Source organism: Neltuma alba, unplaced genomic scaffold, assembly GCF_004799145.2.
Source record: "Neltuma alba isolate B1F8T4 unplaced genomic scaffold, ASM479914v2 tig00012410_pilon, whole genome shotgun sequence".
Lineage (NCBI taxonomy): Eukaryota > Viridiplantae > Streptophyta > Magnoliopsida > Fabales > Fabaceae > Neltuma > Neltuma alba.
The window spans coordinates 104,873-165,820 of record NW_021636902.1 but is presented as its reverse complement, the minus strand read 5'-3'; the positions used below and the strand labels follow the sequence as shown (position 1 = coordinate 165,820).

General features: G+C 33.3%; 6 protein-coding genes across 9 annotated transcripts; 2 read left to right on the top strand and 4 right to left on the bottom strand.

Annotated features, from left to right (window-relative positions):
• Positions 1-7,112: 7,112 nt before the first annotated feature.
• Positions 7,113-9,342, top strand: LOC114726893 (cystinosin homolog). Its single transcript, XM_028913615.1, has 9 exons — positions 7,113-7,162; positions 7,634-7,800; positions 7,944-8,076; positions 8,172-8,261; positions 8,349-8,473; positions 8,568-8,610; positions 8,809-8,926; positions 9,011-9,060; positions 9,143-9,342. Exons 2-9 carry the CDS (start codon positions 7,682-7,684, stop codon positions 9,281-9,283), a joined length of 819 nt encoding a protein of 272 aa, XP_028769448.1. The 5' UTR covers positions 7,113-7,162; positions 7,634-7,681; the 3' UTR covers positions 9,284-9,342.
• A 210-nt stretch (positions 9,343-9,552) lies between these two features.
• LOC114726892 (tryptophan synthase beta chain 2) lies at positions 9,553-14,935 on the bottom strand. Its single transcript, XM_028913614.1, has 6 exons — positions 14,800-14,935; positions 12,823-13,144; positions 12,524-12,740; positions 10,719-11,256; positions 10,529-10,627; positions 9,553-10,121 (listed from the first exon to the last, which is right to left on the bottom strand). Exons 1-6 carry the CDS (start codon positions 14,861-14,863, stop codon positions 9,865-9,867), a joined length of 1,497 nt encoding a protein of 498 aa, XP_028769447.1. The 5' UTR covers positions 14,864-14,935; the 3' UTR covers positions 9,553-9,864.
• A 4,263-nt stretch (positions 14,936-19,198) lies between these two features.
• Positions 19,199-25,531, bottom strand: LOC114726891 (probable 2,3-bisphosphoglycerate-independent phosphoglycerate mutase). Of its 3 annotated transcripts, none has more exons than XM_028913610.1 (6): positions 25,379-25,531; positions 24,341-24,774; positions 23,568-23,713; positions 22,901-23,177; positions 22,215-22,487; positions 19,199-19,932 (listed from the first exon to the last, which is right to left on the bottom strand). In XM_028913610.1, exons 2-6 carry the CDS (start codon positions 24,665-24,667, stop codon positions 19,435-19,437), a joined length of 1,521 nt encoding a protein of 506 aa, XP_028769443.1. In that variant the 5' UTR covers positions 24,668-24,774; positions 25,379-25,531; the 3' UTR covers positions 19,199-19,434. The 3 variants fall into 3 exon arrangements, with proteins under 3 accessions (XP_028769443.1, XP_028769446.1, XP_028769445.1); XM_028913613.1 differs by lacking the exon at positions 25,379-25,531 and adding an exon at positions 25,214-25,310; XM_028913612.1 differs by lacking the exon at positions 25,379-25,531 and adding an exon at positions 25,147-25,308.
• Positions 25,532-31,294: 5,763 nt separating this feature from the next.
• Positions 31,295-32,276, top strand: LOC114726906 (cystinosin homolog). The gene is made up of 5 exons (XM_028913627.1): positions 31,295-31,413; positions 31,552-31,684; positions 31,780-31,869; positions 31,976-32,100; positions 32,228-32,276. The coding sequence occupies exons 1-5, from the start codon at positions 31,295-31,297 to the stop codon at positions 32,274-32,276; spliced, it is 516 nt and encodes a 171-aa protein (XP_028769460.1).
• Positions 32,277-42,778: 10,502 nt separating this feature from the next.
• LOC114726923 (uncharacterized) lies at positions 42,779-45,336 on the bottom strand. Of its 2 annotated transcripts, none has more exons than XM_028913639.1 (3): positions 45,287-45,336; positions 44,166-44,913; positions 42,779-43,309 (listed from the first exon to the last, which is right to left on the bottom strand). In XM_028913639.1, exons 1-3 carry the CDS (start codon positions 45,326-45,328, stop codon positions 43,272-43,274), a joined length of 828 nt encoding a protein of 275 aa, XP_028769472.1. In that variant the 5' UTR covers positions 45,329-45,336; the 3' UTR covers positions 42,779-43,271. The 2 variants fall into 2 exon arrangements, with proteins under 2 accessions (XP_028769472.1, XP_028769473.1); XM_028913640.1 differs by having other exon boundaries at positions 44,421-44,913.
• A 1,356-nt stretch (positions 45,337-46,692) lies between these two features.
• Positions 46,693-51,934, bottom strand: LOC114726905 (probable disease resistance protein At4g27220). The gene is made up of 3 exons (XM_028913626.1): positions 49,160-51,934; positions 47,666-48,472; positions 46,693-47,391 (listed from the first exon to the last, which is right to left on the bottom strand). The coding sequence occupies exons 1-3, from the start codon at positions 51,932-51,934 to the stop codon at positions 46,693-46,695; spliced, it is 4,281 nt and encodes a 1,426-aa protein (XP_028769459.1).
• Positions 51,935-60,948: the final 9,014 nt, after the last annotated feature.

Below are 60,948 nucleotides of genomic sequence, written 5' to 3'. Positions count from 1 at the left end.
TGCCATTTATATATAAGACCGAAGGAATCATCTCTTAATGTTCAAACTCCGATGATTTATGATGAGACTCGTTATATATAAAAGAAAACTCTAGTATTTTATTCCCTTCCAGTCCATAAATTAAGAACACTTTCAGTTTCACTCTTCCATCTTATCTCCGTTCAAATATTAAAAATCAAACTTGACAAATTGCTAACTTTGTCCAAGCAAGTTGAGGTGTGGGTTGGTGACATTTACCACATTGGGTGTGCCATATATAGATGTCCGCAGGTTATAAGCTTGGTGGAATTAAATTAACGTTAACTTGTTTGCTGATTCTTTGTGACTATCCTTCGGTGAATATAGCCAAATTAAAGCTCTTTGTCATTATACAAGTCAATTGATGTCTTTGCATTCAGAGAAAGAGATATAGTTTTGTTCGTGATGAAATTAAATTAATTTAAAAAGTGCAGGGGTTTCTAAATTAAATTAAAGTAGTGCTCAAAATTTGACTGATTTTCAAAAAAGAAACAATTCCGTATCGTTGGGTTTTTTTCCCCCTTTGCCTAGATAACGCATAGAATAATGGCTCAATTGTCCATAGAAAAATAACTTATTTTTAATTTTAAAAAAATGAGATTGGATAAAAGATGGATTGGATAATATGGTTTATGTTTGGATTAACTTTTATAAAATTAATTTGTAAAATAGAAAAGTTATTTGAATTTTGATTGGATAAGTAAGTTTGCCTTATGAAATGATCAAAATAGGCATGACTTTTATTAAATAATAAAAAATAATTAAAAATATAAATTTTTAAAAAATAATTTTAAATTATTGTAATACAAAGAAGTTATATTTAATGAGTAAAATATATTTAAATTACAAATCATAGTAACGTAAAAAAATTTTAACCGAATAATATTACTTAATTAATTGAATGGTGTACTCTACACAATTTATGTATATATAAAATGAAAAATAATATTAAAAATATTATAAAAATTTTGTTAAAAATTATTTTTTATTTAGAAGAGCATTAAAAATAAATAATTAAAAATTGATTGGGAAGCACAAGAAATATGTAGTGAGAAGTATAAGAACCACATAAACATAAGGGTAAAAATGTCTTTTGATTTTGAAAAATACTTTTGCATAAGGCATAAGCCATAAAAATTAGCTTATGACTTAAGTGATTTTTTAAGACAAAATGACTTATAACCAAAAGTAACGTCAAATGTGATAATAAAACTTAATCTGTCTTTTACTCCCTAAAATTACTTTTGCCCTCCCTAATGGCTTAATCAAACAGACCCATTGTTGTCAGCATCATTAATTGTCTTTTTGGTGGGCATAGAATTTCTAATGCCTAAAGCATGTGTGGTCCTTATTAATGGTATTAATTCTCTTCGGACGGTGACAGAATTCTACTGGCAACATAAGCATAGAATTCCTTTTTATTGGAGATAAAATAATTTTAGGAAAAATTAGGGAGAAGGACCTAGACAAGATAATTAGAGAGGATCATAAAAATTATACTTATTCAAAAGTACCAGATATTAACATATAAATTTAAATTTACTAAGTTATCCCTAACCACACCTCCTAAATTTCCTCTCACATGTCCTATTTCTTTCTTACATTCTGTTTATAAATTAAAACTACTACCAATTGATAAATTTTATTAAATTAAACAGAATTTGTCTCAAATTTTACAAGCTTAAATATTTATTGTATTATTCAGTTAGTACAAAATTAGAATTTTATTTTTGAAATCAACACAAATTTTAATTGAAACCAAAAGTTATCTAATTTAGTAAAACTTGAGATTCTTTTATAATTATATATGTTAAAAAAATTACGTATGTCTAGAAACTAAAAGGAAAATTAAAGTAATTTTAAATAAATCAAAGAAAGTTTGCATAATTTATTTTTATCTTATAAGAAATTTATGTAAACTTTGAATGTTAAAAATACATAAGTTTAATTTTTTTTGTTTTTTTTAATGAAAAGAATTTCATTGATATAAGTCTGGGTTATTTACTTATTTATCTAAATAAGTTATATCGATCCTCAACTAGACGGGACGAGCAGCCATTAATTGACCTCTACTTTTTCATCCCTATGTAAAGTTGTTAATTCATATTTATCTAAAAACATTAGACGGAGTATTTCAATTTGTCAAGAGGATGTTTGCAAACACCCAAAATTTTTTGTATTTTATTATCAAATGGAAAAAAAAAAGAAGTTAGTTAAATATTAAGGGTCAATATAATTTTTTATTTATCAAGTTTGTCTCGTTTTAATTTTAGTCTCTCAAACTTCGTTTTATTTAAAATATTAATTTCTGTAATTTAATAAAAATTTGAAATAATTTACTATTTAAAGGATAAAAACTTATAACTTAAAATATAAAACATCAAAATCAAAATAAGAATAATTTTAAGGGATCAAAGATTATAATAATATTATATTAACCCGAGCGTTAAATTCTAATCAATGTGATTCCACCAACTCCTATTCTTCTGCTTTTTTGGCCGGTGCTTCGATGGCTATAACACAATCATTAAAAACATCTTGTTCCTTTGTCGTTTGGTTTTCGATTTTGTAAGAAGCACCATTTCCATAAGAAAATTTTTTTTAAACTAGTGTTTTTATTTTTACTTTTATATATGTCATTTATTATCTTTATGTGATAAATTTTTGCGGATTATTTCTCATATACTTTCGTTACAAATAACAGTATACGTATCTTGTATGTCAATAGCTTGTTGCCTGAACAGGAACGTCACTTGCCATGCGCCCTTGATATGTATGAATCTCTTATTTTAAAACTCTCTCATCCTTGTAAGAAGTAGAACTGTAAAAGTGAAACATTATCATTAATTATCCCATCGAGCTCTTATATTTTAGACCAAATTTTTTAATTTTAGAAAACTTCTATTTTGGACAATTTTTTCTTTACATGCCCATATATAGCATGTTATGTTTGGGCTAATTTGTTTACATTTTTTTAATTAAAAATTCACTTATTTTTCCCCCCAGATAATCACTCATAAAATTTTTTATCATATTTGTTAAACTTTTAAAAATAATCGGAATTTGAAAGAAGAATAAATTATAAGAGAACCTTGAATGAACAAAGACATTATAAAATATAAAAATAATTAAAAATATATTTTTAATGAACAAAAATTCCCAAAGATATCATATATAATATCTTAGGGGCTGTTTGGCTATCATCCTAAACCATGGTTTGGGGCCCAAACCATGATTTGAGAAAAAATCAGCCAAACACCCTGAAAAAAAAAATCCAAAACCATGGTTTGGGGACAAAACCATGGTTATGGCCCCCCAAAACCATGGTTTTAGATTAAGCATCTCTGACTTGCTTCTTGCACAAATTATTTGATCGTTGGTGGTGGGCTCAGGGGGTATGACAGAGAACAGGCCTCAATTATTTGCCATTCTTTCACTCTTCACTCTCAGTCCTTCACTCTGAAGAATAACATATTCATTTTCCTATAAATATATATACATATTATTTATTTATTATTTACATTATTTATGTCTTATTTATTATGTTGGCAAAATATATATTAGTAACAAATTTATTACTTCAATTAAACATATATTACAAAATATATCTTTTATGTAATTATCATTTAAACTTATATCCTTTTTAGTAATTCTACATATAAAAAATCACTTCTAACAACAATTATCCAAACACTCTCACTTTATCATAATCACTTTTTCATAAAATCTATTCTCCTAAAAAGTTATTCTCCAGAACCTATTCTCGAAACCATAGTTTGAGCTTATCCAAACACCCCCTTAAAATTACTAATAAATCGTTTTTTATAATCGTAATCGAACACAATAATTTCTGCTTTTTATAAAATCCCAGCACAATAAATTACCTTTTATAAATTTCTAAAACATCTGAAAATGACTTACTATTTTTTTTTTCCAAATTGAAACAAAGGGATTACCGCATGTTTGGATTGGAGAAAATGTCCAGAGGAAAGGAAGCATGAGAAGAAAATCAAAATATGGGAGGATTATGGAGTTTTCTCTTGTTAAGAGAAGGGAATAAAAGTCAGAGTAAGGAAAAAGAAGAGAGAAAATGTGGGTGAAACCCACCACATTTTTCCTCAAATTTTCTTTATAAATATGAAAAGACGTTGGGAAAAAATATTCTTTCACTAAGCGTCTTTATTCACGTCATCTTCTCCCTCCAACCAATTTTATTTAGTGATCTTCACAAATAATATGGAAAAAAAAATCATTTCTTTCAATTTATTTTTAAATTTATACAAATATGAAAACTATATTTTAAACACACATCTTTGAGTTTGTTTTCTTTCAATTTATTATTTGATCCTCAAAATATGTTTTTAAACATAAAAAATTATTTGATTTTAAAATATACAAATATGAAAATATATTATCTTTAAATATTTTTACCTGATGGATAATATTTATATTTGTATAGTTTTGTTGTAAACCATATGAAATATCATGAATCTAGTTACAACGATATTATTGTCAGCGTCATGACATTTGCCCATTTTCTTTTACCCCTTCATCAAAATAGGTAGGGTGATAACATTATTTCTTAAATCTCATCTTCTTCCATTTTCTTTCCTTCTAATTTTTCTTTCCATTTAAATAGAGCATTAATGAAAAGGTCCGTGACTATTTAAGCATAAAGTTTTGGCTTGAATGTGTGCACATAAGACATATGTTTATTAAAAGTTAGAATTGAGTGTTAATTTATATCAATATAAAAGACATCTTTTAAAAAATTAGATTAAAGCATGCGTGAATGTAAAAAAAAAAATGTTTTTGAATATTTTGGCTGAAAACTTTGACAATGCTCCAATTGACTCCACAGTAGGTGTGTATGTCTACATATATATATGTATATATATATATGTATGTATGTATATATAAACTACTATTTGCATGTAATTTCAAATATTTTAATTGAGACACCCCTGTGGTCAATGATACACCTAAGTTTTCCTTGACCATTGGTGATTATTTAAACAAAGGGATTTCAAAGATCTTCATTTCATAGTTTAATATTAATTGGTGGCATATATCACACACAGCCAACTTTTATCTTGAAAGGCCATGCTTCTATATCTCCTGGCCATCTATGCTAATTGCATCTGATACCAAACCCTCTCGAAAGACGAACTTCCTATTTTCGACCACTGGACTCGCATCTGAATCTGATACCCTCATAATTTATTATTATTTTTCTTAAGAGGGGGGGGGGACTTGTTCTCCCACTTTTTCTCTCTCTTTCTTCCTCAAGATCTCTTCTTGATGAGTCCGAGATTCATATAAGATAAAAGCAGACCGAAGACCAACCGAGAAAGTTAGTTCAAACCCCCATTGTTGCTGATTCAGATGAACTTTTCTGCTGCATGCATATGCATGTTGCTGAAAACAAGCTTATTTCCTTAAAGATGAGCTTCACAGAACTCGATCTTCTCCATCTTATCTTCAATCTTGCCCAGATAGTTTCTTAGATGGTCACTGATATTTGTTTGCATTTGCAGATTTTTCAATAGAAGAAGAAAGAGATCAGATAGAAGAGATAAGTGATGATCCAATAGTGCAAGGTGTGATTCTGTCTGAGATTTCAATTTTGAGCTTCAACTTAATTAGGACTGCAGATTAGTGCAGCAAATTGAAGTTGATTTGTTTGTTAATTATTGGACTACGACTTAGCTAGTCTGCTGTATCCAGAGGTAAGAACTGTCTCTTTTTGGGTTTTTTTTTTTTAATTATTTTAGACTGATTTAGAAGTACAATTTAAAAATAGACTTTCTACGTCTGATTAAAAAAAAAAAAAAAAAAGAACATAGTTCTTGCGTAGTGACTGAGATTGGAAATTATCTCCTTCTGTATCAGCTCAGTTCCATATCTGATTAGAGAAATATATAACCGGATTAAGAATATGATAAAAGTTGCAGCATGATGAAGCACTTTCTAGGCATAACAGATCCTTAAAGCCACTTTTTCTATCGATGATATAACTAATATACGAAAAAGTCACTTTTTTGATTAGACGAGGCTATAGTTATTATATATTCCATGGTTTTACCGAAAAAAAAAGAACATATAATTAAGTAGGAGGCCAGAAGCCAACTAATGCCTGTCATTTTGCTTAAGCACGAGATTGTATGTTTGTTTAAGCATGAGATTCCATGTTTGATCCTCTATAGGTGCGACGGGTGTGTGAATTTCTTCTAGCGAATGAAGGATGACACCACCAAAAAAAAAAAATTAGTGTTCATAATTTTAAGAAAAAATTATATATAATATGTAAAAATATTTATATTTTCAATACCTTTACATATGCCTTTATATGATGATGGTTTGAAAAACATTGGGGATAACTCTTAAAATTATACATAAAATTTAAATCAAAATATCTACCTTAAAAAATTAGGGAAAAATGGGGGAAAAGTCTCCTAGTAAAACTTTTTTTTAAGTGATAATGACTAAATCAAAGTATTCCTATCGTGCATACAAAATTTACAAAATACTACTAGTACTTTCTATGTATAGAAATCATCCTCTTCACCAATAAAATTTTCAATGGAGAACTTTTTCCTATTTTTCTCAGAAAATTTGTGTTTGACTTAGTTATATATATTGTGTGTGTGTTTTTATATTTAAAAAGTTGTATATATGTTTGAAAAACTTAAATTAGTCCTAATTAAAATGATACACATACTAAATACTAAAAGAGTATAATACAAATCATTCTATTTTTATTAATTAATGAAGACTACAGAATTAATATAAATTAGTAAAAAATATTTTAATAACTTATATTATTTATTTCTACTTAAATATATTAGCTATATATAATAACAACCCATTCCCGCCATCATCATCATCATCATTATTGTTTTTTTTTTTTTGGAGGACCCCCTTAACTGTAAGATGTGTCCGCCATGGAAAACAAAAGCAAAAGCTCAAACTTGAGATTAGCCATTTAAACTCTGCCACAGGCACATGTATGAGCTACATGACAAATGCAACCCCAACGCATTTCATTTTTCATCACAGCAACATAACTTTAAGCCAAAAAAGTTGGAAAAACGCAAAGCACAATATAGCTACAAGACAAACGTAATCACGGGATCGGTGGAAGGTAAGTAAACATGATGGACAGTTCATTAGGTTTGTGGGCATAAATATACAAAATCCAGAAATATTTATGTTTTGCAACTGCAAACCAAAACTTCATCAACTTCACAGAGCAGAGTTTGAGCAGAGCTAAGATTCACCTTAATTCTGTCGAACTGTGATAGTAGACCAGCACCCACGAAGGAAGTCTGGTAACGATGAACAGCCTTTTTGTATTAGTGAGTGATTTGTTGTGGTTGTCGTTGGTTTGTATTATGTGCACGATAAAGGAATATGTCGGAATGTTGCTGTAGAAGGGAGTTCGAAATGTGGTTTTTGGGCCAATATAGAGTTAGACATCAGATTTGGCATATTGGTGGAGGAATATAGAAACTCGACATATATTTAGTAAACAGTATGTGTGATTTGGCTAAGTGCATTTGATTCATTCATTTGCCCTATTTTTCTTCATAGCGACATTATTGGTACTTGGCAGGCGTTTTCAGGACAAAAACTTCAGCAAAGCCAACCTTGCACATGAAAAATGTCTTCTTGGAATTCAGTCCCACTTCATGTGTCGTACGAAGTTTTGGGTTGGCTCACCTTTTGTTGCTGGTCTATCAGTTTTTACCCACAAGTTATCATGAATTATCGCAGGAAAAGGTTAATTTCAACAAAATATATCAACTTGCTTGCTTCATTTATTATCTTCATCTCACAAACACAATGCTCAGTCATGCTTTTACTACCTCTTTTTTTTTTCCACCATTCTAATTTGCCTCACCTTTGTGGTTCTTGGATTTCAGTGTTGTTGGATTGAACTTTGATTTTGTGCTGTTGAATCTCACTAAGCACTCATCCTATCTGTTCTACAATGCATCTCTGTACTTCAGCCCAACTGTTCAGAAGCAATACAGAAATAAATTTGGTCAAAAAGAGGTTATTTCCTTGTGCAATCAGCTTATATATAAATAGAAACTCAAAGCTTATAGGTTTGCTATTTAAAACCATTTTAATTTTCGTTTGTTTTTCAGATGATACCTGTAGCAGCAAATGATGTTGCTTTCTCATCTCATGCTGTTCTGCTCACTGCAATTTCCTTGTTCCAGATTGCTATCTATGATGTATCATACTCTTTTTTCCACTGAGCTTTTTGTACTTTTTTTTTTTTTTTTCGTGTTGGAATTTCTTATTATAGTTTGTTACTGTAGCGTGGAAATCAAAAGGTGTCAAAAATAGCTTGGGCAATTGTGTCTGCTGCTTGGTTAGTTGCTGCTGTATGCTTCTTCATAACTCTGTTCACACACCATTGGCTCTGGCTTCTCTATGTATTCAAGTATGTTGTGCTTTCTTACTTAAATCTTTCCCCCATTTCAGCTACCTTCTAACATCAGTTTTTAATTAACTTGTTGAAATCAATCATTTTGCAGTATCATTCAAGTTTGTATGACATGCGTAAAATATATTCCCCAGGTCAGGATTTATTCCATTTTGTATTCTTCTCTTAAACGAAATTTGAATTGCAAGGATCATGTTCGTAAAACCTAATGCTAAAAATCATATTTGCATTGTACTCTGCCCTTGCTAGTTTGCATTCCTTTTTTCCCCCTTGCGTACCAAAGTGCTTCTATTAGTTAGCCAAATAATTTGATAACATTCTACTGGATGAAGGCTGTGATGAACTACAGGAGAAAAAGTACAACAGGCTGGAGCATTGGTAACATTCTACTGGATTTTTCTGGAAGTGTTGGAAACTATACACAAATGGTTATGCAATCAATAGATCAAGGTTTGTATTGAAATCTCCTTTAGCTGTAAGTGTATGGATTTTTCCAAGTGTATATCATCACAATGACAAGATTTCAAATCTCAGGTTCTCTGACAAACTTCTATGGGAATATAGGAAAACTGTTGTTATCTCTGGTATGGATCATTCTCTCACCCTAACTTATATATATAGAATATGATAATGAATTGTTAATAGTGATGTAATTTGCAATTGCAGGTTTCTGTATTCTTTGACATTCTGTTCATAATCCAGCATTATGTGTTATATCGGCACAAAAAAGGCCCAAACTCAAAGGCCCCTCTGGAAGCTGAGATGGCCAAGTCTGCTACTGATAGACCAGTGGCACAGAATGTTTAAGATTTTGTGGTGGTTCATAAGTTCAGAATGGTTTGTATGTTGTAATAAATTTGTTTTAATAATTAGGGGATTATTCCTTTGGAATACTTTGTATGTCTCACACGAGATCACCAAAGTGATTGACCAAGGTAAAAGGTAAACCATTTTAATAAAGGTTACCAAAAAAAAAAAAAAGAGTAATAAAACAGAAGAAAAGCTGGTATAATTAATACCCAGCAGAATCCTTGGAATGCATGAAAGCAATATACCAACAGCTCCCAAAAATGAGGTTTCTAAACAATGCACATCAGATGATATAGTATCAAGAAAGAAGAAATTTGGTCTTATTCACCAGAAGTTCCAAGTAACTTTATTAATACTCTTCCAGTATGGCACATACATAGTTAATACTAGGGCTACAACTCCGTGATCTATGGTTTTCAGATGAGAAGTTTAAAAAACTTTCTCATGGAACCTGAAGGATCGCTGAATAACAGGAAAATGCCGACAAGTGTTGACAAAAATTATGATTTAAAAGAGGAAGACAAACATGCCTTTTCCTAATTCCTAAGTGTCTTCTATAGTTTTACTCATTCAATAATTCAGGCAATCAGATGAGGAATATTGGCCAGCGAAGCCTGAACCTTCTCCTGTGAAAATGAGAGGTCAACCATATCACCTTGCAAATACTTCTCATAAGCTGACAGGTCAAAATGGCCATGTCCACACATTGCTGTCAGAATGACCTTGGCCTCTCCAGTCTCTCTACAGCGAAGAGCTTCCCTAATAGTTGCCGCGATAGCATGAGTAGGTTCAGGAGCTGGTATCAACCCTTCAGACCTGGCAAACTGTATTGCACCTGCAACAAAATAACAAGTCACCCTCTCTAAGTCCTTCCATAGTTACTTGCTTCTATTTTCATTCGAGTAACAGAAAACAATATTTTGGTCCCTCGATCAATAAAATACTGCCAGTGTTATCCTTCCATCCTATCACTAATCAAAATTTAACATCAAACCTAACAAATTGCTGACATAACGCAAGGCAGTACCATACAATGCAAGTCATAAATTTCCAAGCCAGCAATCCATTAAGTTTAGCATCACTTGTGTTATTATCATAATTTGATAGACTACATTAAAATAAATGATCCGGGAAGAACGAAATTGAAATTGCATTTATCAATCAAGAATCAAAATACCGTTTTCATTGAAAAACCAAGGCTAGGTAGCAGTTAATCTTTCAAATAGTGGCAATTACAATTACCATGAAAGCACTCAGTCTGTGGAATTGCAATTGCTTCCATAAATCCCAACTCATAAATATGCGACAGCAATGGAGCCATTCCATGGTAGCGCAAACCCCCTACAGAAAAGCAAAACTACAGATTAGGGCAAGGAAAAATGTATGAACTGACTAATCTGAGCTAAAATCTCTCATAATAACAAATTTTTACCGGCATGAATTGGATCAGGAACAAAGTCATGTCCAAGTGTGTGCATTTTCATCAACGGAGTCATCCCTGCTGTATCTCCATAATCATATGCATATACTCCTTTTGTTAAAGAAGGACAAGCTGCAGGTTCAACTGCTCTTATAGTAGGGTTAATTTTCTCATTGAGTTTCTCTCGAATGAACGGAAAACTAAGCCCAGCAAAGTTGGAGCCACCACCAGTGCATCCTATGATGACATCGGGGGTTTCTCCAATAGCTTCCATTTGTTGAAGGCATTCTTCTCCAATAACAGTTTGGTGTAGTAAAACATGATTGAGCACACTTCCCAGGCAGTACTTGGTATCGGCATTTTTAGCTGCAACCTCTACAGCTTCTGATATTGCTATTCCTAAACTTCCAGGGCTTGATGGATCCTTTTCAAGGATTCTTTGCCCTGCCTCGGTGACTGCAGATGGAGATGGGTGTACTTTTGCACCCCAAGTTTGCATCATCAATCTTCGATATGGTTTCTGATCAAAAGATGCACGAACTTGCCACACCTGTAATTGTTCATAACAGTTTCTGAGCTTAAACAAAATCATGTGCATTTTTTTTTTTTTTAAATTAGTATTTTACATTCACACCACCAACTTTTTTGCTTGTCTTGATGGATCAAGGATTTAAAAGATAATGTTGACGGCTTAGTAGCGTGGACAAGTGAGGTTTGTTTTCAATATTTTGGTTTTGAAGTTTTTTTTTTTTTTTAACCTGAAGTTTCAAAGGTCTTTGTACATTGATGAAGATGAGAGGCTAGTGCAAGTTGGGCATGGAGAGGGAAGAGTAATTCACTCTAAAAAGTATTTATAGACATTTTTGTAACAGTTTAAACCTGTAAGTGGGGATAATTCTTGATATGGTATAATAGCTTTCATGACCCAGTGATTTATAGTTCTGTTGATGCCAAATATTCTTAGTTAAAATTAAGTTTTTGGTCTACCAAGAAAAATTGGGAAAAGATGATGGGGTCATCACGTGGAAAGCATGTTAGAGATCATAATAAGGGAAAATTGCAATAAAGTCCTACCCAAGAGAATTAAATACAAAAAAATCTCTTGGAATCATTAAATTATTAAGTCCTAAGGACCTCATTGCAATAAATTCTATTTGTTTTAATTACCAAATTGTCCTTATCTTTTTTTAAAAGTATGTATTGACAACTGAAAATGCAATCGTTAACAACTTAAGGTGTAATGATTAACAACTATCACGGCAAGTATTGATAACAGATTTTCTCAGCACATTACAAAAATATAATACATGACTTGTCAATACTTGCCATGATAGTTGTTAATCATTACACCTTAAGTTGTTAACGACTGCATTTCAATTGTCAATGCATATTTTTTTTTTTAAAAAAAAAAGGCCAACTTGGTCAATAAACAAATGAAATTTATTGCAATGAGGCCCCTTGGAACTTCATATTAGTTTGATAATTTCAAGAGACTTTTTTGTATTTAGTTCGCTTGGGTGAGATCTTATTGCAATTTTCCCTTATAATAAAACCATTTATGGACCATCATATATCAGTTAATGTTTGAGTTGACACGGTTCTTGACAAAAAGCATAGAGTCACTTAAATGGAACTGTGACTATGTTGAATGTTAACAAGAGTTGTAATCAAAGAATCAGAGATTCATTCCAGTTTCCTAGTTTAGACACACTAGAAATTTGTAGAAGTACTAGTAGGATGTTCATAACATGAGATTTTGTTATTGAACAAGTCCTACGGTCATGTGGAATAGTTATTCATCAATATAGTGTTCCTACCTCACAGCCAAGTCCAAATATGCTACATGCAAAGGCTAATGCACTTCCCCACTGTCCAGCACCAGTTTCAGTCACAACATTCTTGATGCCTTCTTGAACATTATACCAGGCTTGTGGAACAGCAGAGTTGGGTTTGTGTGATCCTGCCGGGCTTACACCCTCATACTTGTAGTAAATTCTGGCAGGTGTATCGAGAAGCTTCTCCAGCCTCTTGGCTCTAAGTTCAACCAAGAATTATAAGATCAACTGACCACAGTTTTAGAAACAAATTTTCAGATAAAAATAACAGTCAATCGAACCTAATAAGAGGGGTTGGTCGCCAAAGACTGTAAACATCTCGAACTTCATCTGGTATATTGATGAATCTGTCACTAGTCACCTCTTGTTTGATCAGTTCATCAGGAAAAAGAGCAGACAAGTCTTCTGGCTTAACTGGTTCATAAGTCTTAGGATGCAATGGCGGAGGAGGTTTAACAGGAAGATCTGCAATTAGATTGTACCACTGATGGGGAATTTTAATTGATTTGTCAACATCCGAAGTTGCTATTACTCTGCTGGCATTTGGTCTTACATGCACTGGCTTTACACCCAAGGCAAGATGCTGAGGCCACTGGCCGTTTACTGAAGGAAGCAAGTAACAAGACGATGTGATAACGAAGCCATACTACTAAGTTGGGGAAGGTAAAATCACAGTCAACCAGAAAAACAAAACACAATGCCAATTCAATCAAAACATGTAACAATTAGGCCTTATTTTTTAACATATCCTCAAGAGTTCAGAAGTAATATAAACATGATTTGAAGAACGACCATTATGCACTACCATTGGAGGTGGAATATGGGATGAGAAATAATTATGGTTTAATTTTAGTTCAAGGATACTTGGGATTTATTTGGATTTATCAGTATTTTAGCATTTTCATTATTAGAATTAATTGTTATTATCGTTGTTATTTTCATTTTTATTATTATTTTACTATAAGTAGCTTTAGGGTTTCATGCTGATGGCCAACTTGAGAATAGGTATTGAATACATTGCAGTTATCAATTTTCTCTCTTGGCTTCCTTCTCAGTTTCGCTTTTTCTCTCAGGATTCTTCCTTTCTCTCCCTTGTTTCACATCAATTTGGTACCTCAAGACCCTCATGTTTCTTCCCTTTGAATAATTCAGACTACAGCTATTTCTCCATTGTAGTGTGTGGTATGGGTTCTATAAGCAGGTAAAGGAATATTGTTTATATTACTTTTTATGTACTGTCAAACTTAAGAACACTACCCGCTCTTTATGATAAATCTTATTACAAAGTCCTAGTTGGCGTTTTCAAACTTCTTTTTAATGCCCACTATTACCGACACTTCAATCTTAAAAATTTCCCATTTGAAAGAAAACCTTTACAATTTGCTGCTGCTTAGTGGCTTGCATTTTTTCTGTAGAGGCAGAAGATTAAGACACCATAAATTCCGAAGCAAGATATCCAACCACACGAGTGACAAAATCTGTACCAGCTCAGAAGACCCCAAAAGATTAGTGAATACATTTTCAAGTTAACTTTGTCACCATGGAAGCTTTTGAAAATGGAAATGAATTGTTCAAGGGAAGTCAGTCACTCTGGCACTTTAACGTAGCTTGTCTCCATTGCCATGGCTTGAATTTCTTTGCTACATTCAAGTTTCATAAGAGGGCCGTCTTCAATGAAAGGAACTAGATGAGTGTATGATTGCAGTGAAGTTTCACCCTGAATGGCAGTATCTACCCGATTATCCTTATTTTGCATCAAGATCAAGTTGGGAGAAAATTCTCTTCCATACCAGAGAATCGTTGGTGGAAGAGAGAAGAGAGGAGGTCAAACCTGTCTCTTTATCTCTAGGATCCGTGGGGAGAAAATCTCCAACTTTATTTTGGGGGGAAAAAAATACTATGAAGCTTTCTGCTAGTAAACTCGAAAGTTGCTCATAACTCATAAATTACAATATTCTTCGTAAACTTCATGGTTTTCTTCACGATTTCAAGCTGTTCATAAAGCCTCACACTTTGACAGTGCAATCCTTTTATCTTTGCCATTTTATGAAAAAGCTTCATATTTGTCAGAGGCAATCGATCACTGCATTTTCCAGCGCTTCAATTTCTAGAACTGATTGTTCTTTCATAGTACTCAAACAACGTCAATTTACCGCATCACAGCAAAACAGAGATAACAGATCTAGAACAAGCCAAGAATATGAAGATAATACAAAAAAAAAAAAATTCAATTGAAAGGAAAACGAAACAAGAAGTACCTTTAGCGTGGAAGCAAGGTGCAGTGTTAGACAATTTAGCCGAGAAGACACAGTGACTGACCATTTTCGTTGGTCAATGAAATTTTTGTGAGAATATGGGGACAAAAATTTTTCCCGACAAGCAGTTTTCGAAGGACGCGGAAGGAGTGGAGTGGGTGCTGGCAAGGGCAGCTATTGACCATTGAGAAAGCAAGGGAAAATCGAAAATGACCCCACATGACAGACGTGGGAAAAATGACAATAAAAAGTTAAAAACTTATCAACCTAATTTCATACCTACTTAAAACAGTTTATAAGTACTCCCTCCGTTTCTTATTATAAGAGACATTTGATGCTTATAGCATGTTTCTATATATAAGAGACACTTACAAGTTGTCTCTACTTTTTTGTGTTGATTTACTATTTTACCCACATTTATTATTTCCAACTCACACTCTCTCTCCCTCCCACTTCTCTTTCTTTTAATAATTTAATTGTTCTCTCTCATGCTCTCTCTCCTTATTAATGAGGGTATTTTTGGAAAAAAATTATACTTTTTACACATTAATTGTTTTTAACTAATTTTAACTGTTTTTTTTATCAACGTACTTCGGTTATTTGTCTTTTCTAATAAGGAACGGAGGGAGTAGTTTATAAGTTGTTTTTTAATAATGATTTACAGAGTACGAAATAAATATATAAAATAACAGACATGTGAGAAAAATGACAATAAAAAGTTAAAAACTTATCAACCTAATTTTATACCTACTTAGAACAGCTTATAAGTAGTTTATAAGTGTTTTTTTAATAATAATTTATAGAGTATGAGATAAATATATAAAAAAAATTTATCTCTACTTATATAAACGTACTTATAAGATATTTTTACCGTTCTACCAAGTAGGATCAAGTTTATAGCTCAAAATGTTGTATTGTTGTTTTTCTAACGTAACAACACACTTTAATATTATTTTTCACTTATATACAGCAGTTAGTTTTATTTATAACTTAGGCTACTACATAATGTATTATAAATAAAATTAAAATGATAGAGGCACGGAAAAATAACAAGAACATTAGATCTTAATAATATATCATGATGTTGGACGCTATTTATATAACTCAAAAACTACTCCGCTCTTAGCAGTTGTGAAGTCAGATTTTATCGTAAATATAAGTCCTGAATCTGCTCTTTCAGTTCTTAATATAAGACATATTAACTAATTTGATTAAATTAAAAAAGTTAAGTAAGTTAATTAATTGTAAGAAATATGATTTTTTTTCTTAAAACACCATAATTTATATCATGATGCTGAATGCTACTTTATATAACTCAAAAACTACTCCGGTCTTTAATATAAAAGTAAGTTGTTGAGTTAGATTTGATTTTAAATATAAATATTGAATTTACTTGTCCAATCATTAATATAAGACCTATTAACTAATTTGATTATATTTAAAAAATTAGATAAGTTAGTTAATTGTAAGAAATATGACATGTTTTTTAAATATCATAAATTATTTATCTTAATATCCTCCCTCCCCTCCTACTTGATTTTGGTTGAGAGAATATCAATAGGAATAATTTAGAAAAAATTAAAAAAATATGATAAATAGATTTTACATTTAGAATCAAGATCAACTCAACAATAAAGTTTTACATTAAGGACAAGAAGAGTACTTTGTATCCTAATTTATGATTTTTCTCAAAATATTCCTATTTATGATGGGGAATTTTTACCAGGGGACAGTTTCATTATACATAATTAAATAGGATAATTTAGATAAATTAAAATATATTTATTATAAATAATCAATTTAACTAGTTTTCTTAATAATTTTAAATTAGTTATTTAGCTCTTCAATTCATACAATATGAATTTACGGAACTATAAAAGAATGATCCAATTTTTTATTTTTGGCCGGCAGAAAGAACCAACTTAAAAAAGAAAAATGAAAACGGATAAAAATGATTTTACATTATCATCCGTTAACATATCACTCAATTATAGTCTAAAAGTTTAAATAAGTCCTGAAAACTTAGTTCTAAGTCTTATTATGTTGGTTAATTTTTCAGCTAGTTGAAATCCATTCTCATTGAATTAAACTTTCACAATTTATAATTGTAACTTTTACATTTTTAATTAGGGCCATACTTAGGACAAATTCTTTATATTCATTGTGTCAAGTTTTTCAATCACATATGGTCATGTATCCTATTTCTAAAATATTAGCATTTAATTATAAATTCACATAAAAAAAAAGGACATAATGGAGAAAATTCCATATTTATCTCTTAATTAAAACAATCCATTTAAAAAGACAAGTGTGAAGGACCTGTCTTGAAAACATGTACGAAAGGCATTTATGAAATAAATAAATATATGTACACTCATTATCATCCAATACTTAATATAAGAGTTAGTTGACTAATTTAAGTAAATTAAAAAATATTAAATTAGTTATTTATAATAAATAGATGTTATCTTTTCTAAAATACCTTGCTAATCATGTTTCTTAACTAGAATTTCTATTTGATGGAACATTTAACATGTGCAATTATTACTAGAACTATTTTAGAAAAAATAGACAAATATGAAAACAAAGTGAATTAGGCTCTTATATTTAAAACCAAATTGAATCTTAAACTAACTTTTATATTAAGTACAATAGATACTATTTATGTGTTTTTGACAGAGATAAATGACATGAAGCTTGGCTCAATCATATTAATTAATAATTTAATGTCAAACTAGTGTTATTCACTCTTTTAAAACGCGACTTAGAAAAACTATCCGAAAAGAATAATTAATTGACAACTACTACTCCTCTAATTTTGACAACTGGGTTTATGGGATTTAGAACTGAATTTTTAGAATTTAATCTGCTTCCCTAATTTACCATTTTTATGATTAAGCTTGGAAGATTTATACTTAAAGTTTTAAAATTTACGACTCAAGTATCTGATTATGTCCCAGCATTTCAGCATTGACCCTTTTATGCTATTTGATAAATTTGTTGTGCTTCAGTGTCTTGTTTTGTTTTTTTTAATGGTCCTTCCATGTCATTCTTCCCAAAATGTAACAAAAAATTACAGGAAATTCTTTTTATTGCCTGTTTTTATTATTTTTAAAATTTTCATAAATTTACCCCACTTTTTGTCAAAAGTCTGAATGCCTGATAACACTTTGATATCAAATAACTAATTTAGGGGTTTTTTAAATATTTAAATTCCAATTAAAATGTTTGCGTTTTTAATTAATTTTTCTATATTTATTTTTAATTTGAAAATTTTCAAAAGTTAAGTTGAAATAAATGGAATACAATTTGGAAATGTTGGAATAACTATTATTAAAAAGTTAATTAGTAGTAAACAATCCTAGCAGACTTCTTTCAATACTTTCAATTCAAGATTTTTAACTGAGATTTCTCTTCTTCTTCTTTTTTTTGGTTATAAGGGGGCGGGATTGAACCCGCAAAGCACACACCCCACTTAGCCAAACGGCCAGTGGTTTTAACTGAGATTTCTAAGATTTTCAACTCGTATACAAATAGGGATTTTTTTTTCCTTGTTAACTTTCCATTAAAATGTCAATAAAGGACTAAGTTATTGATTGACAACTTAAATTTAAAATTCTGAGTTCTTAAAATATTATTATCCTCGTAATTTGTCTAAATTAGTAAATAATAATGGATAATGAATGGTTTAATGCCAGAAAACTTACCCGAGTTGATGTTAGTTTTAATTTAAATAAAATATTAACTTAGTTTAACTTAACTTTTTACTTATATTTCATTAACTTATACACTATATCCGGTCCTAAATATACTAAAAACTAACTTTTATACTTAAATAAGATAGTACTACCTCTGGTCCTTAATATAAGACCCTGTTTGACTTTTATTTTGGTCATAAATATAAAACCCCAATCCACTTTGTCTCTCATATTTATTTATTTTTTTCCAAAATAGCTCTTCTAACAATGATAGTTCTAGTCAATACACTTGATTAGCAAGGATATTTTAGGAAAGACAACACCTATTTAGGACAAATAACTAATTCAACTTACTTTCTTAATCTCCTCAAATTAGTCAACTGCCTTTTATAATTAAGACTGGAGGTAGTACTACATAGTTTAGTTCTTTTTATGCCATTATATGTATAGTTAACTTGAAAGAAAAATTAAATCTATAATTTTCTGGACAAATCTTATTCAGAAGGACCAAAAAACGTCAGTTCCTCCTAATCATGAATGCATAATCCATTATTGAAGAGGACCATCACAATCTGAATGTTAAGGCTGAACTTCGTTCTGCACAGACTGTGTAAAGTTCTGTAGTCTGAAACACTACTTTAGGCATTCTATCCTTGACAACTGATATGATGGAAGTAAGATTGAAAGATAATACAAGTTATTGAAACAGACAAAACCAAAAACACGTTTCAGATAAGTTTATTTTAGGCTGATTTTACATTGCTGTTTTAATGGAAAGAAATTCTTGTTCTACAATCTCATATATTCTAAAGTTATGAAGAAACTGAAATCACAACTTGCTTTCAAAGCAAGAAGAAGAAAGGGAAAAATGTCACCACAAAATACAAAAAGAAAACAGAAACAGGTTGCTTTTAAGTTATAAGAAAGCCATGAACTACAGTTAACTCTTCAATTCTTTAGCAGCATCAAGGGTGAGGAATTTCTTTATAACTCCCATCATCTCACCACCAGGGAATCGACCGAGGCATCCCCTTGCTGCTGCTATCTCGTTAAACTCATAAACCGAATCACCGCTGTAAGATTGACATCTTTTATCTCTTGCCTCTTGTTCTATTTTCAAATCACTGGTTAAATCCTCACCAGCTTTAACACTTGGAAGAGGAAATGGGTCAAGAGAAGTTTCACTTATGGTGTTCTCACCAATGGCACTGACAAAATCTTTCAGCCGACACATTGCAAATGGGACTGGTTCGAAGCTGTGATCTCCATATTCAACTGGAGTAGAGTGGTCTCCGGTGACACAAAGGATGAACTGAAAATTTCCAGTGGATTCTGCCTCCCAGAGGAGTCTTGCCATCTGTGCTATTGCTCGATCTACAGCTTCTAACGCCTTGACCTTGAGAACACTTGCCTTATCATGTCCTGCATCATCTATTGCCTGCAGCACCACAATATGTCATCATGTAGAATCCAAATTTCCAGAAATAAACATAGCTTAAGCAGATAAATAATGAGAGCAAAAGAAGCAGCATTCTAAGGTTGCTTCTCGTCAATTCGCTTACGTAATTGCTAGTTCATGAAGATTTTATTAAACAAGTTATATTGGCATCAGTACTATCTAAAATTAACTAGTGTATAAACAAGCAATCCAAGATGAATTTGTGTAGTTATCAAGTCAACAAGGATAATTTTGTCCAAAACTAAGGTTAATCAGCCTGAACTGTATTTTTTTAAAGCTTATTTTGACCAGTCTTGATTTTCAAGCAGATGAAAATAAGCTAAAATTAGCTTATAGAGACATTTCAAGTTCTTAAACTATAATTTATTATGAGACCAAATGATCAATTAAGTTCTTGCCAATAACCATGCTTGCCGAAGAGAAACATTTCTGAAAGCCCAAAAAAAATGGGCACTGAGGAAAAAAAGCCATACGGTGATAATGAAGAACCATAAGACTGAAATCCATGGATGCCTACGCCCATAAGAAATCGTGGAATAATGCAAAAGGAATCAGGCAAGAATCTCGTTTAACAAGAGAGCAGGGCCATTGAAAGGGAAATGTAGGATCAACTGGTAGCCAGTTCTTTAACCAACAAAAAGTGGTGGCCAATTCAATAGCAAAAGAATCAGGCATTTGGACATTATATCATCCACAGCATATGAGAACAAAGCTTTGAGGAAGTTTTCACTTTTACAAGTTCATTGTTGAGAATCTCAGAGATGTGATTTTGTCTTCCAATTGATTTTCACAAAATCACAAAGGTCGGGCCCTGGAATATTCTGAGCATAATCAATAGTTTCTTGATAATAAAATGCTCGCCTCATCATGCTTTGACAAAGAGCATTTTCCCTCAAAACTTGAGCTCTAAGTGAAGGCCAGTGAATCAATTTGATTACACTCTCTTACACAACACCTCACTCAAAAGCGCTTCCCCTAGAAGCAGGAGAAAACCATAGGCACACATACCTATGGTTTTGAGGGAAAATACATAAGAGAACAGGGACCTACAAGGATTATACGGGCCCTAAACCATGTCCTCTGCCATTTCAACTTCGAGACTTGAGCTCTTAGGTGAAGACCCATCAGTCAATTTTATCATAACCACTAACATTTTAAATTTTTTTGCCTTGTTGAGTCTCATGACTCATGAGTGTTAAAAGCAACCATATTCAACTTTGGGACATAAAAATTTTAAATTGAAGACTCTATTAAGAGTGGCTGGAGTCCTTTGTTAGAATGTTGAAAATGAGATGCTGAAAGGACTTGTAAAATCAAAAGCATGTGACTCTCTTTGTTATTGATTCCAATGCAACAAAAATTTTTGCGAAACCAAAACTTTCAGTAGTCAAAACACTGAGCTCAGACAAAATGATGCAGCAAGCAAACCTCAGTAAATCAACATGTCAAAACAAATCCATATTTCCAGAATTCTCACTGCTAGCATAAAATCAAAAGCTGTGAATTTTTTATCCAGAATCATCTAAGGAAATGCAATCAGAACATGCCCAAAATTGTTCCAAAAGACCCAGAAGACTCACTGCCAACAGATTAAAAGAACGTCAAAAGAGTCCAGTCGTTTGTTTGAAAAACGGAATTAGAAACTTCTTCACTCCAAGCATGTGATACAATTTCAAAAAGAACACCAACCTACCTTGGCATCATATTCTCACAAAGAGAAAGAAAACTCAACCCATACATCAGTGTATTATGCACTTCCAAATTATATGTCCCAATTCTGAACATGAAAACGTACTTCAACCCTCATGTTTAACTCATATTTGAAAACAAATGGAAGAGGAAAACAATCCAAGCATATCAAACACATTCAAAATTGATCTCAAGCTCAGTTTCATATCTGCCAAAAAGAAAATGAACACAGGATGAACAGACAATGGTTTGGCCCAAAAAAAAAAAAGACAATGGCATTTACAATAAAATACAATTTACTTTTCCACGTTTTAGATCTAAAGTTTGCTTTTAATTTCCAAGAGAAACATGCACCAGAATCAGTGTGCATAATCACTTTTTAGAAAACACGCATACAATTGTGATGTTAGTCCTAAGACACGATCACAGTTTAGACCCTCATTTTGGACAAAAACTAACAATGGAAGAGACATAATCCATACATATGAGATTTTTATACTGATGTGAAGTGTAATAGAGAAAAACTTGAAAGTATGCGAATAGGATGAAACCAAAACTGATAAATTTTTGACCTTGATGTGAAGAAATCCAAAATCATAGCCCTCTGACCGGCCAGCTTTATGCTCATCCCCTCCAGGCACAAACACTTGAGGACGAGACTTCAATGGAGCTGAGAGTGCGTTGGCTATTGCTAATGCTTTTGAAGTGAGTAATGTTCGATAATCTCCAGTCGCTCCAGGAGCTTCAAGAATATCAATACCAAGTGATAATCCCAGGCCAGCAATTATTTTTGTGGGAGCTACCATGCATGGCCACAAACCATGTTTGTTTACAAATGGAGGAACCTGTAATAAGCAACTTAAAAGATGCACATATAAACCATGTAAATGAACACATTAGTATCAATAAATTATATCACAACTCCTGATACGTCACTTTTCTTTCTTTCTTTTTTTTGGGTGAAATATCATGTGTTGTAATATCAAAGTATTTTACCAGATATGTGATCAAAAGCACAGAAAAATATAAATTTCAAGTGAAGGAACAACAAAAATTCTTCCAGAATAGCCAACACCATAATTATTTTCAAACTTCAAATGCTCTTATTTCCTAAACAATAATTATTTGATGTGCCTTCACTTCCTCTGAGGTAGCAGACTGTGTAAATGGATTAATCTGCATACTTTAGTTATATTACGTAGCACGTTCATGTTTGGCAGATAAATGAACAAAATATGATGAACTTTAAAGAACATACCTCAATTCGAATACCACAACCTCTTAATAGAACTACATTAGCTATGTTCTTCCCTTCTGCAACACGTTTAGCATTCACAGGATGAGAAACTAGAATCTTAGTTATTTCATTGGACAACTCATTAACAACAGCTGCAGTATTCCTTGCTTCATCAGAATCATCTAAAGCTTCTGCTTTCAAAAGTAAGCGGTTGTCCTTCAATGGATCAGTTCCTGATATGTTTCCACTCAAATTTGGTCCTTTGACAACCACTCCACATCTATGCTCTGTTGCATACCTATGAGAAGAATAGCCCCCACGCCAGCAGAAAAAAAAGAAAGAAAAAAGGAAAGAAAAAGAAAATGGAAGCTATTACTTTTACTGAGCAACTCTACATTAACCTTTGAATTCTAAGATTCCAGTCATCGATTAATCAACCTAAGGGTTGAGAATGAAGAGAAATTTAAACAAAATCCTAAAACCAGATGAAAAAAATAAAAAGCAACCATATGAGACACACACCAATACAAAATCGAGTTTATTATTAATAAATAAAACTGTGATGCTATCAGAAGTTATATTTGAAAATGAGAATATGGAAAATGATATATCTGTCCATATGAAGTGATTATATTCATTGACAAATAACAGTTTATGAAACAAAAATAGCAGCCTTAGGTATCAGCACCTGACTCTGACTTCATATTGTGGGAAAGAAGGAAGCTTCATTCCATCGAGGGCTGAACACAGTATGGGACCTTCTTCTTCAAAGTGCCTGTCAGCCCTCCTACTGGTGACTATTCCAGTTTTCTGATCCAGAGTAGCAAAATTCGACTGTAGGAAGGCAATTAATTAGGTTCTCATCATGAGGAAGAATGAAGAAAATTCTCGGCTAAATTCATTATCAAATGGGAAGGTCAAGGACAACCCCCTTTTCATATCAAACTGATATGAATGTGAAAGGAAATGCTCAAACACATGTGCCAAAAGTAACTATCTTTAAGTCAAAGATTCTAGGCAGGTATTTCCCCAAAGAGATGTAAGAACCAGCCTGCTGTTGAGAATATTGAGAAATGAATAAATATTATGCATCAAGTAGTCAAATTTGTCGAATTAAGCTGAAATTTATATACAGTAACTATAAGTGAGAAGTTAAGATCATAGGTCCCCTTTTCTAGAAATGGAAGGAAGCCAGAAAAATATTGACAGATTTTTCAACTTAAGAGTGCTATATGTGCTACTTAAGAAATATTCATACAAACCTTTTCTAGCAATCCTGACATAAAGGAACAGATCAATGGCGCCCTAATGTCAAATAAAGCACCACTCAACACAAATGCATTCTGGACAAAGGATGCTTTCTAAAGCATTCATTACCTTCATGTGAACAAGAATAGTTTTATAAAGGGAGAAAAAGTCTCCAAGAACATGCAAGAGGAAACAATTAAATTAAAAGGCAACCTTAAAAGCAATATCACCAGGTGACATTGCCAGTCCAGCTCCCATGGATTCAAATGCACCTCGACCACGATAATAAACTCTAGGATCATAGCCCAGCAAGGAGAGGTGAGCTGTATCACTTCCACAAGCTAAGCCTACTTCAACAGGGTCCATAAGTCCGTTAACTCCAGCTGATGCTATGGCATCCAAGCAGGGGGCTTTTGCAGCCTGAAGAGGAGTCTTGCATTCGAACATTGGCAATGACACATCACCCAACCCATCAATCAACACAAACGCCACCCTTTTTTTGGGCAGCTCTTGACTTGCCATATCTCTCCCTGCAGTCATCCTTCCCTCTTCTAATATTAAGTATCTGGCTTAAACAGTTGGTGTAACAAACGTTACTCTGATGCTTCAACAAATGGCAGAAACAGCAGCTTACTCATTCCCTGGCACTACAATAACAATTATTTTAGCAATATAAGCGAATGCATTATGAAGACACAACCAATTCTATTGAACACATTATTGGACCATAATGTTTTCATACCTCCTTCAAGAAGATAGATATCTACCATAACATAAATAAACGTTAAGCTTTTCACGTCAGTTCAGAGAATTCGAGAACATCAAAACCATCATGCAAACTCACAGCACTTTTTAATCATTTATTTCTATGATGGAGCTATTATTGACACCCCATAGCAATAATTTCGCATCAGAACTTTGATTTCCCAACACCATATTAAATTTGATTCCCAACACTACATTAAAAATGAAAATTTTCAGAATAAATAGTGCAAAAGGGAACGGGGAACTGCACTAACAGAAGTAAGAAGCTGGTATCCTCAAGGGGGGGGGGCTCAAATGCAATAAGGCTAATGAAGCACGAACCAGGCATGACCCATGAACATCCAAAGATCAAGAAATGAAAGGGAATTATATGCAATAAGACTATTGAAGCCTTTTTCACAATGGGACTTCTGTAGAATAAATCATAACTCCGAAGCAAATTCGAACTCTCATTCGCAGAAGCAGATATGTGGAACCGAATATTACCTTTAAATAGCTATAATGGCGATCCACTGCTTGGAACCAAAATAGAGGGGTGGAGGTAGGAAGCACGGCTCTTTTCAGATGTCCACTTTATTCTGCATCACGGCACCACCTTATTCCATTCAGTTTCTCTTTTTTGGCCGATATTCCATCTCGTTGGATTTCGCTCTGCAACCAAACGAAAAGATACTCATAAAATAAGGAAAAGTTGTAGAAATCAATATATTTATTTATTTAGTATATGTATAATATAAATATAAATTATAAAAACATCCATTTTTATGCAGAATTATATCTCTAATTAAGCGATCTAATAGTTTAACGCTTTTTAGGTTAATTTTATAATTAATTTTTAATTGAATACTGATAAATTAAAATTTGAATATTGAATTTTAAAAAAAAAAGTAAAGAGGAGAAATTATCGGAAAGAAAAAATAATTTGACAGTCATATGATTTTGCCAGATCACGTCAATCTGAGAGCTATGTTTGCCACGTAAGCTGCAATCTAACTTTGTTAACCTTTTTTGTTTTTTGTTTTTGGCCATCGACTTCGTTAACCCATTTACTTAAGCAGGACTGGGCAGGCCTTTGCTTAGAGAAGTAGGGCTGCAAAATCTCGGATTCGATTTAAAAATTATTGGGACAACTCCATTAAAGACCACTACTGTGACCTTATTTGAGTTTTGTCTCAAAAAGTTCTAAAATTTTACTACCTTTGGTATTTAATATAGAACTTAGTTAAAAATTTAATTTGGTTCAAAATACAAGAACTCAATCCACTTTATTTCTAATATTTATTTATTTTGTTTTCAAGTAATCCTTGTCATAAATGTACATGTTAATAGGAAGTCATTTCAATACATATAATTAACAAATATATTTTAGGAAACACAATATCTATTTATTACAAATAACTAATTTAATTAAATTTTTTAGTATTTATAAATTAGTTGTCTAATTTTTATATTAAGAAATGGAGGTAGTATTATAGGATTAAAGAACCAAAGTGACATTGCTCTCTCTTGTAATTTTGCACATATTTGTTAATACATTTCATTTTCATTCAAAAAAAAAAATCAAAGTGACATTATAAAACAAGTCTCAAAAGTTATTATTTTTTTACCTTTAAACTTGTCATTAAATGCTGTTTAAGTTGTTATTAAAAATCAAAATTAAGTTGAGTCATTTTCCTTAAGGAGGTCTTATGAAAGAAAAATAATTACTAAAAAGTCTCAATAATAACCTAAGCAACCTATAACAAGTTTAGATATAGAAAATGACAATATTTGAGATTTGTTTTACAATTGTATTTTTTTTATCTCATTATAATTCTCCCTTTTTCTTATAAGGGCTCACCCACTCATTTTACAGTCTTATAAATAGTACTGGCTGTGTGAACAATGTCAGCTTGTGGCTCAGTGTTTTTTCTCTAGTTACGAGGTAGTTGGGTTAGATTTGAATTTCAAATGTTGAAATTTCCTCCATGTTTCATCTTTCTCTAGCGTTGTGTGTGGCTCGACAAAAAGAAGGAAAGGGGAGGGCAGGGCATGGGAAGGGAGGGGAAGAAAGGCGAGGAGAGGGAAGGAATTTTAATAATCCTTTGTTTAGATTGATAGATGAAAGGAATTTTAATAATCCTTTGTTTAGATTGACAGAGGGAAGAAAGGGAAGACATTTTAATGATACCTTATTTGACATGAGAGTAGAAGGGATGGGAGCTATTCAAAAATTAACTATTTTGTTCTTATAAAATTTAAATGTTTTTTATTTTTTTTAGGGAAAACCATATTGAAGGTATCTATACTTCCTCTCAATTTTTAATTTGGTACCTATGTGTTTTTTTCCCTTTAATTAAACATTTAATTTTATCTTTTTAGCAACATTAGCTTTTATAACTTTGTTCTATTGATATTTTTAGTCTCTACATAAGGATTAATGATGTTAATAGAGGAAAAATAAAGATTTAGTTAAGAATAAAAAACACATAGGTACCAAATTGAAAATTGAAAAAAAGTATAGGTACCTCCAATATAGTTTTTCCTTTTTTTGATTTTATCAATATGTATGAGGCAATTTATCAACTTTAAAAAAACCACTAGATTGTGCTTTTGCCACAAGCACAACTCATTGAGATAAAACAAAATAAAAAAATTGAAATCAAATTTCTTTCCATAATGTTATTAGTTGATTCTAATATGTTCAAAAGAAAAATTACATTGTTACTATTTTTTAATCTTTTATTTCCTTTTTTTTAATTTTTTAACTAATTAAAAGATTAAACGATGCTTATTATCTAGCTTAAGTAAATATTACTCTATATTGACTTTTTCAAAAATATTATAATTCTTCATCGTTTCTTTTTTTGTCCTTATGATTTTTATCATTTCATATTTTTTTCAAAATTTTAAGTAGTTTGATTTTTTTAGTTGAATATAAGAAGAGAATGAAGTTGAAATGATTAGAGTTATTAAAATTGTAAGATTGAGGGAGAAGTGTAGAATGAAAGAGCCAAAAAGAAGATAAAAGAGAAATTATAATACTCTCCCGGTCCTTAATATAAAATCCAATTCTTGAGTTGGTTTTGGTCATAAATATAATACTCATTTATTATATTTATTAATTTTTTCTAAATTATCCCTATAGATACTCCCTCAACCATAATCAAGTAAAAAAGTAGAGGAGGTATTAAGAAAGATTATAATGGTGTTTTAAGAAAAATGTATCACTTTTTTTATAATTAACTAACTTACTGAATTTTTTTAATCTAATTAAATTAATTAAATAAAATTTATATTAAGGACGGTCGTCTCCTCTCTTTAAAAATTGTTAGAGCCAATCCAGAGGAGAAGAGCAGCTCCACTTCCCTCCCCTCCCTCTGATAAAACTCCGCAGCAAATACAGTGTAGGAGAGTCTGCATTGTTCCTTTTTCCTTTCCCAGGTGCGCCTATCCGTTTTCCTTCACTACTCTTTTTTCTTTCTATTTTTCAATTCAATGGAGAGCTTCAACCCAACTCTTTCTCTTCCACGAGGCATGAGAGAAAGAAGCCGGTGAGTACGACGATGAACAAGGTCATGAACAGCGAAGATAAGGAAGGGTAGATGATGAGGAAGAAAGTGACAGAGTAGGAGAAGAAGGCGAAAGCCACCGAGGAAGAAAGTGGGTCCTCACATATTGAAGATCATTTCCTCTACAACCTTTTTCGAGGTGTCGTTGCCATTTCAACTTGGAATGACCACCTCGTCCATCAAACACTAGCATTTATATTCATAATCTTCTTTTCACTATTTCCTTTTCTCTTTTTTGGGTCTCTAATATCTCTTCGACTTCATTTCTAGGGTCGATATCTACTTCCTCCTTCCTTCGAGTTCAATCCTAGTGGCTCCAAATAACGTTTTGTTCGTCCAGTTCTATGGCCTTCTCTATGATGGATTTATTCACCATCTTCCAATTGACATCCTCTTCATTTTTCTCATCCTCATCTTCTTCCTCTTTTTCTCATCCTTTTCCTGCTACTGTCGGCGATATGGATTAATTTTAAACGTTGATTAAATCTGTCATAAGGAAAGCTGCATGTGTGGCATTTGGAAGTATGAGTAGTTTAAAGTGCGCGTGTGTATGTATATGGTTGGATGTGTTGTAGAATGTTAACTCTGTCTTTTGCCACTAAGTCAAGAGAACTGGAAAAAGTGTTGGATGGAATCTGTTATTTTTTTTCAATTGATTGATCTAAATTGACAAAGTGGTAATGTTTTCTTTTTCTTATGCATACTCTATGACCAATAATTTTTTATCAGGAAGAACAGGTGGAAGAGCACAAATCTCTGGCATCCAAATATTCATTTTTTCCGGCGAGGACCAACAAGAACAGGAAGAAGTAGCACCTACTTCTGACGGCAAGCCTTTGAGTTCTGGGCTGAGGCCTGAGAGACAAAGTTATTTGATGACTCAAAATAAATTATATATGATAAGAATTAAAGTATTAATTGTGAAGCGATTAAAAATTAATATAGACAAGTTTAAAATTCAGCTCATGACGAATATGGACTTGAAGTTTTCTTCAGTAAATAATGGTTCCGTCTCATGCCTCATCTCATGTAGAATTTTCAAGTGGTTTTATTTTTTTAGATAAAACAAGGATATCCTCGAATCATATTAGATTTAAGATTAAAATAGTCCTCCCAACAAATACGTTTTCCGAAATTCAAGCTTGTATTCTTCTCTTTATGAGGATGAGGCTGTTACCACCTCAACTAACAGCTTATTGGTCAAGTGGCTTTATTTTATCATGATCTATCACTATACTAATTTCATTCATTTAATATTATTTAAGTTAAAATTTGAGGAGTTTCCTTAATTTTATGATTTGCCCTTTTACCCCTTTACCCACCCCACTGTTCCATCCACACGGAATCGGGGATCCGGTCTCCCCACAGCTTTTTCATGGCCGATTGGCCGTAACCCACGGGCCTATACGAGGTACCATCCCATGTGGCTTCAGCACAGGTTCACGAGGTGTTAGGGGATTTTAATATTTTTGTAGAAAATAAATATAATTCCACGTACTTATACTTTTTTTTTTTTGAAAAAACTTTTTAAAAAATATAAAAAACATTAGAAAAATATTTATTTTGAAATATGAATTTTTGTTTTCTGGTTCTAGGCAGTGCCGTCGCCAGTCGGTCGGATCTGAATTCTGATGCAAGTACCAAGGCTAGAATAGAATAGAGCAATTAATTGTTGTATCAAAAGCCAATTTACATTGATGGACAAACCAAAAAGGGAGAATATCTTTCTCCCTCATTTTCATTCCTCGGTCAGAACAGAAAAGCAGGAAGAGTACGCATGTAAAGAAAGATCAACAATAGCGTGGACTTTCTCCGCCGTGAATGTGAACTAAAAATCAAAGCTTTGTTGCTTATTATTAGGTGAGCTTTGCGGAAAATCAATGCCCTTCATCATCTACTAACCTTGGCCGAGTAGTTTCTTAATCCGATTTGGCGAGCATTTGCAGATTTCTAATAGAAGAAAGGGTTTTGGGATATTTTTAAACAAAAAGATATCAGAAGAGAGACAGTTGAAGAACATGAATGAGACGTGTGATTATGACACCAAATATGAGCTGATGAACTGAGGACTGGAATTAGTGCAACAAACTGAAGTTGATTTGCTTGTTAATTGGACAGAGTTACCATAACTAGAGGTAAGAACTTCCCTTTCATTTTTTATTCATTTTGGACTGGTTTAGAAATATATATATATATATATAGAGAGAGAGAGAGAGAGAGAGGGAGGGAGAAAATTATGGTCTTGTTATAGTACTGTATGGTTCTATAATTGGTGTAATTTGGGTGTTGTTAGTTTGTATTGTGCTTCATGTAGATGTTGGGCAATATCGCTGGGGAATGAGGATATGCATTGTTACTGTATTCTGGTGCTGTGCCTAATTTTGGAGGCCATTTTGCTATATAGAATTATCTTGTACATTTTGGTCAAAGGGGGCTGTTTCTGTGAAACTTGAACAAATAGTATTTTGGTTATTTTGCATGTGCCCGAAATGACTCCCAAATTCCTTAAATCTTCTTTTTAATTAGGGAAATTAGGAGGATTTGATTAATATTAACTTCCTTATAGGATACTTAATTGTCATTTGCTCATCTTTTTATGGTCCTTTTCCAAAATTTAGGGAAATATTTATGATGCATTTCCAAAAATGTCCTTTTATGCAATTAACCCTTATTATGAAGTGTCCTCTTTGACTTTATTAGGGAGGTTAATCACTTTAAGTGTAGTTGTGGAATGTTTTAATATTTGCCTCAAGGCATTAACTATTTTCAGCTCTTTGATGCAATTATTGTACTTTTTTGGCTTCTTTAGCACAAAAATTTACCTCAGACGAGCAAGCCCTCCACGTCAAAAATGGCATCTTGGAATTCGGTCCCACTTCATGTGTCATACGAAGTTTTGGGTTGGTTGACTTTTGTTTGCTGGTCTATCAGTTTCTACCCTCAAGTTTACTTGAATTATCGTAGGAAAAGGTTCCAGCAAAATATATCAACTTCTTCCTTCGTTTATTATTATCTCACAAATACAGCTTTCTTGCTTTTACTCCTTTCCTTTTATCATTTTAATTCGCCTCATTCGTATGGGTGTTGGAAATGGTTATTTGATTTCAGTGTTGTGGGATTGAACTTCGATTTTGTGCTGTTGAATCTCACGAAGCACTCATCCTATATGTTTTACAATACATCTCTATACTTCAGCGCTACTGTTCAAAAGCAATACAAAGATAAGTACGGTCAAAATGAGGTTGGTTCCTTGTATAAGCAGCTCATAAATACTAATTCTTCAAAGCTTATAGCTTTGATATTTAGAAACCATATTAAATTCCATTTGTGTTTCAGATGATACCTGTAGCAGCAAATGATGTTGCTTTCTCATCTCATGCTGTTCTACTCACTGCAATTACCTTGTTCCAGATTGCAATCTATGAAGTATCATAATCTTTTTGATTGAGCTTTTTGTACTTTTAATTTTATTTTTGTTCTTTTAATTTTCGGGGTTATTGTTGAAATTTCTTATTCTAGTCTGTTATTGTAGCGTGGAAATCAGAAGTTGTCCAAAATAGCTTGTGGAATTGTGTTCATAACTTGGTTAGTTGTCACAATCTGCTTCTTCATAGCTTTGCCTGAACACCATTGGCTGTGGCTTCTCTCAATATTGAAGTATGTTATGCTTTCTCAACTAATTTTCTCCTATTTGAGCTGCCTTCGATAACATCGGTTCTCTACACTTAACTTCACAGATATGACATTACATGATTGAATGCCATGTGCACGAATGTTTATTTAGGATTGATCTCCTAATTAACTGTGTTGAAGTTAACCATCTTGCAGTGTGATTCAAGTTTGTATGACGACAATAAAATATATACCTCAGGTCAGGATTTATTTGATTTTGTATTCAATTTTGTATTCAGCTTCTCTTTATGGAAGTTGTGTTACAAGGAACATGTTTACCAAACTTTATGTTGAAAATCATATTTCTGATGATGAAAACCTGTATTCGATTTAGTGAGGATAACTTTATGGATCTCCCAATACCATTGTTCTTTATAAACAACAAATTCTTTAGATTATTGTTCACTGATAGATTCCATTTAATAACTTTTTTTTAGTGTCATTCTTGGCCTTTCTCCACCACCTTTCATACAACTAAAGACCATCTATTTAACTCTCTTCATTGATGCCCCCAACGGCCTTTTCTGCAAATGTTTGAACCACCTAAAATGATTTTCTGCAATTTTCTCCTCAGTAAATGCCATACCAACCTTTTCTTTTGATTCACCTAAAATTGCTTTAGCAACCTTCCTAACTCTTATGGATGTTTCATCCCACATGATTTTAATGCTTCCTTGCAACTCTCAATCATCTTCCTCCAATAGTTTTATTTATTTATTTATTTTTTTGATAAGTTCCAATCGTTTTATTCTGAGTTGTTTGTCAGCTTTTAGCAGCCAGAACTTGATACTAGGCTTTATAACTTGCTGACACTTCTGTTTTCGTATCTTATCAAGAACATCAAGGACCAAGACCTTAACTCTTAATATAAGGATTTCCCTTGGAATCACTTGGCAGTCCTTACATAATCTTCTATTTAGATTCCATACTAAAAAGAAATCAATCTGCAACCTTGAGGCTCCACTCTTATATATATGATCTACGCTCCTCCTACTTCTTAAAGTGTTGACAATCCTTAAATCATATGCCAATTCAAAATCAAGATTGAATTACCCTTCTTTATTAAGTTCCTTAGAACCAAAATCACCATGAGCTCTTGTATAAGGTCTTGCATCCTTCTTGACATGGCTCTCAATGTCTCCATTGATGAAAATCTTTTCATCTTGTCAGATGCCTTGAGCGAACCTCTCCGCATCTTCTTAAAACTTTTCCTTAAGATATCCTTTTGTCCTTGCTTAAGGTGCATAGCCACTTATGATGTTCATAGTATCATGCACAAAATCATTCTTAAGGATGAGATCTCATCCTCAATCTTTTTTGCTTCCATCACATTCTTCTTCCAATTCTTGTCAATGATAATACCAACCCCATTCCTTGCTTTTACTTTCCCTATGCACCAAGTTTAAATCTTGCAGAGTAAAGCTCCTTAGTCTTTTCTCAAACCCATTTAGTTTCTTGAAGGCAATATGATAATTCTTCTCTGAATCATGGCCGCTTCTGCATAGATTTATGTGTCAAAAGTGCTAATATTCCAAATACCAAATTTGATCTTGCTCTTCCGGACTAAATTCTCTACCCATTTCTGTTCTTGTAAATGTGGGAGCTTTTGCTCATTTAACATTACATTTGGGTGTAGAAGCTCTAGCTCATTTGATGCTGTACTTAGCCATACAATGCATTACTTTCAGATAACAACCCAACATTAGCACAATATCATCTTTGATCTGTGTCATGGATGATTCTATGGAGTTTTATGTTGTTTGTCAAGGACCTAAGGCAGCCTATATCCTTTATTCAAGTTGGAACTGGCTATAAAACACAAGCAAAGTTTGAAAATCACATGTCTAACCTGATCCAAATACCCAGTCTGCTTTAGAACCCTTTTTGTACTTTGCTTTGATTTGTTTGAAGGTTGTTCTCATTCTTTTAGCCGGGGACTACTATTGACATATAACGTATTGGCCATGGCCATTTCCACCTGTGATTAATAAGTCATGAATGTAGGCTGTCATGAACTTCCTGAGAAAAAGTACAGAAGGCTGGAGCATTGGGAACATTCTGCTTGATTTTTCTGGAAGCATTGGAAACTATGCTCAAATGCTCATGCAGTCAATAGATCAAGGTTTCCATTGACATCTGCTTTAGTTATAAAGCATGAACCTTTCTGAGTTTATAATATATTAATGACAAAATTTCTAATCTTAGGTTCTTGGATGAACTTCTATGGAAATATAGGAAAAGTAATGCTATCTTTGGTACGGATTGTCCTCTCACTGTAACTTATACGGAATGACTATAAAGTGTTGATGTTGATGTATTTTGGCAATTGTAGATTTCTGTATTCTTTGACATTCTGTTCATGATCCAACATTATGCGCTATATTGGCACAACAAAGGCCCAGAGGCAAAGATTGCTCCTGAAGTTGACATCACCAATTCTATTGATAGACCAATGGTAAGAATTTCTACTGTCTAGTATGTAGTGGTTAAGTCATCTTTGAATGAAATCATTCTCCAGAGATGTTAACACATAGATCTAAGAAAAGTTTTAGAACGGTATGTCTGTAGTAATAATTTAGGGATTGTTCCCATGAATTATTTGTGTGTCTCAGAGGAGACTACCAAAGTGATTGAGCAAGGTTGAAATGAACCTATTTTAATGAAGATTACAGAAAAAATGTTACAAAAATGGCAGCAAAGTTGGTATCATTTGAGGCAGTAGAATTTAGTGCCCAAAATACGTAGCCATACAAGCGTTTGATATATCTTTCAAACATGCACCCATATCCTTAAACTTTTAATGCTATCAGCTTTCATGAGATTCTAATTACATTGCCTTTCTACTAAATTTTGTCAGAATGAGGGTAACTTGATATTTTGACGTTTTTTTGTTCAGAGGAAAAGGGCCTAAGGTATCTTCTTCCCTAATGTTTTAGACCCAGTATCTAAGACATATACCAATAGCTCTCAGAAAATGAGGTTTTTTAGACTGTGCTCGTGGGAAGATATAGCATCAGCAAACTTGGTTTAACTCACTAGAATTTCCAAGTGACATGACTAGCATGCTTTGAGTGTGGTATGGACATGGTTAATGCTAGGGCACTAATTCCATGATCTATAGTTTTCAGATAGAAAGTTAAAGAGCATTTCTAATGGAACATGAATGTTCACTAAATAACATGCAAATATCTGTATGCATTGACATAAATTATGTTGATGACTTTCCATATTTAGTGATATTTGATATAATTTTTTGGGGTTGTTTGGGCAATCATCATTACATTTTTGGGATATTTTGATTTGATTCATTTTCTAAAGATTGGGCTGAATGTACCTTTATGAATTATTGGTAAATACAGATAAAATTGGGTAAAAATCGGTTTATGGCAAGCAAATATTCTTTTTGATTGGTTTTCATATGGTGATTTTAGGAACTACTATTGGAGGAAGTGGAGATGGAAGAAATTGAGAAGTGGCCTCTAGTGTCATAGCACTGGCATTGCGATGCCGCAGCTCAATACCAACAGGACAATGATCGTGCTCTCTAGTGCGGTAGCACTGAACTCGTGGTGTTGTGGTACCATCACGGACCAAAAATGCACTTGAGTAACCACTTGAATACAATAATCACCACTAACATTGACCATACTTTAGGGTTGTTTCCCTGTCGTAGCTAAGTTAATTTCCACTTGAACTTTGTTCCTCGTTTGTCTTCCTCAAATTAAGCAAATGTGTTAAGTTAGTGCTCAATTGGGTTGTTGACTTACTCTTGATGGGAATGACACTCTACCTGTCACTTTATTATTTGATATAGCCTGTGTACTTGCAGAAATTAGGTTTAACACATTTTTGGCTGATCATATGTTTTCAAGGTGGAAGACAGATATGCCTTTTCCTTGTTCTTTGTTGTTTTCTTACGGTATTAGTATTATTTTTGGTGAAATGTCTTCCAATTTTATTTATACAGTTATTGAGGTTGTTAGTTGAGGAATACTGGCTAGTGAAAAGCTTAAACCAGAGGTCAACGATGTAACCTTGCAAATACTTCTCATTAGCTGACAAGTCAAAATGGCCATGCGCTCTCCAGTCTCTCTACATCAAAGAGCTTCCCTTTTAGTTGCCGCTATAGCATGATTAGTTTCAGGAGTTAATATCAGCCCTTCAGACCTGGCAAACAGTAGGAACCCTTCAAGAGCTATCCAATAACGGTCTGGATTAGTAAAACATTAGTGAACACACTTCTCAGGCACTATTTGGCATTGGCATTTTCTGCTGCAACCTCTACAGTTTCTGATATAGCTATTCGTATTCCGGGGCTTGATGGATCCTTTTCGAGGATTCTTTCACCTGCCTCAGTGTTTGTGGTTGGAGATGGGAGTACTTGCACCCCAAGTTTGCATTATCCATCTCTGGTATGGTTTCAGATCAAAAGATACACGAGCTTTTTTGTTTGTCCTGCCATGGATCGAGGCATCAAGTGTCAACAATGCACAAAAGATTATCTCGATAGCTTTATAATTTGAGCAAGTGATGTTTGTTTGTTTATACTTGGGGTTCGCAGGTTTGTGTATATTCAAAGAGATGGGAGTTTAGGCATGGAGAGGGAAGAGTAATTTAGCTTGAAAATTTTTATAGACCTTTTCATAACATTTAAACTTAGCAGTAGAAATGTTTATGGCATGGGATAATAGCTTTTTATGATCTGGTGATTTAGAGTGTCATCATTGATAACAAATTCTTACTTACAATTAAAGTTTTTTTTATTTATTAAAAAAAATGAAGTTTTGGGACAAGATCTGATGACGTGTCCTGTGAAAGATCATGTTAGAGATTACAATAAAAGTATTCGTGGACCATCATCTATCAGTTTATGTTTGTTGAAATGGTTCTTGACAAAAAGCATGTAGTCACTTTGAATAGAATTTTTATTATGTTGAATATTAACAAGAATTGTAATTCGAGAATCAGAGATTCATTCTACTTTCCTAGCAGAGGCACAAGGAAAAATTTTACAGTACTAATAGGACCTTCACAACTCTCCACTTTTTTTTTTTTTTTTAATTGAACATGTCCTATTTAAACTCCGCCTATATTGTATAGCCAGTCCCAAATCCGGATAAAGGAGGAGGGTTGTGTTAGGCCCTCGACAGCCAACGTAAAAACCCGTCGAATCTCATGAACATGGATCAACGAAGTAATTATGCTAATGCTAGGTCGTTGCCCGGAAGTGACACGTTGTATGGCTCGAGTACAGTGAGAAATGAGTTAGAGCCGCTGCATTGTCGCCCGGATGTAGTGTTAAATGAGCGAGGGCTACCGCACTCTCTTGGACGAAAGCGGCTAAAGAAGTTAGTTCATGAGACTGAGATTAGATTTGGCACTTGGAATATTGGAACGCTAAATGAGAAATCTATGGAAGTAGCAGGAGTTATCAGGGACAGAAGGATTAATATCTTGTGCCTCCAAGAAACCAAATGGACTGGAGAAGCTGCCAAGGAACTTGGAGAGTATAAACTTTGGTACACAGGAAAGGTGAGTGCAAGGAATGGGGTTGGTATCATCGTTGATGGAACATGAAAAAGAAACGTGGTAGAGGTTAAAAGGTTTGAGGACAGAATAATATCGTTAAGAGCAATTATTGGAAAGGATATTATCAATATTATTAGTGCCTATACACCTCAGATTGGGACAGAGACGTACCTTAAAGATAAGTTCTGGGAAGATATGGAGGGGTTGGTTCAAAGCATACCACTTGAAGAAAAAAATTTTATCGGTGGGGACCTTAATGGACATGTCGGTAAGGAAGCAGGACAATTTAGCGGGGCCCATGGTGGTTTTGGTTTTGGGGAGCTTAATAGTGGAGGACAATCTATTTTCGACTTTTCTCTTGCATAAAATCTTAACATTGTCAACACTTGTTTTAAGAAGCAAAAGGAGCATTTAATCACATACAAAAGTGGTGTCTCAAAATCACAGATTGATTTCTTTTTGGTTAAGAATCTGGACAGAAGATTGTGTACTAATTGTAAAGTGATTCCAGGAGATGGGGTGATTGCCCAACATAGAGTACTTATTCTTGATGTACATTTTAAGAGTACTAGGAAAAAGTACCATCAAGTGGTAAAACCCAAGGTTAAGTGGTGGCAGTTAAAGGGTGAGAAGCGAGAGCTATTCAAAAGGACCCTTTTAGAGGAAGGGATTTGGGAGTCACAGGGAAATGCAAACATGATGTGGGAAGAGATAGCTACAAGGGTTCGTTGGGTAGGTAAAGCAATTTTGGGAGAATCCAAAGGTCCTGGTCAGAGAGATAAAGAGATTTGGTGGTGCGATAAGAGTGTGCAAGAGAAAGTCAAACAGAAAAGAGATTGTTTTAAGGCCATACACTCGTGCAATAATGTAGAAAACCGGGAAAAGTATCAGTTGGCTGAAAAAGAGACGAAGAGAGCAGTAAGCAAAGCACGTACTAAAACTTATGAAGGGTTTTATCAGGAGTTAGGAACAAAGACGGGATAAAGAAATATTTACAAGATTGCGAAGCAAAGGGAGAGGAAAAAGAGAGATCTGAACCAAGTAAAGTGTATAAAGGATGAAGATGGTAAAGTGTCAGTTACTGATGATGATATTAAGGACAGATGGGAGGCTTACTTTTACAAGTTGTTTAATGAGGGAAGCAATTATGCGACTCAGGACTTACAGGACTTACTAATTAACGAAGATGATCAGAATTTGGCTTTCTACCGCAGAATCCGCATCGGCGAGGTTAAGGCAGCTCTCAAGAAAATGGACAATGGAAAAGCCGTTGGGCCTGATGGTATCCCTATTGAAGTTTGGAAATGTTTGGGCGATGAGGGTGAGGTGTGGCTAACCAAACTTTTTAATGAAATTTTACCCTCTAAGAATATGCCGGATGATTGGAGGAGAAGTATTTTAGTTCCTCTTTACAAAAATAAAGGAGACATTCAAAACTGTTCAAATTACAGAGGGATAAAACTTATGAGTCATACAATGAAGTTGTGGGAAAAAGTGATGGAATATAGGTTGAGCCTAGAGACTTCTATTTCAGAAAACCAATTTGGATTTATGCCAGGGAGATCCACATCAGAAGCAATATATCTACTAAGAGGGTTAACTGAAAGATATAGAAGTAAAAAAAGGGATTTACATATGGTTTTTATTGGCTTAGAAAAGGCTTATGATCGTGTGCCAAGAGAAGTAATGTGGAAAGCTTTGAAAAAGAAAGGTGTACAGGTTGCTTATATCAAAGCCATACAAGATATGTATGAGGGGGTAACTACCAATGTAAGGACGCCTGGAGGTGAGACAAAGGACTTCCCTATTCAGATCGGCCTACATCAGGGATCCTCTTTGAGTCTGTACTTGTTCAACATTGTTCTGGATGTTTTAATTGAACCTATTCAAGAAAGAATCCCTAAGTCCATGCTTTTTGCGGATGATATAGTTCTCATGACGGAATCAAAAGAAGAGATTAACACTAGATTGGAGTTATGGAGAAGGACTTTGGAGTCAAAAGGTTTCCGCTTGAGCAGGAACAAAACAGAATATATGCATTGTGATTTTGGGGGGGAGGCAAGGCAATAGGGATTTGGAGGTGAAGATGGGGGAGCAAATCATTCCTCAAGTATCTAAGCTTAAATACCTAGGATCCATTATACAGGAAGATGGGAAAATTGATGGAGACGTTTCTCATAGAATACAAACTGGCTGGTTAAAGTGGAGAAAAGCTACCGGAGTTATTTGTGATAAGAAGGTACCTGAGAAACTTAAAGGAAAATTTTATCGGACTGCGGTAAGACCAGCTATCTTGTACGGTAGTGAATGTTGGGCAATAAAGAGAAAACAAGAGCACAAAGTCGGGGTAGCAGAAATGAGGATGTTGAGATAGATGTGTGGTCATACAAAAAAAGATAGGATCCGAAATGAAAATATCAGAGTAAGAGTAGGTGTGGCACCTATCCAAGAGAAAATAGTTGAAAATCACTTAAAATGGTTTGTACATGTGGAGAGAAGGCCATTGGAGGTTTCGGTGAGGAGGGTGGATCAGACAAGATGGAGTCTCATAAAAAGGAATAGAGGAAGACCAAGAAGAACGCTTAATGAGGTCATTGAATGAGACCTCCTAGTCAATAACATATCTAAGGACTGGGTTGTTGACAGAGCACGATGGCGTCGTGTGATTCATGTAGCCGACCCCACCTAGTGGGATAAGGCTTGTTGTTATTGTTGTTGTTCAACATGTCCTATTTAATCTTCTGGAAAAACTTGTTCATCAATATAGTACTCTACTACTTGACGCCTCAACGCCCCAGTGTTCTTCCCTTTGAATTTGAAGGCTGCAACCTTTGTCTCCTTTGTCGTCTATAGTGTGGTTCCATAAGCACGTAAAAGAATTTTGTTTTTGTCGTCGTCTATGTTTGTCAGACATAAGAACATGACACTTCATAGTTCTTTTATTAAAAAGTCCTGGTCGTTGTTCTCAAACTTCTTTTTAATGCCCACGATCACTGACACTTGTCTTGAGAATTTCTCATTTGAAGCAAAACCCTTTTAATTTGACTTCTGCTTACTCGCCTGTATTTTACTGTAGAGGCTGAAGATTGAGAAAAGAGAAATTCCTGAGCAAAGTATCTAACTTCATGAGTTGTACATGCCTATACATACATACATGTGTGTGTGTGTGATAAATTGTATCGTACATTCAAAAAAAATTACATGGTGTCACTATATGAGAACAAACCTCTTTCATCCTCCTCCGCCTCCAAGCACCAAGGTGGAGGATGATCAAAGATGTTATGACAAATATGTATTGGGCGTATTTTGTAAGAGCACGTCTCTGCACAGCTAAGAACTCCTATACGTAGAACTGAAAGCAACAATTTCTACAATAAGCGTCCTGGCTTCCTCCATGATTTGTGCATTTTGAACCAACTTAGAAAAGCCCAAAGGATAAATTATTCAACATTGGCGATTTCAAGTTACCTTAGTCACCCATAAAATCTTGAGAATGGAAATGAATTGTTCCGGAGAAGTTATTCAGTCAGTCACTCTAACCTAGCTTGTCTGCATTGGCATGGCTTCAAATTTTGGCTACATTTAGGTGTTATGGGATTCATGATTTCAAGCTGTCTCTGAACTCTAAGGTCACGTACTTGTTAGGCAGTGCAACCCTTTGTCTTTCTCATTTCATGGAAAAGCTTCATATATAATTTGTCAAAGGTAATCAATCACTGTATTTTCCAGCTCTTCAATTTCTAGAACTGATTTTTCGTTCTCAGTACTCAAAGACTGTCAGTTTACAGCATCAGCACCTGTAAAATTACAGAATGTCAAGACCAACTATAAAATCAGGGGCTCTCTGAGTTGTGGTTATTTGGTGATATTTTTTTTTTTCTGCTGGTGTACCATTCATGATGTGATTGTAAGAATGAAGAAAGCTTATCATGTTGCCCCACTATAAAAATATATATTTGCTGTATTTGGTGTATTTTTCACCTTTTTACTAAGAGAAGATTCACAGTTATGTATACATCTCAAAATTGGAATTACCTGAATGGCTGCCAAGGCAATTCTATATAACTTGACATCTGTACTATCATCCTAAAGGGCAGCTACGTAAAACTATGTTAAAAAGTGATTGAAAAAAAAATTACGCATGATGGTCAAATGAATAGATAAGGGGTCTAGACTTTTTTTTTTTTCTTTTTTTTTTTTTTGGTGGGGACTGAAGGGTAGCAAGAATTACCCTTGTAGCTTGCATTCTTGCAACTTATGCATTCGTAAAAGGATCCATGGCACCACTTGCTTGACAAGTTTAAGCCAGAGACTCAACAACACCCAGCCCAATCGGAGAATATTGACATTCAATGACCCAGCTAGTCACCCATTTGATAACCAATAAATTAGGAAGTTATGACACCTAAAATTACACTGAAACTGAAGAAGCAAAGATCAAGGAATTGCCAAGAAAAAGAAAAATGTCATACAATAACTATTTGTTACTTCAGTGGCATAATGTGGTAGAAAAACGATGAGTCAATTTTAGCTAAGTTTACATCTCTAAAAGCCAGAAAATTTTGCAACCACATAATATTTGAAACTAACAACAGCTGAACAGCAAGAAAACCATAACTTCCACTAAGACATGAATGGCTCGACATCAACAAGATAACGCCCAAGTTATAAGCTTTTGCCTTTTTTTTTTTTTTTAATCCTTTTCCCCTTTACTAGCACTTCTAAAAAGTTCATGAAGAAGTCCGTATAAAGAGCATCATGAAAGCAATTTGTGTAATTCACAACCTTATTCTCCATGATATATGTATGTATGTAACAGCCACACTTAATTGGAATGGAATTTTTACGACTTTCCAAACAAAACTACCTTTATAATGCTTTGGTCAAAAGGTGACCATAGAGCTTCCAAATTCTTGAATACTCGGCGAGTGCGTTACGTACCTCATCAATGAAGTTCCTCTTGGGTCTCAGAATGATCAATTTTCACAGAGCGCTCATGGTTTCATAACAACAACTCTCCATTTTTGAGCAATCCTTAATAGTTATTTCCTGGCAAGACGGCATCTCAAACTGGTAATTACTCGAGCAGAAACATTTTAAGGTTGGGAAGACGAAAAAGGGTCAGCCACTTCAGTTCTGGGAATACAATCTTCTTGGCCTTGTTGGACTCTCCTCCCCTCTCTGTTGTGACTATCTCCTCTATCATCTCACATTCATAAACCGATAGCTCTTGCAGTTGCACAAGGGTCCTGGCGATGGAAGGAGGGAACACTCTTCTTAAACCATCACAACACCCGATGTTTAGCTTTCTAAGATTATGAAAACCTAAGACTACTTCACCATGGTTTTTCCATATGTGCCTTAGTTTGGGTAGAGAGCACAAATGCATTTCTTGCAGATTATATTCATACGATGTCATAGCATTAGCATGCTCTTTATCTTCAGTTGCTTCAACTCCTTCTGATTCAAATATCTCCACCAGTGAACAACATTCTCGGACCTTGAGCTGTTTCAAATGTTGCAGTCTATGTAGTATGTTGGACGGAACACAGTTCAACAGCTTCTCGCAACCTTCAACAACCAGTTCTGCTACTCTTGTTATGTAGCCTAGTAGGATTTCATCTTGCTCAATCCAATTGATTGTATTTGATCTTTGAAATGCTGCCTGAAATGGAAAGATGTTGTCATGTTGATGAGAAAACCTAGGATTCTTCAATTTAAAGAAGCATTCTCTAATGTTTTTCCTTACTCATGGATTGCTAAGGTTACTTTTTCCCTGTAAAAGTTTATGAACAGAATAGTTGTATCTTGATTATAAAAATAGTGTAAATTGTACACGTTTCCCGTGAGTCTTATTAAAACTAGTATTATTCCCTTTGCAAATGCACATGGAGTAAAAAGCATCACATTTTATTGAACGATAAAACAAAAATAATCGTTATACTTCATAAAGCAGAATATGCTGCATTGTATAGTTACTTTTTCCCCGCAGAAGTTTATAAGCAGGATAGTTATATGTTGTTTATAAAAATAGTGTGAATTATACTCCACTATTGTCAAAACTAATGCAAACCCCACATAAATTTTACTAGAAATAGATATATTCATATATTTTTCCCTCGGAATAAAGAGCAATTTATATGAACTTTCCCTAAATTTTGTTGAAATCACACAATTTCATTCATTTTCAAAGTATATACAGATAAATATTTAAAAAAATTAAAAAGAATTGAGGTCTGTATAATTTCTATACAATTCAAAGGCTTGTATGATTTTTTTAAAACTTTCTGGAGGGGTTTGTATCTGGTTTCAAAAGAGAATAAATATCCGGTAATTTTATCAAAATTCAAGGATGACTCATGAAATAAAGTGGATATTTTTAAAATAGGTCTCCAAGAAATTGCAACAAAATTTAGGAGATGTCCATGCAAATCAAGTATCAAAGAGAAATAAGAAATTCCATGGAAGCTGGAACTTGGAATTTGGAATTAAAGAGTTGGAGAAATCATACACATGCTTACCTTCAAATCTCCTGCACGAGATTGTGATATTAAGGTCTCCCATGATGTCTACATACTCATAGGATCCTTTGTATATATTAGAAAGCTTTGGTATGTTTACATTTCCATAGGAAAAGGTCGTCATCTTTGGGCATTTCTCAATTATCATTTCTTCGCAGAAGGGAAGTTCAAAGTCTACACTTTCAGAGCAAAAACATTTGAGATTAAGAAGGTGACGAAGCTCCAGCTTGTTCAGCAACGGAAACAATATCTCACCTTTATTTGCTCCTCCAGATTCTTCAGCTTCCTTCATTACTATCTCCTCCATCATTTGACAACCATATACACGAAGGTGTTGTAGTTGGACAAGACTTTTGGCCATAGAAGGTGACAGTATACCCTTCAAATTGCCACAGTATTCAACCTTCAATATTCTCAGCTTCTGGAAGTCCAAAATATCTTCATGATTTTTCCATATGTGAATCAACTTAGGTAGAAAATGCAAGTTCATGACTTCTAGCTCATAGGTTATCATGCGATGCCTCTTCTTTTTGCCTACTCCTTCTGATTCAAACACTTCAATCAATGAACCACAGTCTTTTACTGTGAGGTTCTTCAGATTCTGAAACAAGTGTATCACTTTGGATGGGACTAGAGTCAGTAAATTTTGAAAGCTTTCAACAGTCATCTCTGTTTCTTTCATAAAGTAGCTTAGCATGCCTTGTTCCTGCTTGAGCCACCCAAGTGTCTCTGATGTTTGAAAAGCTAACTGCAAAACCCACATCCACATGTGTCAACAAAAATGATTTTTTATTTATTTATCTCAATAAAAATGATAATTGAAGAAAATTGAAGATTTCTGGAAGAAATTCTTGTGGGGACATGAGCTATTATGAATGTACCAATTCAAGAATAAAATTTAAGCAATTAAAGCAATTGAATCTTGTAATGTTATACTTAAGGATGTATAGCTTTCTAGTGCTTAAGTTATCGCTTTTGGCTTGAACAAATCTCTGAGTAGCCATAGCCCCATAAGAATTGTTCTCCTGTTGCTTCCTTTAGAATTTTAATTAGATGGTGGAAAAAAGTATAAAAAAATACAAATTTCATAGATGAGAAGGGAGGCAAAGAACTAGGCTTACAATTCCTTTGGAAAGTTGAGCAGTGGTGTTCAGATCTCCCATCCATATGACTCTGGTAAGGTGTCCAACTTTCATGGTAATGCCTTTTAGCTTTGGAGTGTTTGGAAATCCATTTGAGAATACCTCCATCCTATGGCAATTTCGAAAACACACTTCCTGTAGTAATGGGAAATCCAAGTCATAGGAACCATGGCAGAAGGCTTCAAGTTTGGACAGGCGTTCAAATTTCAGACGCTGCAATCTAGGGAACACAATCCTGAAAACATTTGCATGAATTTCTCCTTTTGATACTATTTCCTTTATGTTCTCACAAGCACATATCTCTAGCTCTTGCAGCTGCACAAGACTTGCTGATGATGATGTAGAGAACAAACAGCTAATTTTTTTGCATTCCTTTATCCCTAGGTATGTTAGATGTGAAAACCAAAAGCAGTCTATAGAAGAAGCATTCCTTATAATTCTCTGTTCATCATAAGCAACCTACAAAACGAAGATTTTGTTGTAATATTTCATCTTTCATTCAACTACGACAAAACAGAAATTAACTATCATATTTACTTTACGTTAAAATAACTTTTGAATTATTTGTTGACTGTAATAGTTAGCAATCTAAACATTCCCGCTATCACGGCAAATCACTGCAAAATACTAGTTTTTATTTTAATATAGTTCCGGATTTGATAAATAACTTCTATTTTATAAGATATATATTGGTGCAATCGAACAGTTAAATAGGAATATATTTTGAATTATATTTCATTAAATTTATAAATATTTTATACCTATTTAATTAATTTTATATATTTTCCTCTGTACACACTCAATTGCAGGATAAAAAGTAACTTTTGCTGCAAAATTTACTTATTTTCAATTTTTATTTTGCAGGCAAAATTATCAAATAAAGAAAAGAAGGAAAGAAGAAAATCAGAAAAGGAAAAGAAAGAATGGAAGAAACAAAAAACAAATCCACCGAAAAGTCCCTATTTAAAAATTTTATTTGCTAGATTAGGAGATTCTAAGAACAACAATCACGATAATTGCAAAGACTTAAAGAGTGAAGTTTAGTCATCCCATCTCGATCAAAAAGGGGGGAAAAAACAAGTTTTGTCATCCCATTAGATGAAATTCAATCCCCATCGATTGGATCAACGTTTATTTCTTTTCTTGTTTAGTTTCTACAAATTTTTATTTTCATTTAATTATTCTGTGTTATAACTAAATTTAATTGGATTGGTAAAACTCAACCTCCCTGTGGGTTCAACACCTAAATACTCCAGCTAATTTGCTGCTATGATCCCATATGCTTATGGGACCAATCACCTATATAAAATTTTTTATGAATAAATGTATATTTAACTACTCAAAATAAAAGTATACTGTGAAAGAAACAAGAAATAAATGAACTTTTAGCCATTTGCTACCTGATCTGCCAAATCTTGTTGATGACGGCCGTTGCCTCTGTATTTCCATTGCTCACGAATATGAGGTTGGTTGCAGAAGCTCACAAGATTTGGCAGATGGCTTAAAGTAAGAGACTGAACATGATCAAATGAAGTCAGGTCTGTTGTCCACTCTCCATTCTTGATGATAACTTCTAGCACGCTGCAGTTAATAACGGTGATTCTCTTCAGGGATGGAAACTCTAAGACAAATGAATCTTTGGAGAGGGATGTTGCATGATTTGGTAATGCATTCTCAAAAACTTCAAGAGAGTTTGCAGAAGAAGATACAACTGAGCCATCTTCGCTTTTGACCAGTTGCTCCACCATCCTACAGTTTGATACCTTCACATCTTGCAATTTCACAAGAAGCCTTGCTATGGAATGAGAGAACAGATATCTTAAATTCTGACAAGCTTCTAAACTTAGCAGCGTGAGGTTGTTGAAGCCGGTGATTTCCACTGGACTTGTCAACATGGGCACCAGTTTTACTATACAGTTTGCACTAGCATTGGGATGCTGGTTTTGTTCAAGCTGGAATATGACATCTAATGAATCCCAGCCTTTGACTTGAAGTTGTTCCAGATTTGGCATGTAGGACCTCATTTCTTCTCTAGCATATATTTCTTTGACATCAGAAGAGATATGGTCTCTGGTCAAACTAGCCTGAAGAGAATTCGGTAAGGGCAAATGAGAGACTAATGTAAGAAAGTGGGAAAAAAGAGTGTCTCTATAGATTTATATATTTCATGTCTCAGTTCCTCCTTTAATCAGTATTGTATAGAGAATTTGTCAGAGAGATAAATATGGCAAATAAACCGTCAGACTTCTTTAGAAGGTTATGAGATAACAATCTGGCTTTGAACGAATAGCTGCAGACTTAATTGATAAGTACAGGAACAGAAAGACATATCTACACATTTGATTAATTAGTTGATACCTGGTTGCTGATCTTTCCTGATCTTTGGAAATTTGATCTGGCCATTGAGTTGGAAATCTCAATATTTGATGGAGTGCATCCAAGGCAACAAGGGAGAAACCTGGGAGTGCTGAAACCAACATCCTGGAGAGTAGAATCTGAAAAGTTGTTGAGATTCTCTTGCTTTGCCAGGTTTTGAATTGGCATTGAAGATGTCTTCAGCTGGGGACACCCTTCGATGCATAAATATCTCAGAGATGGCCAGGTTAGCTCATAAAAATCTGGGCAAATTCTCACAAGGTTTGGGAGGTCCTTGAGTGTCAAAGAATCTAACTTGGCAAACAATAGAGTTTCCACTTTCTCTGGTTCCCCTCCATCATCATCTCCAACAATTTTCTCCATCAACTGGCAACTGTGTATCACCAGCTTCTGAAGCTCTGTGAGTGTTCTGGCAATGGTTGGAATAAAGATACTTCTTAAAGCATCACATTTCTTGACTTTGAGTGATCTCAAGTTTTGAAAGCCCTGAATATAACTTGGAACGTTTCTCCAAATATGTCTTAGCTTGCTAAGCCAAGATATCTCTATTTCTTTGAGTTGAGAAAATAACATAGGAACTGGCTGGCCTTTGATTTCTAACTGTTTCAAGTCAAAGACTGTATCTAACAAAGAGCACTCAAGTAATAAGATTTTCTCCAATTTTGGGAAAAGGGGCGTCCACATGGATTCAAATAGTGCACCACCAATCTGAACAGATCCATCATCTCCTAATGTCGAATGGGACCCTGGCAGATGTGGGCCGTCATCAAGCTTCTGTTTTTCTTGAACCTGTACAAATCCATCAGCTAGCCCATTTAATTCGCCAATTTTATGAGATGGATTGTGACTTCACTTAGAAACTTTGTGGAATAAGATGAAACAAATCAAATATTTAACTCTAGTTAAATGAGCCAATTCATAAGTTAGGTGGGTTAAGCCCATTTAAATCATTGTATTTTTTTAAGAATCACAAATATAAATAATATCGACCAAATTAATACACCATAATATTAAAAAGATAATCCTAAATTAAATAAAAAATCTCTTAAATTTCATGATTCTTGATTCCAGGTTCTTGATTTTTATGATAAAATTATTGCTACAAGACAAGATTTAGACCTTCTTGAAGTTTAAAACAACAAAATGATATGAGACATTTGATTTTTTTTAAAAAAAAAATATTATCATCCGCTATCTAGTGTTTTTTCTAGATTCTATTGCCAGGTATCCAAGCTACCTGTTAATCTGATTCAAAATTTGTGGCTTCCCCTCCTTACAAAAGTAAAGATCTTGTATCTATATATTAGTTGGTATTTGTAATCATTTAGTAAAGACAAAAGTAGTCAACACAACACATTTCTGCAAAGCCAATGATGAATTCGTTTGATGCACCATTCCAAGTGGCTTGCACATACGAGATGTGAAATACCATATGTGGAAGATATGCAAGAAAGTGGTAATTAATAAGAAGCATACCTGGGCCTTTAATACGTGAAGCTCATTCTTATGATCCGGCATAGTGAACCCAACCAGTCTTGGGAGTTCTTGAAGCTTCAGTTCCAGTAAATTTGTGAACATGATCACTGAATTCTCGTCATGGATTTCTCTGCAGACAATACATTCAATCACATAGCATTCAGTCACATGCAAGCGTTGAAGCATCCCAACACTTGACCCCTGAAATGGTGAAAAGACATACTTCAACTTGTTGCAGAATTCTACTCTCAAATCACTCAAGCTGCCAAAGCATTGGCAAGTAGAGGTGAAACTCTTGGCATGGCATATCTCTCTTAAATTGTCCAAATTGTGCAGAGACAATGACTGAACCAGTGGGAAGACACAACTTGAAGCATAGACAGTTTCATCTGTTAAATACTTCAGATCATTGCAGAATTCAATGCTGAGATTTTTCAAGTGCGGAAAACCTTCTTCATCCAACTCATAGAGCACGTTTTCTAATTGTTTTACATTCACAAGGTTGAGAATTTCAGATTTCTTAAGCAACTGTTGAATTGCCACATTCTCTTTAATGTCCTTATGGTACACACTGTTTACTTTAAGGATGTTAGGGTATAGATAACCCCGACGAACAAAGCCATGGGAAAGAGTAGTTGGGTCTCTCACATAGATCCAGAACTTAACCAAGTTTTTGAACTCCAAATCTTTAGGAAAAATATGAATTCCTGTTAGTGAAATCTCAAGAACTTTTAGCTGATGAGAAAGAGATTTGAGCTCTGCAAGAATGGAATTCTTTTCCTCCAAATGGAAATTCCTGACTCTAAGATAAAGTTCTTCTAAGTTAGATAAGCTAGCTAGGACCCCAGAAGACATCTGTTCAAGTTCATTGCATTCTGTCAAATCCAACAGTCTTAGAAGGCTTAGTTTGCCTATTTCTGCTGGCAATTCTTTGATATTTGAGTGGGCAAAGCTCAACACTTCCAGTTTCCTTAGCTCCTTACATATTACCGATATGTCTCCAACCTGACAATCTTCCAACCGTAAGGTGCACAGGTTGTTGAGTGATCGGAATGGAGATAACATTAATGGAATGCACAGATTGCTTATGCCTAAAACCATTAGGTTGCTCATGTTATGGAAGAAATTTTCTGAAATGGGCTCTCTTCTCTTTAAAAAAATTTGTAAGAGTCTAAGATTTGGACACTGCAAACTCTTAGGATGCGTCTTAATCTCATCAAACACAAGTGAGATTGCACTATGATGCCATGTGAACTCCTTTGACCCTACCTGTCCAGCATCATATTTCACTGCAAATCCATGCTCTTCTCTGGATCCAATTGTTATGACAGTATCACGAACGACATCATGCATTTTCACACACTCTTCCTCATTGCTGTCCAGCAACAAAAACCGCTTCTTTAGAGTATCAACCAAGGTATGCACTCGATTCCTTGCTTTACACAAAGCACCCAGATCCTTGAACAAACCTAAGCCGACTCCATATCTGAGTAAAACTTCAATGGGAATGTCAAAGTCTTCTGGGAATAAGCAACAAAGCAAAAGGAGAAATTTAGCTTCTTCATTGGCTAGAAAGTTATAGCTTAATTCAATACATGAATATATAGAATATTCTTGCATCTCTGAGAAGGAAGTTAGTGAAGACTTTCTCAGCTGATCAAGTGCATCCTCCCATACATGCTTCTCTTTGTTCCCTAGTGCTTTTGCTATTGTGACAATAGCAATTGGCAAGCCCCTACATTCATTTGCAACCTCTTTTGCTATGTTATGGATCTCAGCTTTGTCCACAACATGACCGCCTACTGTATCTCTGAAGAGATCCCATGCTTCTTCTTTAGAAAGAACGGGGATAGTGAAGTTCCTCTGACTTCTCATCCTATGGCACACATCTTCATTTCTTGATGTGAATAAAACTTTGCAGCCCTTGTGACAATGCCCATTTGAAGGAAGCCCTATCAACTCGAAATCCAGCTCTGTCCATACATCATCCAGCACTACGAGGACCTTATTGATCTTGTTAAGCCTCTCAAGTAGTTGACTTGCCCTTCCTTGCAAAGTTTCCTTATCAAGTTTCAAGCCTAAGGTGTCACCAATTTGACCTTGAATCTTTCTATAGTCAGGAACTTGGGACACGATAGCCATTGAAATTTCATCAAACACCTTATCTGCTTCTAAAATTTTGATAAGCTCTTTCACCAATGTGGTTTTCCCGACACCACCCATACCACAGAGGCTTACCTTGTGGAGCTCATCACCCTTCAATTTCTCTACAACCTCGGTCATAATTGAGTCTCTTGAGGCAAAGCTCTTAATTCCTTCTGTGAAAGTGGATCCTAGTGTTGGCAAAGGTGCGGGGTAGGATATGAACTCAAATTTTTGCTCCTTCAGGGAAACAAGATCTTGCACCATTTTTCCTGCTTTCTTGCTCAGTGAATAACGAAACACCAAATTTGGACACAACCCGTTGAGGCATTTCTTGTTCTTGTTGACTAACTCATCATCGTACACTTTATGTAATTCATTTTCTACAACGTTGTCCACTTGGTAGAGCCAGTGTTCAACATTTGGAGCAACGTGACGTCCATTCCTTCTGTCTGCGTCCACCATTCCTTCAATCGCACCCTTCCTGTCTTTCAAATTGTTGAGTTCATTCTTCATTTTATTGATATTTTTCTCATAGTGAATCAGATGTTTGAATTGCGATGTGACGGGATCCATTAACATCTCCCCAAGTTTTGACACAATTCCTGTCCCGACTGCCACTAGAAACTCCATTTTGCTTTAGCCTGAGCTCACTTATGCTTGTCACCCTGCTCTATTCACTATTAAGCCAAGCCCATCCCCCACCCCAGAAAAAAAAAGCGCAAAATCAATTCTGAGGTTTCAAGCAATTTATTAGGATTTGCTTCACTGTGGATTAAAGTTATTATAGACTAACGGTTACTTTATTCACCAAATTCTCTCTCTATGGAAAAATTGATTTTCTGGTTGTATGCATACCTTTTATTAAAAAAAAAAAATCAAAGGTCATCATGAAAAATATGAGAGACAAAACTTCTAATACATATTTACAAAATCATTTAGAGTTTGTTTGGTTTTATATTTTCAAAATACCTTTTGGTTAAAAAAATGCTTGAAAATATGTTTTCAATTATATGTTATGAAAAACAAAAAAAGTTAAAATTTATTTTTTTTAAAAAAATCCGAATGTTTTTTATGGTTTGTTATTTTTTCTGCAAACTTAGAGAAAAGATATATAATAAAAGGGTTAAGGTACATTCGATACATCCAACACCCTGAAATTTATTTTCAAGTACACTCGTTAAAAAAGTACTCCCTCCGTTCCTTATTATAAGAAACAAATAACCGAAGTACGTTGATCAAAAAAATAGTTAAAATTAGTTAAGAACAATTAATGTGTAAAAAGTATAATTTTTTTCTCAAAAATGCCCTTATTAATAAGGAGAGAGAGCATGAGAGAGAACAATTAAATTATTAAAAGAAAGAAAAGTGGGAGGGAGAGAGAGTGTGAGTTGGAGATAATAAATATGGATAAAATAAGAAATCAACATAAAAAAGTAGAGACAACTTTTAAATGTCTCTTACATATAGGAACATGTCATAAGTATCAAATGTCTCTTATAATAAGGAACGGAGGGAGTATTTAGTATGAGAGATTACAACACATGTAAAATTTTCTTATATGGGACTTATGACATATTGCCTATTTGCTTGTTACTTAAAATTAGATAAATTTATGTAGGTAAGATTGAGGAATACTAATACCATGGAAGGAAGTTGGTATTTCCTAATCCTAACTACGCGGGTTTGTCAAATCCTAAGTAACAAGTAATTTCTCATACTAATCATTTTTTTAATAAATTTTCTCAATCTCAATGTCAATCCTCCTCTTTCATTCTTAATGTTTCATAGCAAATGGGACCGTAAAGTAAACTTTTCTTCATAAGGAGAAACTTGAATTATATGCTTCCGCATCACTCATAAAGAATCTGGCCTTAGCTTCACCCCTATGCTCATCAGCCTTGTTTTCCATAGATTTATTTTCTCAATATCCACCAAATAAATTTTCCCATATCATGCATGAAACCCATATCGCATGATATCCAACAATATAGTGAAACAAAAAACAAAAAACTATATGCTCTTCCGGTCCTTAATATAAAACCTAATTATTAAGTTAATTTTGGTCTTAAATATAACACCTATTTCTCATATTTATCAATTTTTCTTAAATCATCCTATGGATACTCCCTCAATTATAAACAAGTAGAAGAGGGAGAAAGGATATTAAAAAAGATGATTATGGTATTTTAAGAAAAATATGTGATATTTCTTATATTAGAGTGAAATTATTGGCTCCAGCTAAATTTAATCAAATGAACTTGCACGCCAGACCCTAACCCGAAAGATCACACGCATATACATAATATAATAGATATAGCAATCTTGAATTAACGGAAGCGTTCATATATAAAAACTTACCACTTTACGTACTGGAACTGAAGATCTGGGACGGACACAGCAGAAAGAAACGCCTCAAACTGATTCCAACGACGACCTAGGAGAACCAAAAGGCCTGCTAGAAATTAATTGACGATGTTCCTTTAAATTTCAGAAAATGCAAAACAAGCTTGTATATTGAGGGTCAAACAAAGTTGGAAGCTAACATATATTTTTAATGGAGTCATAATTAAATAACATATCTTCTTCCTTCCTCGTTGCTATTCATAGTCAATCTTTTGTCGTATTAGCTGCACTGGCAAAAAAGTACTCTCAGAAATGAATGCATACACACACACACACGTATTGTATCACCTGCTATGCTTCGAAGAAAGTCTGTTTGTAAGGTTCCTTTAATTTTTAATTTAATTCTGAGGATTATTTCGGTATATATTATGTGAGTAGTTATTGACCTAGCTGTAGCTCTTCTCTCTCCTCCAGATCTCGTATGCGTCAATTGTAAGATTCAGGAAGGCTATCGAAGAAACAGTTCATAAATTCTTACATATGTATATTTAGTAAGTAGATATATCATGCATGTTCATGCACAGATCTCTGTGAAGAAACATGTTGGCCTTCCATTAACCACTCAAATATTGCTTTCAGATCCAAAGAAGATAAACCCAAATCAATCTCAGTGCAAGTATGATGGCCACAGACAGATGTTATATATGAATCTACCAAACAATCCTTCTGCTCTTTCTGTCCTTACAAAATTATTGGTTAAAAAAGATAGTCAAACTTCGTGAGAAACAAGCCAGAAGGATACAAGGTAGCTTGCTTACTGGGTCTAGGGAATATATATATATATATATGTTGCAATATAGTATACGGCAAAGAAGGAATAATTAATCAAAGCAATCACCCATTTGAAAGGGCCCCATTGATATTGAAACTTTGATCACCTTTCCTGGCTGGAGTTTGTTGAATAAAAGCGACATGAAGTGTATATCACGAACTGACGAGGAAATTAAGAGAAGAAGAACGAGAAGGAGGAGAGAGGTTTTAGCATATTATATTATATGGTAACCTTGTAAATTTGAAGCCGTAGGGTCCTTAATTAAGTATTTTGATCATTAAACTAAAAAGGAAACAATGTCCGTTGATGGGTATTCGTATAGTTCTGGAATAACTTCATCATTAGACAGTTCATTCAAAAAACTAAAACACGAGGGATAGAGTTATAAAAAGAGAGAAAGAAAGCGAGGTGGAAATAAAGATGAGGTTTAAGGGGAAACCAAAGGGTTTGTTTGGTTCAAAATTTTAATAAACGAAACGCAAAAGGAGACAAGGGATGCAAAAACACGCTACGAAAATCCTTCTTTGAAAGGAAGTGTAAGCAGTTCGGATTTGGTTTGGGTGTTCATCTAAGAGGGTGTTTGGAAGCACCCAAGAGAAGTACTTTTCCGCAAAACGAGACAAACTATTCTATATATTTATCTCGTATACTGTAAAAACACTTTTAAAATCATGGTTTAGTTTCCATCCAAACACCCTGTAAGATGAACTGCTCATATTTTTTAGACGGTCCAAATTTAATATTTTTAATTAATTATTTTTTTAAAAAAATTAAAATATTATCCTTATTTTAGACTCTACACTCATTAAAATAATTGTTTTTAAAAAATAAAAATAAAAAGAAATTAAATCTACTGACAATCAGCAGGAAATTGGATGATCACCCAAATTGGTTCCAATCCTACAGGATTTGTTTTAGTATTTACTTATGGTTATAAATGTCCCTAATCAAAATATATATATTTATGGATGTAAGTTCCATCATTTTTCGTGGAAGCTTGCCATTGAAAGTGAAGCCATGGGACGCAGACGCTACAGAAAGAGCAGTCCAAACTGATCTCAACACATTAACAGCAGTCTACGAGAAACCGAAATGTTACATATATAGAAATTCATTTACCATGTTCTTCGTGTAAAATCAAGAGAAACACACCAACAAAGAGAAAGAGAAATATTGTAAAGGGTGTTACTAATTATATTCTAGATTTTCTGCTCCTCTTTTTACATTGGGTCAATTACATATCTTCTTTTAAGTTCTGATGCTTTTGAATAAACCGTGCTTGTGGGGTTCCTTCTAATGATCAATGCGGAAAAGTTCTTTGGAAAAAGCCAAAAGGTGAGAGGGAGAAAGTTACGTTGTTCTATTGTATTCGGTGAATTATAAAATCTCTTTATTGAAAAGAGATATCTTTATTTACTATTGCCTCTTGTGCTTAATATAACAACTATTTAATTGATTTAGATAGATTAAAAAAATTAATTAAATTAGTTATTTGTAATAAATATGAGTTGATTTTCCCATAATATCTTTTCAATCATAACTACCATTGAATGGAAATTTCTTTTATATGTATAATAAATAGAGATACTTTATAGAGTAAATTATAAATTTGGGAGATAAAGTTAAATGAGATTTTATATTTAAAAAAAATCTAATCTCTAACTAGCTCTTATATTAAGAACCAGAAGAAGTACTACCTCCGGAGTTTGACATTCATTTTGTTCTCAATTATAAGATCTCAATCCACTTTAAACAAATAGTGGAAACATAAAGAACTAATACTCCTTCTAATCCTAAATATAAGAATTAGGTAATTAATTTATAAATATCAAGAAAATTAGTTAAATCAATTATTTGTAAATATATATATGTTATCCCTAAGGTACCATTTTAATATTCTGCATTAGAAACTACTCCATGAAAGGAAAAAAAAAACTTCATTAATATGTGCAATCAATAAAGAAAGTTAAGAGGAAAAAAATTACAAATTCGAACTTCCCAAACTCAGAACAAAAATGGCAGACAGTTTTGGTGAGTTAGATCAAACAAGAGGCTACTATATGGATGTATAAGTAATTCTGACAAAAAAGAAGAGGCACACCCACCCACCCACACACATATTTCTTTCTTACCCGATGGAGCCCAAGTTGTGATCTTTGAAGCTGCGTTGGAAGTTTATCCTCTATCGATCTCCTTCTCTGCCTCGATCTGAAATCAATTCCAGTATGGCTTTCGATCAGATCTCAGAAGGGCGATAAATCCAAATCATATTTATATATAAATCTACCCACTAATCCTCCCTCTCCTCTATTAAAAAAGGAAAAGCGTAAGTCAAACATATATGGTGGGAACTATGAAAGCTGCCTCACTCTTCATAAGAAATAAGCTAAAAACTACGGTTGCTTACGGGGTTGGTAACAAATGAAATACGACTTAGCTAAGTCCTTAATATAGGAATTAGATAATTTTGAGAAGATTAAAAAAAGTATGTTAAATTTGTTATTTGTAATAAATATGTGTGCCATCCCTAAACTACTGCTTTAATAATATGCATTGGTATTATCACTTGGAGAAAACCCCTTACAATCAATAGGAATATTTTAGAGAGAAAAATATAAATTTAGGAGACAAAGTGAATTAAGATTTTATATTTAAGATGAAATTCAAATCACCAATAGTTCTTATATTAAGAACTAGAAGTAGTACATAATACTTTCCCTTATCGCTAGTACTCCTCCAATTCTAATGTAGTACCTACTTAACTAATTTGATTAAATTAAAAAATAGTTAAATTAGTTAGTTATAATAAGCACCACATAATTTTTCTAAAATACTCTTATTTAGGATGATATTTAACTTTAACCATTATTTTAAAAGAAGAGCCCACCCTCATTAAGAGATAATAATAGGGGTATAGATTGGGAGCAAAATGATAAATATGAAGAGTAGGTCTTACATTTATTATCAAAATCAATAATGCATCCAATTGAAGACCCCACTTCCCTTATTATCTATTTCCCTTTACTTTTTTATCCTTATCATTAGATCAATTTTTAAACGGTTAAAATTTTTAATAGCCTATAAAGTGAAGTTTTGGATAGAAGAATATGAAGTGAATACAATCTGAAAAGATTGCTCCCTCCATTACCTTATATAAACAGTGGATAAGGAAATGTACATATGCTCCTATCACTTCATAATATAAGTGACTTTAACTAATTTTTCAATATGAAAAATGGTAGTTAGATCATTAAATTTTTGATAAATTGAAAAATTTTTTCCGATTAATATGAGGTTGTAAGAGAGAGAAAAACCCCAAAAATTATATCTAAGTATAAATTGTAGAGACAAAATTGAATAATAAGCATTAAATATACTCTTCAAATGACTTATATTTTAAATCAAGTTATTCTTCTAGGAGTAATTTATATTGTGGATTGGGAAGAGAGTTAAGAATTGTTTTTACTTATAAAATATATAATTAATACTCAAACTATTTAACACTCATTTGAATCTGCTTTTTTTAAATGCTTATAAGATCTTTTCGATGAGCCAAGACAAATCTTTTACTCATATTCTCATCATCTGCTTGGCGGGTGGACCCACATCCCATGTGTGGGGCTGTCTGCTGCACAGCGGCAACCCCCACAAGTCACAGCAGAGCAAGGCTCCCCTGATTGCGCCACCTAGGGCGTAGTTGTTTTGTATGCAAATAGTTGACTTTAATTCTGGTTTTTTTTTTTTTTTTTTTTCATGACATTTTGTTGCCCCACTTTGAGGGTTGTTAATCGAAATATGGATTTGTCCTTTGATTCTGTGTACATTATTTATTTTCCAAGGACCCATCTCTAATTTAGTTTAGTTATACGGTGAGTTTTAAATATTAATAGATCCATTTCAGATCTGGAATTGGAAGAGCCTGAGAACAACTTTGAAATCTAATAATGTTGATAACTTAATTAATCTCTTATATTATCCGGGTGATTATGCTGTTGTAAACTTCTAATTTTGAAATATAATCCCAGTGCCTTTATCTCTTGAAAATCTCAATAAGTTATGGATACATTAAAGTAAATGTACGTAAATGAGCATTTCAATCTCCAACCACCCAGGCATAAACAAGGGAGATTCCAAGCACCATTTCATGAAACAAGGATACAAAGAAGGCAAATATTATTATATTCTGTTCTTAACAAAATATTTATTCAACTAATTTAGATAAATTATGGAAATAAGATAAATTGGTTATTTATAAAAACATATGTATTGATTAAAAATAATTTTTAAATTATTTGTATTGGAATTACTTCATGATATAAACCTACTTAATATGTGCAATTAATAATAATAGCTTAAAAAATAATAAATATAAAAAATAAAATAAATTGAGGTATTATAACTAATTTTTATATTAAAGATGGGAAAGTTAATTAAGATATTGCGGAGAGAAGGCGGGGAGACGTCAACATTATTTTAAAAAAAAAAAAACTGTTTTATTAAGTTGAAGTAAACAATATTTTTGGAGGGAATAAACTTAAGTATATTCTGAAAAAAATGGTACGGATGAAATTAGGAAGGAAAAAAAAAGGAACAGAAGATTCAAATTTTCCTGGATATTCTACTCTGTATCATCTACTTTGACTCTGTCAATCGGGAAGCTCTTCTTTTGTTTATGGTTGATTTCAATTATTGTTCGTCCTTTTATTTTCTTTTCATTTCTTGGCCTACTTTCTAGCCTTCTGAGTTTTCCATATGTGAAGATCACCTTGATTATTCTGCCTTTTTTATTCTTTTTATTTAGAGTTAATATTATTTATAATATGTAAAATTTAATCTCATTTTCATTTTAGTTTTGAAATTTGAAACAAGTAGTCTTAATGATCATTGAAATTTGACTTTATTTTGTTTCGTTTAAAGATTTTCATCCCTGAAAAGAACAAAGCCATTGATTTTAAATTTCATAGATCAAAATTAAAATGAGGTCAAATTTTAAATACTAGAGATAAGATTAACTTTTTTATTTATTTTACAACTGAATTTCTTTTATTTATTTCTAAGATGATACATGAAAGATGAGCACTTTTTTTGGCAAATTATAACTAATAATTTTTTTTTTGCCAGAAAATTATGACTAATATTCTTTTTTTTATTGATCGAACCCTCGACACTTGGTTAAGGGAGGATGAGCCCCCACCGCTCAACCACACCCCCAGGTTATCTACCACTAGTAGATGTTAATTTTCTTGAAAGTAGTATTAAAAAAAGCAGGGTAAAGTGTAAATGAATTTGGGATTATCTAAATATTAAATGCATTTTTAATAGTTTTATCCCTAATTAATTGTATTATTTTTCTATATATTTTCTTTCATTTTTTATATATTGATTATTTTAATTAATATTAATATATTTCTTAAATCACATTTATTCCATTAATTATATTCCTAGCCTTCTACTCTATTTAATTTTTTTTTTATAATTCACAATATCTTCAAGCCGCTTTGAGCTTGAAACTAATCTTTGTCAGTTTGAAAATGTTAAGATTAAAACTCTTTTAATAAGTACACTTCTCGAGATATTTCATTTAATTATTGGAAGATAATCCATTAGCAAAAGTTGGAGCCATATGGACCCTTAATCATGGGAAACAATTTTATTGGGCCCATAATTATTTGAAGTAATTAATTAATGAAACCCCCTTCCAAAGTTTACAGCTGGCCCTTCCCTGTGGTAATTAATTTAATTACAAGTAGCATTTCAATAATCATGCCCATACCTTATCCAATTAACGAATCTATCCTGTTTTTTCTTTTCCTTTTTTGTTTTTGCCACCTAATTCAATTCATTTAAATGAATTTATCACGTGAGATGCATATATAATTCAATCTGATCTTCTTTGTATATTTATTCTAAAATATTTAAATCTGATTTGAACACTTGCTGATCCCTCTATTTACAGATTAAGAAAAGTCATTAATATTCAAAAAAAAAAAAGACTGTATTGTCAATTATGCCCCTATAGCTTAATGAATGTTTTTTTTTTTTTGTAAAAACAAAATGGCATTCCCTCCACCCTTTGTCATCAGAAACAATTACCAAGATCACAGGGTTCAAAACATTAGTTTAATATAATAAAAATAATAATATATACGATGTATATATATTTTTTCAATTATACTTTTTTTTTGTAAAGAGAATACATGAGAGATAATAAATAAAATTTTATTGTAGAGAGATCATAAATGACTACATTGAATGAGGGCAAAAATAAAAAGACCAGTTTAAAATTTCAGAAAAAAAGAATTTATTTATTATATTTAAGAATACCAGTATAAGAGAAACTGTTTGCTATAAAAAAGATGGATGGAGCCTTGTAAAAAGAACCATTACATCCACCGTAAAGATCGAATAGAGAAATTTTACTCAAAAAAAAAAAAGATTGAATACAGAAATTACTACTCCTCTTGTCCTA

Excerpts from the sequence above, each read along its gene's own strand:
- LOC114726893 (XM_028913615.1), top strand. The coding sequence starts at position 7,682 with ATGTCTTCTTGGAATTCAGTCCCACTTCATGTGTCGTACGAAGTTTTG. Across the intron at positions 8,262-8,348 it reads TCCAGATTGCTATCTATGAT|CGTGGAAATCAAAAGGTGTC; the intron begins GTATCATACTCT and ends TTGTTACTGTAG. Across the intron at positions 8,611-8,808 it reads GCGTAAAATATATTCCCCAG|GCTGTGATGAACTACAGGAG; the intron begins GTCAGGATTTAT and ends TACTGGATGAAG.
- LOC114726891 (XM_028913610.1), bottom strand. The coding sequence starts at position 24,667 with ATGACTGCAGGGAGAGATATGGCAAGTCAAGAGCTGCCCAAAAAAAGG. Across the intron at positions 23,178-23,567 it reads CAATATGAAGTCAGAGTCAG|GTATGCAACAGAGCATAGAT; the intron begins GTGCTGATACCT and ends TTCTTCTCATAG. Across the intron at positions 19,933-22,214 it reads TTGGATTTCTTCACATCAAG|GCAATAGATGATGCAGGACA; the intron begins GTCAAAAATTTA and ends GTGGTGCTGCAG.
- LOC114726906 (XM_028913627.1), top strand. The coding sequence starts at position 31,295 with ATGGCATCTTGGAATTCGGTCCCACTTCATGTGTCATACGAAGTTTTG. Across the intron at positions 31,685-31,779 it reads ATAAGTACGGTCAAAATGAG|ATGATACCTGTAGCAGCAAA; the intron begins GTTGGTTCCTTG and ends TTTGTGTTTCAG. Across the intron at positions 31,870-31,975 it reads TCCAGATTGCAATCTATGAA|CGTGGAAATCAGAAGTTGTC; the intron begins GTATCATAATCT and ends CTGTTATTGTAG.
- LOC114726923 (XM_028913639.1), bottom strand. The coding sequence starts at position 45,328 with ATGGGAGATCTGAACACCACTGCTCAACTTTCCAAAGGAATT. Across the intron at positions 44,914-45,286 it reads CTCAACTTTCCAAAGGAATT|TTAGCTTTTCAAACATCAGA; the intron begins GTAAGCCTAGTT and ends TGGGTTTTGCAG. Across the intron at positions 43,310-44,165 it reads CTCGTGCAGGAGATTTGAAG|GCAGCATTTCAAAGATCAAA; the intron begins GTAAGCATGTGT and ends TTTCCATTTCAG.
- LOC114726892 (XM_028913614.1), bottom strand. The coding sequence starts at position 14,863 with ATGGTCAGTCACTGTGTCTTCTCGGCTAAATTGTCTAACACTGCACCT. Across the intron at positions 12,741-12,822 it reads CGACCAACCCCTCTTATTAG|AGCCAAGAGGCTGGAGAAGC; the intron begins GTTCGATTGACT and ends GGTTGAACTTAG. Across the intron at positions 10,122-10,528 it reads ACAGACTGAGTGCTTTCATG|GTGCAATACAGTTTGCCAGG; the intron begins GTAATTGTAATT and ends ATTTTGTTGCAG.
- LOC114726905 (XM_028913626.1), bottom strand. The coding sequence starts at position 51,934 with ATGGAGTTTCTAGTGGCAGTCGGGACAGGAATTGTGTCAAAACTTGGG. Across the intron at positions 48,473-49,159 it reads TTCACGTATTAAAGGCCCAG|GTTCAAGAAAAACAGAAGCT; the intron begins GTATGCTTCTTA and ends GGATTTGTACAG. Across the intron at positions 47,392-47,665 it reads CAGGAAAGATCAGCAACCAG|GCTAGTTTGACCAGAGACCA; the intron begins GTATCAACTAAT and ends AATTCTCTTCAG.